Raw genomic sequence first — 72089 nt, 5'->3', positions numbered from 1 at the left:
TAAGCATTATGCTGTGCGCCTAAATAAATTTTTGCCCCACTGTGCTCCCTGCCCAAAAAGTGACCCTGACACTGTCAACCTTATGATACTTGGCCTCCACACTGTCCCCTATATATACTATAACCGCATTAACTATGTCCCCCATATATACATCCCTCCTGCATTAACTATGGCTTTCCATATGAACAACATCTGACAAACCATATCCCCTTAACAACTATGGCCTATACACTGTCCAAACTACACAATGTACCTGTATGAACTATGGCCTCCACACTGTCCACATCTTCAGTGCCCCTCCCCATGCTTCCCTCTATCCATACAGTGCCCCCTTTTCACACCATACAGCCTCCATAATGTGCCCTCATGCTGTCTCTCGTATACTGCTCCTCTCCATACTGTGTCCTTACTTTTGCATACTGCGTCCTATACTGTGCCCTTACTTTGTATACTGAGTGAACGCCCCTATTCCGCCTCTCACAGATCATAGTAAAAGTTTTTCACATCTTCAGTTCCACTATGGAGCACTTACCTTCTCCCTCGTCTTCACCTTCTTTGTGGTGCTCTATCACAAACAGCCTGCACCCCCCTCTATCTCACACCCCCCTTGCACTCCCTTATCTCACACCCACCTGCACCCCTCTATCTCACACCCCCTGCACCCCTCTATCTCACACCCCCTGCACCCCTCTATCTCACAACCCCTTATCTCACACCCCCTGCACACCTCTATCTCACACCCCCTTATCTCACATGCCCTGCACCCCTCTATCTTACACAACCTTATCTCACACCCCCAGCACAACCCTATCTCACACCCCCTTATCTCACACTCCCTGCACACCTCTATCTCACACCCCCCTGCACACCCCTATCTCACACCCCCTTATCTTCCACCCCTCTGCACTCCTCTCTCACACCCCTTGCACACCCTTATCTCACACTCCCTGCACCCCTCTACCTCACACCCCCTGCACCACCCTATCTCACACCCCCTTATCTCACACTCCCTGCATCCCTCTATCTCACACCCCCTTATCCCCACCCCCTGCACCCATATCTCTCACACCCCCTGTTCCCCTAAGCCTAACCCTTACACAACCCTAACCCTACTCCAACCCTAACCCTATCACAACCCTAACCCCAATCGTATCCCTAACACCAACCCTAACCCTAACACAGCGCTAACCCTAACACGACTCTAACACAACCCTATCACAACCCTAACACAACCCTAACCCTAACACAACCCTAACTCTAACACAACCCTAACACAATGCTAACCCTAACATAATCCTAAGCCTAACCCTAACACAAACCTAACCCCAACCCTAAGCCTAACCCTAACACAACCCTAACTGCAAAGAATGAAGCATTTTATTTTATTTTAGAATTTTTGTATGACTAACGCTATGACAAAGGTGGATTTGATTAACTAATTATTGGGCCGGAAGACGGAGGTACCAGTGGGGGGGGGGGGGGTGTCTCAGGGGGCATCCTTTCTCTCTCTTTTGACATGTACATCATGTCAGAAGAGAGAGAAATGATTGTAACAGTGGCACACTTTTTTTTTACTTGATCGCCATTATTCAATGAATAACGGCGATCATATGATTGGAGAACGGAAAAACCGGCTCCCGATCATGTTCTCCAGGGTCTCAGCTATTCCTCGGTAGTAGAGATGAGCGTTGTTCTACTCGAACTGTTCGCCAATCTCAAATTCGAGCTGTTTTGGGCGGTGTTCGAGCCGTTCGGCGAACACGAACAATTTGAGAAAAGTTCGAGGTTATGTTCGATAACTGTTCGTGCACCAAAATCATAACTGGATTTTTTCTCAGTAATGATGAAAATTAATGTTAATACGCAGTTTGAGTGTACAGCGGGGTGGGGGGAGGGGCAGGGGATGGATCTCTGCAGGAACAATGAAGATCTCCATTTTTTTTTCTCTTTCCCGCATTTACAGTGGGGAGGTGCAATCTGTCAGCCTATCAGCAGCGCACACACGGAGCGAAGTGCTTTTTTTCACACAAGCAAGGGCATGTGTCATTGGCAGTGTATGTCACATGTCCTTGCCCTATAAGACCAAGCCATTTTCCCCGTCGCCACCATTTTCTCACTGCTGCAGCTGCGTGTTAGACGGCACCGCTGTTGCTGTGTGCGCTATACCTTGTTAATTTCAAGCCAATTTTCGCACAAATATACAGATAGCTTGGGAGTAGGGAATAGTTGTGATTGCAGTCCTTTTAAGGACTAGGTTACAGCATTTCCTACGACTTTTATCAGGGAGGTCTGTGCTCTTAAATAGATCGGTTGTGGGAGTAAAGACTAATTGTAATTGCAGTCCTTTTCAGGACTAGGTTACATGAGTTCCTATCAGTTTTTGCCAGGCAGGTCTGTGCCAGTGCTGTGCAAGTTTTTTTCACAGCATTTGGCTGAATCTAGCAAAGCTAATCCTTTTTGGCCTATTGCAGAGTGTGTTAGTCAGTGGAGTAGCCTATCTGTGTTGCAAGATATACCACCTGTGTATAGAATACCAATTTTTTTACTGCACCTAGTGAAGTAAAATCTTTTGGGCATAGCATCATTCTATTAGTCCATCTATACTGACCTCCATCAGGTTGCAAATTAAAACTAATTTTTATCTGCATCTACAGTACCTCTGAAAAAATATTTGGGCTTGTAGGTTGCAAACTGAATATAATTTTTTTCTGCATCTAGCTCTGAAAAAATATTTGGCCTTCTAGTAGTGTGTCGGACTTTCTCTATTAGTCCATCTATACTGACCTCCATCAGGTTGCAAATTAAAACTAATTTTTATCTGCATCTACAGTACCTCTGAAAAAATATTTGGGCTTCTAGCAGTGTGTGGGACTTGTTCTATTAGTCCATCTATACTGACCTCCATCAGGTTGCAAACTGAATATAGTTTTTTCTGCATCTACCTCTGAAAAAATATTGGGCTTCTAGATGTGTGTGGGTCTTGTTCTATTAATCCATCTATACTGACCTCCATCAGGTTGCAAACTGAATATATTTTTTTCTGCATCTACCTCTGAAAAAATATTTGGCCTTCTAGTAGTGTGTCCGACTTTCTCTGTTAGTCCATCTATACTGACCTCCATCAGGTTGCAAACTGAATATAATTTTTTTCTGCATCTAGCTCTGAAAAAATATTTGGCCTTCTAGTAGTGTGTCGGACTTTCTCTATTAGTCCATCTATACTGACCTCCATCAGGTTGCAAATTAAAACTAATTTTTATCTGCATCTACAGTACCTCTGAAAAAATATTTGGGCTTCTAGCAGTGTGTGGGACTTGTTCTATTAGTCCATCTATACTGACCTCCATCAGGTTGCAAACTGAATATATTTTTTTCTGCATCTACCTCTGAAAAAATATTGGGCTTCTAGCTGTGTGTGGGTCTTGTTCTATTAATCCATCTATACTGACCTCCATCAGGTTGCAAATTCAAAATAATTTTTTTCTGCATCTAACCCAGCCAATAGTTTTGGCCTAATACCACAGTTTGGCCACTCAGCTCTGCTCGGTTACCATCCATTGTTTTTTTGTGCAAACAACTCCAGAGTTGTGAATTAGTTAACCACCAAAATGAGTGGAAAAAGGCCTGCTGCTGGTGGAAAGGGGAATAGGCGTGTTGGGAAGGGGAAAAAAGGTTGTGTCCGTGGGGTAGGTGTTAAAGCAACAGTAACATCTGCAGAAGAAAGACCATCTTCCAGCCAAACTAAAATGTCTACTTCTTTTAGCGGACAATGTGATAAGATCCCTTTCTTACGGCCACGCCAATCGCTACAAATTCCAGATGAGGCACAAAAACAGCAGGTGCTTCAACGGATATCAAGTGCTCCTTTAAGTGGGCTCTCCTCCACATCAACTTCAACATCACAAATACTCCAGTCCTCAAAGGTGTCACCCAAATCGCACTTGCTTCCTCACAGCTCCCAAATCTCCAGCTGCCCGTCTGAGTATGAGGTAGAACAGATGGTTGAGTCTGCAGAGCTGTTTACTCATACTATAGCCTGGGAATCAGAGGTCGACTCCAGCGCTTCTGTGAATCCAGACGAGGAAATGATCTGCACTGATGCCCAGAATCTTTATGAGTCGGATCCAGGACCAGACGCAGAAGGTTCTGACCATAATGTAGACCCTCATTCCCAAACTGTAACTCCTGTTGGTGGAGACAATGAGGAAGACGATGATAAGACTCAAATACCTGATTGGAGCGACAACTTTAGTTTTTTGTCAGGGCAGGAACAGGTTGGCTCTGAGGACGACGGGTGTGATAACGCACAGGGTGATGATGATGAGGTCGGAGATCCCACTTACTGTCAACCCACAGTCAGCCAAGAGATGAGGTCAGCAGAGGAGGTGGAGGAAGATGCTAGTGACGACGAGGTCAGGTTGCGCCTTCCTGGACAGAGACGTAGTACTGGAAGCACGTCAACAACTGCATCCTCAAACACAACTCTGCCTCTCACCACAAGTCGTGGTGGCTCTTCAGGTCGCATGGGTGCTAAGCCTTGCATAGCCTGGGCATTTTTTCAGATCGATAAAGATGACCCAACTCGTGTTATCTGTAACATTTGTCAGCAAAAGCTAAGTAGAGGCCAAAAAATACATAGTTTGAGTACTTCATGCATGAACCGGCACATGGACATGAAGCATAAGTTGCAGTGGGAAGCTCAGTGTGCTACAATGCGGCCTAGCCGGCCGGGCCAACCACCGTCTGCCATATCTTGTGCATCCGCGGCCTCTTCATCCTCTGTGACTGGGGGGACAGCAGTCACACCTGTTTTGGGGCGCAGACCTGCCACCTCTTTACCCGCAACAGCCAGCGTGATTGGCAGGTCATCATTTTCTTTGGAGGTGGTAACACCAGCTGGTGTTGAGCGCTGTCCGACATCGATAGCACCACCTTTGGATCAAGGCAACCTAACATGTCCGCCTGCATCTTCCTCACAGACCGGCAGTTTGCCGGGGACACCCTTATCAACCCCGTCTAAGCACAATAGCCAGCCCTCGGTCCCTCAGATGTGGACAAGTAAAAGACCATTTCCTCCTAGCCATGAGAAAGCTAAGAGGTTGAATTTCACCATCTGCAAGCTCTTGGCTACAGAAATGCTGCCTTTCCGCCTGGTGGACACAGAGGATTTTCGAGACCTTATGTCCGTCGCAGTGCCCCAGTACCAGATGCCCAGTCGGCACTACTTCTCAAAGAAAGGTGTGCCTGCGCTCCACCAGCATGTCGCACACAACATCACCGCTTCTTTGAGAAACTCTGTGTGTGACAGGGTGCATTTCACCACAGACACTTGGACGAGTAGGCATGGACAGGGGCGTTACATGTCGCTGACTGGGCACTGGGTAACTATGGTGACAGCAGGACAAGGGGCTGCTGTCCAAGTCTTGCCGTCCCCACGAGTTGTGCGTCAATCCTCTTTATGTCAAAGTTCCTCCACTGCTTCTGCCTCCTCAACCTCCTCTCGGTCTTCCACCTGCACCCAAAGCCTGTCTGGTCATGCCACAAGCTTTCTAACTGCGCAGAAGGGATCCTGCACACCTCCTTACTATGCTGGCAGTAGGGCTCAACGTCATCAGGCGGTTTTTACATTGAAATGTCTGGGAAATGTGAGTCACACAGCTGAGGAGTTGTGGTCAGCTCTGGAGAACCAATTTCATGAATGGTTGTCTCCACTGGACCTGAAACCAGGGAAGGCCGTGTGCGACAATGCTGCAAACCTGGGTGCGGCCCTTCGCCGGGGCAATGTCACACACGTGCCTTGTATGGCTCACGTGTTGAACCTGGTTGTCCAGCAATTTTTAGCCCACTATCCCAGACTAGATGGCCTTCTGCAGAGGGCACGGTCGCTGTGTGCTCACTTCCGCCGTTCGCATCCCGCAGCTCAGCGACTTACATCTCTACAGAAGTCGTTGGGCCTGCCACTTCACCGGCTAAAATGCGATGTGCCTACCCGGTGGAATTCAACTCTGCACATGTTGCAGCGACTGTGGCAGCACCGACAAGCCCTGGTGCAATACGTTCTGACGTATAGCCTGGGCCAACGAGATTCAGAGGTGGGGCAAATCACGCTGGAGGAGTGGTCTCAGATCAGGGACCTATGCACCCTTCTGCACAGTTTTGAAATGGCGACGAAGATGTTTAGTGCTGACGATGCCATTATCAGCATGACTATTCCGGTGATTTACATGCTGGAGCACATGTTAAACAGAATTCGGAGTCAGGTGGTGGCACAAGAGGAGGTGGAGGAAGTAGAGGAGGAGGAGTTGTATACGGAAGGGCTAACATCTGCAAGGTCCAGAAGGTCGGCAGCACCAAGGCGGCAGGCATGTGAGGGTGGGGGAGATGGTTTTACCAGGGCGCATGGTAGCAGCCAAACTAGTGAGGAAGGTGCAGGAGCCCAGGAAGAAGTGGAGGACGAACTGATGGAAGACTCATCAGATGAGGGAGACCTTGATCACATTTCTGTTGTGCGAGGTTGGGGGGAGAGGACAGAGGAAGGAAGCATGATTGTTACCTCGCCACCAACACAACAGGGACTTGGTGCTCCTGGATGCGCAACACACATGAGTGCCTTCTTGCTGCACTACCTGCAACATGACCCTCGAATTGTGAGAATTAGAAATAATCCTGACTACTGGGTTGCCACACTGTTAGATCCCCGGTACAAAAGTAAATTTGCAGAAATTATTCCTGCCATAGAAAGGGATGCACGCATGCAGGAGTATCAGCAGAGACTGTTGCAGAATCTTACATGTGCTTTTCCACAAAATACCAGTGGTGCACGTAGTGAATCTCACAGTTCCAACTTGCCAACCGTGGGACCGTCAAGTGTTCAGCACTCAAACCGTAACAGAACCACAGTATCTGCTGGTAACATCAATTTTGCGGAATCATTTCACCACTTTTTTAGCCCATCCTTTGCAAGGCCACAGGAGACAAGAAGTCTGACACATAGTCAACGCCTAGAGACGATGGTACAGGAGTATCTCCAAGTAAACATTGAAGCCACGACTGTGTCACTGGACCCTTGCTCTTTTTGGGCTTCCAATCTGGATAAATGGCCGGAGCTAGCCACTTACGCCTTGGAGATCTTGTCATGCCCCGCAGCCAGCGTTCTGTCTGAACGTGTGTTCAGCGCTGCTGGTGGTGTGCTGACAGATAAGCGCACGCGGCTCTCCACTGATAATGTAGACAGACTCACGTTCATAAAGATGAACAAATCATGGATCCGAAACGACTTTTCTACCCCTGTGTCATCCTGGGGAGAGTAAAAGCTTGATGATTGGTTAAAATCACCCTACCAAACGTTTTAAGCTTTCAAATTACTAATCATGTTTATCTGTATCTTGACTGGAAAATAATTTGGGCTTTGTAGCAGTGTGCAGCACTGATCCTATTAGGCCATCTATAATAAGCTCCACCAGATTTAAAATTAAAAATAATTTTTAGCTGCATCTAGCCCGGAAAATAATTTTGGGGCTCCGAGATGCGCAAGACGCATAAGTGCCTTCTTGCTGCACTACCTGCAGCATGACCCTCATATTGTCAGAATTCGAAGTAATCATGACTACTGGGTTGCCACACTCTTAGATCCCCCAAACTTTTCGATCAACCTTTTCATTTTAATAAAGACCAAAAAAATGGTCATTTTTGAAATTATAAGCATTAGCAGGTTGTTAGAAACTGAAATCAAACAGTTTTCAACTCAAAACTTTATTCTAGGTGATGTTACATTTTCACATAGGACCCCTTGTTCGAAAGGAGCTTCTGAACTCTCTCGTCCATTGAATTTGTCAGGTTTTGGATGGTTTCTGCTTCAATTGTTTTGCATGAGGACAGAATACCCTCCCAGAGCTGTTGCTTAGATGTGAACTGCCTCCCGCCATCATAGACACTCCTTTTAATGATGCTCCAAAGGTTCTGAATGGGGTAGAGGTCAGGGGAGCATGGGGGTCACACCATAAGTTTGTCCCCTTTTATGCCCATATCAGCCAGAGATGCAGATGTTTTATGTGCAGCATGAGATGGTGCATTATCATGCAGAAAAATGATCTTGCTGTGAAATATACGGTTCTTCTTCTTGAACCATGGCAGGAAGTGCTGTTTGAGAAAATCCACATACATTATGGAGTTCATCTTTAGCGCCTTCAGGGATCCTAAAGGGGCCGACAATCTCTCTCCCCATGATTCCAGCCCAAAACATTACTCCACCTCCTCCTTGTTGGCGCTGTAGCCGTGTTTGCGTGGGGTGTCCATCAACCAGCCACCCTCCACTCCATCCATCTGGACCATCGAGCGCTGCACGGCACTCATCCGTGAACAAAACAGTTTTGAAATCAGTCTTCATGTAATGTTTGGCCCACTGGAGCCGTTTCTGCTTGTGTGAAGTGGATAGAGGAGGTCGACAGGATGGCGTATGCACAGCTGCAAACCTCTGAAGGACCCTGCATCTTGTTGTTCGGGGGACGTTGGAGGCACAAGCAGCTTCAAAAACTTGTCTGCTGCTATGACAAGGCTTTTTTGCCGCTGCTCTTTCAACCTGACGTAATTGCCTGTAGGAAAGAGTCCTCAATTTGCCCTTATCAGCACGCACACGTGTGTACTGTGAATCAGCTACATACTTCTTGATTGCCAAGACACTTCATCCTGATCATCGCACAATGTTGATTGTAGTCATGCCTTGACCTAAACACTCCACAATTTGTTGCTTCTCAGCAGCCGACACATCCTTTTTCTTTCCCATTTTGGCAGAAAATGTAGGCTGCTTAATAATGTGAGAGAGCCTTCTTAAGTAGTCTTGCCTTTCATTGGACACACCTGCCAAACTAATTAGCACAGGTGTCTGCAATTGCTTACAGTGATATAAAGAGCCCTGACACACATCACCATCAATGAGTTTAACTGACAAACAAACAAATTCTTCCCTTATCACTCCTAAACACTTTTTGCATAATAATTTGGAACGCGGTGTACATGTGCTTTTCCACAAAACACCAGCGGTTCACGTAGTGAATCTTACAGTTCTAACTTGCCAACCGTGGTCTGTATGGAATTGTTCAATAAAGGGCCCAAAATTAAGATAACATAGATGGGAGAGGTCTCTATAAATAGGAATTCCTAAGTATTTGATACCCTGTGAGGGCCAGGCAAAGGGAAAGTTGGACTGGATGGAATCCTATATGGATTTGGGGAGGGAGACATCGAGGGCCTCAGACTTCGCTGCATTGATTTTAAAATTTTACCATGTAACAAAGTGATCTATTTCAGCCATAACAGAATGGATGGATATATGTGATTGAGTGATATATACTAGGACATCATCAGCAAATAGAGAGCACTTGTACTCGGTGCCTCCCACCTCAATCCACCTAATATTGGGGTTATGGCGAATTGATGAGAGCAGGTGCTCCGTCACTAGGATGTATAAGAGAGGGGACAGAGGACATCCCTGCCTTGTCCCATTCGTGATTGTGAAAGGTGATGAAAATGTTCTGACGCACCCCCTGGGCCTTGGGACACCCGGAGCCGGACCATTTTTGGTGGATGCTGGTGGTTGTAGTCTTCGTGGCGGCGACCCGGTTCCGTGGCTCAGGGCGGTCAAACCAGTGGCGGAACTATTTATGTGGTTTTGATGTTTAAATGTCCGACTACGCCACCCGTGGATTGCGGTCAGAGTGAACCGCCGCTACAGGGCAGACCGCTGAGGCTGGTGTTGTGGGTGCAGCAGAGCGTAGCATAACTCCCCACGGGAGGAGTATAGCCTCAGGGCAGTGTATGCGGAGGATGGGGGTGATGGTGCAGGGCAGCAGCAGTAACGACACGGAGTCAGTGATGCAGTCCAGGGCCTTTACTCACAGTTCTTATTATCCAGACCACGTCTGCAGGTAACGGCTGCCCACGTTGTACTGTGCTCACCAGGTGAGGGGCTCAGACAACTCCCAGATAACTTTGGAGCACTTCACAGGACCCCCTTTGTGTGTCCTTTGTCTGGCCTTTCTTACCAACACTTCTGTCCGGCTGCCTCGGGCCTCCTCTTGGTAAACTTGGCGCCAGTTTCCCTGACCCTATGTGGTGCCTTCCTAGCGGGTGTAGCGAGGGGCTGCGCCACATAAAATGTCAGAGCCTCCGGTTTCTAGCTGAGGGTCGTTTCCTGCCTCCACTAGTTCGGGGACCGGTCTCCCCCTTTGGCCTGACCCCTCCACGCAGGTGGATTCGGGCGTGCGGTGGCGACTCGCCCGTCCGCACCCCTGGGATCCCTTCATTCCTCGTTCCTGGAGCCTTCTCCGCTCCTCTTCCTTCCTTCTCCCTCTTCCAGGCCTGGGCCTCTGTTACTAGGCCCGCCTCCGGAGCAGAGCTCATGCAGAGCCCCTGCTCCCTGCCACTTCTGCTCAGACTTCTCTGCACTGAACTAAGATGGTGCCCACCTTTTATACTCCCTTCTCAATGCACCCAGGAACTGCTTCCTCCCTGCTCCTGCACTACAGGGTTCCTCTTCCTCAGTGTTCCCTCCCCCCACTCCAGCCAGGGACAGGGACTGTCGTGCCCATCTCAGGGGCATATTGGTCGCCCTGCCCCACGGCAATGTGGTGTAATGCATGCAGGTGTCGGGTCCTGATCCACACTCCATCCTTACCTGAGAGTGAGATATCACACCTCTGGGTGAGGTGCAATACATCTGTAGCAACCGAGCCCTCAGGGTGCTACAGTTCCATTTATCTTCAGCCTAGGTGACGTATTGCGATACAGGGCCGTGATTTTGGCTATAAAAGGGTCCCCTAGACCCCTACCCCAAGCTTTTTAAGAGAATCATATATGGCGTGCCAGGAGACTCTATGGAATGCTTTCTCAGCATCCAACGAGAGTATCTAATTACAAATTTTTAACTGCATCTAGCCCAGGAAATACTTTGTGCCTAGTAGCAGTGTCTGCTAGTCAGCGGATTATCCCGGCTGTTAAGCAAGCTACACCACCTGTAGTTTAGACACTTAATTTTTTCAAAGGAAATGCTTCGGGACCATGGGATACTCAGTGAAGAGCATCAGGAGGCACCCCAAGGCATAGGGGCTGGGACTGGCAGTAGGATGCCTTGCGGTGGACAGCCGAGCTCGATCCTTATAAAAGCTTTTTAACTGCAGCAGCTTTAGTGGACGCTACTGGAGCTGGAATTACGCGGCTGCTGGCATGAGACTTGCCCTCCAATAGATCCTTGTAAATGGATTTAAAGTGTATTCATTCAAATTAGAGAGACAATTTAAATTAAAAAGCTTAGAGCTGCCTCCACCACAGGGGGGCTCGCTCGACCCACCAGCGGACAGGCACCAGTATTGGGAGAGGGGGGCTGGCCATCAGGGTTCACCGCGGCTCTGGCACAAACCCGGCGACACGGAGGTGGCACGGGCAGGAGCGGACTGGCCGTGTCGGCTTCTCACTTTTTGGATTTTAGAAGGGCATGACATGCCTATATCTGTGTCTCCCCCTCCTTTTACTCCTCCACCTCTTTTATTTTCGCATGACTATATGTACTTGTCACTTTTCCATGTGTTAGTTGTGTCTTCTGAGCAGTTTGTCAGCTTTTGGACACCTTTGAAGGTGTTTTCTATGTGTTTCTATGTGTTTTTGTTTGCCTGCCATTGGTTTTAACGGTGTTCGAAGGTGTTCGACGAACAGTTCGAAGAACAGTTCGGCGAACACACGGGTGTTCGACGAACCGAACTCGAACACTACGGGGGTGGCTCAACACTACCCGGTAGTTCTCGATTTGGAGGACCATTTCATCGGACCCATCAGTAATCTATGGTCGTCGGTTGGGAGCCTTGTGAGCATCCCAGGCACCTCTTTTGATTAGCTGGCCTGAAACAATGCCATTGTTGCCATGTGACATCACTTCAGGTGGGCATTTCTATTATGTTAGATTTTACTTATTTAATATTTTGATGTATTATGTAACAATCACATATTTAATAAAAATACATGTATTTTATTTCCCAAGATTGAAGAAGGCTAGCAATAAATATATATAGATGCTTTACACTTCAAAATTAGGCTTTGAAGAATCTATGTGTTTCGCCTGAAGATTACATTTTAAATTCCAAATGTTGTTGCTATTTTATTCAGATAAAATATTTATACTGCATTTTGGATACCAGCATTTTGATATTGACTAATTTGCAACACTGGAGCATGATATGAAGAGCTGCATTCTGGAAAATATTATTATTATTTTTAAATCTTATCCGATGGGAGAACATTGTTATTCCATTTCTACATCTGAATATATCTATGTATAGAGAGAGATATATTTTTTACTTAGATCACAATAATAAACGTAAATTCTTTTCCAACAAATTGAAAATTGGAAATGTAACAAAACAAGACAATCACAAACTACCGTCATGTAAACCCTCTAACTTGTTAAATCTAACAAATATTTAACAAACGCACAGACTTTTAGAAAGCAGCTCATTAGATTTGTACTATGACAATGTTTGACACTGAGGATCTGTAGTTGTTTGTCATGACAGTGTTGGTTCATACATTTAGAAAAGCCCATCTCTTTAATTAAACAGATATGTGCAGAAGGGTAGACATGTACAAAACACTATGTGCAAGATAAAAAGAAGCTTCAATCTGTGCAGTCAAACATTTTCTAATAATTGACAAAGTTTTGTTACTCTATTTATTAAAAGTATCAAGACTTTATACTGAGAGCTTTAGGGTATGTGCTTACATAAAGTTTTTGCTGCAGACATTCCTGCACCAAAACCATGTCTCTTGGCAGGAAAAACGCAGTGTAAAATATTCATGTTTTTGCCGCGTTTTTTACTTGTGTTTTTGAGGCATTTTTACCATGCATTGGAATTGGTTAAAAACTCTGCAAAAATGCTGAAAGAATTGACATGCTGCAGATATGAAAATGCTACAAATCTTCAAGGACAAAATAAGCTACCTGTGCACGAGACTTCAGGGATCTCATTCGCTTTGTTGGTATTAGGAAATGCTTCAGATTTTGGGACAAAACCGTGCAGGAAAAAGCATGACAAAAACTAGAGTTGAGCGAATTTGTTCGGCATTTCAAATGATGACATCTGCGTGACAGCGTGGCAAATCAGGGATGTTCATGGGCGGAGCCGACTTTTTTGGCGCGAACAAGTCGGACCCCTGAACACAAACACAAATTTGAAATGCCGAACAAATTCGCTCAACACTAACAAAAACGCAGCAAAACTGATCATGTGCACATACCCTTTACTGTACTTCCTAAATAGAAAGGAAAAACTAGGAGTCTATTCCATGTATCTAAAACATTACTAGAATCCAAGTCAAACCATATCTTTTTAGAATGAAATTATGAAAAGCTTCTTTATGGTGCCTTTGTATTTTATGTATATATTTTTTGGACCAAAACTGGATTCAAAAGGAATCGAATTTATGAAGGAGGGACTTGAGGTATGTATTTTGGCTTAAAATAAAACAAGCAAGGGTTTGTCTCATATTCATGTATGGGTAAAAGTGCTTGTAATAATAAGTAATTTTTAATTTTTTTTTTTTTTTTAATTAGAAATCCTCTCCATTGTGAAGAATTAGTTTTATAGATTGCTACTCTTTGTCTACTTTACCTGCCACCTATACCATCAGAGGTAGCATCATCATTATCATAGGCAACACATTTTGTATAAACTACCAATTTTATTGTAATATATACGATTACTGGCCATAAATTAAGTGGCAGTCAACTTCCTGTATCGTTGATCACGACTCGTCCAGGCAGTTTATATCATATATATATTATTTTAGGGGAGTGTGTAGCATGTTCTGCCATGCAGTTTTCTGTGATGAAAGGTTTATCACTCAGCATGAGGGTAGGCAGTATTTAAAGCCCTAAAAAGGAAAGGGAAGGAACCATTGTGCTGGAGACACCAGAAGAATACCTGACCAAGAGAGGAAGGGATAGGAAGTATACTGTAGAAGATAGGTGTCTGTAGGATCCCTAGATGAGTATTCTGTGGTGAAATTGTAGAAGAGGAGCCATGTGAAACTTGGTCTGAGCACAGACCTCAATGCATTAATTTTACATAGGTCTTTCATCCCAAACTCGACAGCCTCATATATGCCTATGAGGCTGTCGAATTTGGTTTGGGAAATCCATGGGCAGTCCGTGTGTTGCAGTCTGTGCCTGAACCAAGTTTTACGGATGCCTGCATGAGCCTAAGTCATCATCAGGCAGATAAAAAGACACGTGATGTCATAAGTGAGTGCAAAAAATAAAAAAATAATTGCTTAACCTAATTATACAGCGCATCAGGGACTACAACATTACCACAGACTGTATAGGGTCTGATCATGGTTACATAGATGTTTTAAACATAAAACAATCTTTATTTTCTTTCCTTTTTTTATTTTACAATAAAAAGTCAAAACCTGTACTTTTGTCAGAGAGAGGTCTCAGCTATTGCCAACCTTTACCGAAAGTAGGTATGTCATGTTTATCATAAATATAGAAAGTCTTTCCATTTCTATATTGAAGGTGCAGGTTTTTCTAATGTGGCAGTGTTTTATGGTCAACTGTTTTCACATGTTTCAAATTACAAGCAGAAATAGGAAGCAGATCAGCTCATGACTAGTGTTGAGCGATACCTTCCGATATCGGGAAATATCGGATCGGATTGGATCGGACCGATACCGAAAAAGTATCGGATATCGCCGATTCCGATACCGGAAACCAATGCAAGTCAATGGGACAGAAATATCGGAATGAAAATAAACCCTTTCTTTCCTTGTAGGTTAATTCTACATGAAGGAAAACAACTAAGAATAATGTAGAATGTATTGGGGGAGGTGGGGGAGACAATAAAGGCATAGAGGTTTAGCCCAATCAAATGGAATAGCAGGAATTAATATTTTTTTTAAGACATTCTGAGTTACGGAAATATTGACTATGTTAAGTATTTTTATATTTTGTCAGATATTTATGTTTCACTACTTCCATGCTCTTCACCTTCTTTTTTACTTCTCTCACACTTTCTCCTTCATCATCCTCAGCATCTTTTTCATCCTCTTCTTCTTCACCTTCTTCATCTTCTTCTTCTTCACCTTCTTCGTATTATTCTTTTTTTTCACATTCTTCATATTCTACTTCTTCATCTTCTTCATATTCTTCTTCTTCATCATATTCTTATTTGTGACAGGCATTCCTGTAGTTGTTATCTATAAAAGGTTGGACATTACACCTTTCGTTCTGCCCGTCACAAAAGATTTACAACAGGATTTGTCCGCGTTCAGTTTGGCCTGCAGCAGCAGGTCTTTTCCAGGGGCACCACGAGGAGGAACGGACTCACCCCCATACACTGCTTAGTCATCTTCTGCTTATAATTTAGATATTATCTTTTGCTCTGATTTTTAGTCTTATGCTTAATGTTCTTCCGCTTTTTGTTCTGCAGCTTCTTGTATTTCTACTTCTTGGTTTTCTGTCTCTTGTTCTTCTGTATCTTGGTGCTTGTCTTCTCTTCTTTGTCCTCTTGGTCAACTTCTTCAGGGTCATCTTCTTGGTCTTCTTCGGGGTGGTCTTCAGGGTCGTCGTCTTCGGGGGTCCTCGTCTTCGGGGTCCTCGTCTTCTTCGGGTTGGTCTTCTGGGTCCTCGTCTTCGGGGTCCTCGTCTTCTTCGGGGTGGTCTTCAGGGTCCTCGTCTTCTTCGGGGTGGTCTTCAGGGTCCTTGTCTTCTTCGGGGTGGTCTTCAGGGTCCTCGTCTTCAGGGTCATTGTCTTCGGGGTCCTCGTCTTCTTAGGGTTGGTCTTCAGGGTCCTCGTCTTCAGGGTCCTCGTCAGGGAGATCCAGAGTGATTACCAAGAACCATTTCAAAAAGCTTGAACTTGGAAATGTAGCAGAAGGTACAAGAAAGCTGAGGAACTACCGAGAACCAGCTGACGGTACTGGAACCCGGATGGGTAGCAGAAGGTACAAGAGCCAATGGAACTGCCGAAGACCAGCTGACGGTACTGGAACTCGGTTACTAAGCAGGAGGTACCTGTGCCAGAAAGCACTACCAAGGACCAGCAGACGTTGGTGGAACTTGGATACCGAGAAGGAGGCACCTAATCCAAAGGCACTGCCGAGAACCAGCTGACGGTACTGGAACCCGGATGAGTAGCAGAAGGTACCCATGTAAAAAAAAGTTCAAGGCCGCGAGCCGGCCGCAGTTACCAAAACCCACAGTCCTACAGGGGGTGCTTGTCCTATTGGCACTATGGAACCAGCCTTCATTGCCAGATCCCTCAGCCCACATAGGAGTCACCTAAACTGCAGGCACCATAGAGTCGGCTAACCTGACCGCAACACGACAGGACAACGCATTGGAGGCAAAGTGATGTTGACACTACCCGGAAACAGCTGGCGTGCTGGAACCAGGCTGGGCAGGAGGGAGTACCCGTGCCAAAGTCACTGCCGAGAACCAGCTGACGGTGCTGGAACCCGGATGGGTAGTAGAAGGTACAAGAGCAAATTGAACTACCGAGGACCAGCTGACGGTACTGGAACCCGGATGGGTAGCAGAAGGTACAAGAGCCAATGGAACTGCCGAAGACCAGCTGACGGTACTGGAACTCGGTTACTAAGCAGGAGGTACCTGTGCCAGAAAGCACTACCAAGAACCAGCAGACGTTGGTGGAACTTGGATACCGAGAAGGAGGCACCTAATCCAAAGGCACTGCCGAGAACCAGCTGACGGTACTGGAACCCGGATGGGTAGTAGAAGGTACAAGAGCAAATGGAACTACCGAGGACCAGCTGACGGTACTGGAACCCGGATGGGTAGCAGAAGGTACAAGAGCCAATGGAACTGCCGAAGACCAGCTGACGGTACTGGAACTCGGTTACTAAGCAGGAGGTACCTGTGCCAGAAAGCACTACCAAGGACCAGCAGACGTTGGTGGAACTTGGATACCGAGAAGGAGGCACCTAATCCAAAGGCACTGCCGAGAACCAGCTGACGGTACTGGAACCCGGATGGGTAGCAGAAGGTACCCATGTAAAAAAAAGTTCAAGGCCGCGAGCCGGCCGCAGTTACCAAAACCAACAGTCCTACAGGGGGTGCTTGTCCTATTGGCACTATGGAACCAGCCTTCATTGCCAGATCCCGCAGCCCACATAGGAGTCACCTAAACTGCAGGCACCATAGAGTCGGCTAACCCGACCGCAACACGACAGGACAACGCATTGGAGGCAAAGTGACGTTGACACTACCCGGAAACAGCTGGCGTGCTGGAACCAGGCTGGGCAGGAGGGAGTACCCGTGCCAAAGTCACTGCCGAGAACCAGCTGACGGTACTGGAACCCGGATGGGTAGTAGAAGGTACAAGAGCAAATGGAACTACCGAGGACCAGCTGACGGTACTGGCACCCGGATGGGAAGCAGAAGCTACAAGAGCCAATGGAACTGCCGAAGACCAGCTGACGGTACTGGAACTCGGTTACTAAGCAGGAGGTACCTGTGCCAGAAAGCACTACCAAGGACCAGCAGACGTTGGTGGAACTTGGATACCGAGAAGGAGGCACCTAATCCAAAGGCACTGCCGAGAACCAGCTGACGGTACTGGAACCCGGATGGGTAGCAGAAGGTACCCATGTAAAAAAAAGTTCAAGGCCGCGAGCCGGCCGCAGTTACCAAAACCAACAGTCCTACAGGGGGTGCTTGTCCTATTGGCACTATGGAACCAGCCTTCATTGCCAGATCCCGCAGCCCACATAGGAGTCACCTAAACTGCAGGCACCATAGAGACGGCTAACCCGACCGCAACACGACCGGACAACGCATTGGAGGCAAAGTGACGTTGACACTACCCGGAAAAAGCTGGCGTGCTGGAACCAGGCTGGGCAGGAGGGAGTACCCGTGCCAAAGTCACTGCCGAGAACCAGCTGACGGTACTGGAACCCGGAATGACATGGCAGCAAGTGTTGACTGTGCAGACGGCACTTCCGAGCGCCAACTGGCGGTGTTGGAGCTCAGGGATAATACTGAAAACAGAGGAGCCAGAGGTGTAATTGGAGCAACTTTAAAATCTGTAGTAGTGAGAATGTGGACAGAGCAGGAGAAATTGCCGTCCGCACAGCCGGGGAACAGCTGACGTTACTGAACCCCAATGACACTGCAGCAAGTGTTGACTGTGCAGACGGCACTTCCGAGCGCCAACTGGCGGTGTTGGAGCTCAGGGATTACAGTTCAGGTGGTAGAAACATGAACAGAACAGGAGACCTGGATACTTTTGCCAACAATTATTTATTCTGGAAGAGGACTGGCAAATTCATGAGAGATCCAGGCCTTGTTCATTTTGAGAAAAGTAAGCCGGTCAACGTTATCAGAGGATAGTCGCATGCGACGGTCTGTTAGTACACCACCTGCGGCACTAAAGACGCGTTCCGATAATACACTAGCAGCAGGGCAAGCTAGCACCTCCAATGCATACTGACTTAGCTCTGGCCATGTATCTAGCTTACAGACCCAAAACTTGAAGGGAGAAGAGCCGTCTGGGAGTACACTAAGAGGGCAAGACATGTAGTCTGTCACCATCTGACGGAAACGTTGCCTCCTGCTGACTGGAGCCGTCTGTGATGGTGTAGACATTTGTGGCGGCGGGGACACAAAACTTTGCCACATTTCGGCCATACTGGTCTTGCCTTGTGCTGAGGCGCTGCTTCTGCTCCCTCTTTGTGCAGAGCTTCCTCCACTGCCTCAACGCACTGAGCTGCTTTGTAAAGCACTAGCAGCACTGCTCTCGGTTGGAATGGAGAACATGATGGAATGCACCAGTGCGTCTTGGTACTCCCGCATTTTACTCTCCCGGTTCAACGGTGTTATGAGGCTTTGTAAGTTGTCCCGGTAGCGAGGATCTAGGAGGGTGGACACCCAATAATCAGCCGTGTTGAGAATGTGGGCGATGCGGCGGCCGTTTCTCAGGCACTGCAGCATGAAATCAACCATGTGCTGCAGACTGCCAACTGTCCAAGAAACGCTGTCCCCTGCTTGAGGCGTGATCTCTGCCTGCTCTGCATCACCCCACCCTCGCTCTAGATACTGACTACTAGAGCATTGTGTACCTCCCTCCTCTGGACAGATGTCTTCCTCATCCATTGACTCCTCCTCATCCTCCTCACAAAGTGTCTCCTGCCTAGGCCTTTGTGAGGAACCACGTTGCGCAGACTGTAGAGAAGCAGATGGCATTTGTGACTCCTCATCCTCCACCTCTTCCAAAACCTTGTCCCTTAGTGTTTGCAGTGTTTTATCAAGCAGGCAGATAAGGGAGATAGTCATGCTGACTAGTGCATCATCTGCACTCGCCATCCGCGTGGAATAATCGAAGGCACGCAAAACGTGGCAAATGTCCTTCATAGAGGCCCACTCAGTGGTGGTGAAGTGTGAACGGCGCGCACTGCGACTTGTTTGCGCCTGCTGCAGCTGGTACTCCATTACTGCTGCCTGCGACTCACACAACCTCTCCAACATATGTAACATTGAATTCCACCTGGTGGGTAGGTCACATATGATGCGATGTTCCGGAAGACGTAATCGGCGCTGCAGAGCTGCAATGCGTGATCTTGCATTGCTGGAACGCCGCAAGTGAGCGCACTCTATGCGGACCTTGTGAAGCAGTGCATCAAGATCCGGATAGTCCCTCAAAAAACTCTGCACGACCAAGTTGAGCACATGTGCCAGACATGGGATGTGAGTGAGGTTGCCTAGGCCCAGAACTGCCACCAGATTTCGGCCATTGTCACACACTACCATGCCTGGCTGGAGATTCGCTGGCACAAACCACACGTCGCTCTGCTGCTTGATGGCATTCCAGAGCTCCTGCGCTGTGTGGCTTCGATTCCCCAAAGAAATTAATTTTAATACGGCCTGTTGACGTTTGGCCACGGCTGTGCTCATATTGGTCACCATAACAGGTAACCCGTTCACGGGTCGATGTGGAGGTAGACCGTGACGGCTCCTGCAGCGCTGATTCAGAGGAACTGGAGTATGAGGAGGAGTCAATGTGTACAGACTGGATTCCTGCAATCCTTGGAGCTGGCAGAACACGTACAGCGCCACTCTCAAGATCTGTACCCGGCTCCACAACATTTACCCAATGGGCAGTGAGGGAAAGGTATCGTCCCTGTCCATGCTTACTGGTCCACGCATCGGTGGTCAGGTGGACCTTGCTACTGACGGCGTTTTGTAGCGCATGTTTAATTTTTCCCTCCACATGATGTTGCAGGGCAGGGACGGCTTGCCTGCTGAAATAAAATCGGCTGGGCACGTTGTATTGTGGGACTGCCAATGCCATAAAGTTACGGAATGTGTCAGTCTCCACCAGCCTGAATGATAGCATTTCAAGGGCCAGTAGTTTAGCAATGCCAGCATTCAGAGCCTGTGCTCGGGGGTGGTTTGCCGAGTATGGGCGCCTTTTCTCCCATGCCTGTGCTAACGATGGCTGTAGACTGGCCTGGGAGTGTGAGGATGACTGGGAAAGTGGTGCTGTGGGTGGAATTACACTGTGTCTCTGTACAACAGTGCCAGAGATTCTTCCATGGCGATCCTGTGAGGAAGCCGAACCAGCTGTGTGTGAGCTGGAGGAAGAGGCTACAACACGAGCTGAAGAGGTGGTAGGTGGCGCTGTAGGTTGGCCTAGGTCTTCAGTGTGTTTTTGTAACTCCACCACGTGCTTGGTCCGCACATGTTTCCACATATTTGTGGTATTGAGGTTGCTGACACTTTTCACCTTCTGATTACACAGCTTGCATTTGACAAAGCAAATGTCATCTGCAACTGTGTCAAAAAAGGACCAGGTACTGCAAGTCTTGGGAGCGCCCGCTTTGGATTTTGGAAGAGCCATGCTCCTAATGGGTGCCGAAGTGGAGGCTACAGGCAACCAAGTCTGCCCCCTCCCTCTCCCTCCTTTTTGGGCTGTTCGGGGAATCTCTTCCTCAGAGCTGCTCCCACCACCTTCCTGTCCCTCACGCCATGATGGGTCAAGGACCTCATCATCTACACCACCCTCTTCAAACAACTGCTTCTCCTGGGTAGTCTCGACAGCACAGTACGCACCAGAAAGTGGCACCTGAGTCTCATCATCAGATGCGTACTGAGGTGTGCTGCTGACCATAGGCACTGGCCCACCCGCCTCTTCAGATTCAGAGAGACAAAACGGTTGCGCATCACTGCATACTACCTCTTCTTCAAATTCTCGAATTCTGCTTGGCTGGCCCCCTCTTTCCAAGCCAAGAGATTCAGAGAACAGAAGTAGAGATGGCTCCTGTCCAGGGCTCTCTGACTGCCTGGGCAATTTGGCAGGTGGTGAAGAGACAGATGGGTGCTCTTCAGTGCTCAGGACCTGAGAGGATCTGGAACTAATTGAAGTCGATGCGTTAGCTGCCATCCATCCGACAACGGCTTCAATTTGGTCCTCCCGCAGCAGTGGGGTACGGCTAGCTCCTACAAAGCTGCGCATAAAGGACTGTTCCCTGGTAAAACTGGGGGATGCTGAGTCACTGGTGCCCGCAGCAGGCACAGAATCCCCACGTCCTCTCCCTGCAGGCACAGAATCCTCACGTCCTCTCCCTGCAGAAACTCCACGCCCACGCCCACGACCACATGCCTTACTCCCTGCCTTCTTCATCTTGGTAGACTGATAAAGATAGGCAGAAAAGTACTAAGGGCTTAGTGTGCTTATTCCTGAACAGCTGCTAACAGGTATAAGAAACACTAATTTTATAAAGTGTGGACTAGACTTTAATATGAGCTAATGTGGCCTACACAACTGTAAAGTGGAGTGTTTGGTGAACTTTATTTAGGTTTTTTTTGTCACAAAAAGACACTGGATGTGCCTAAAGATGTAATAACGATAGTATCACAAACTTTTTGTAGCTATTACAATGTAGGAAGGTAACCTACAATGCAATAGATGAGGCTGCAAAAAATAGGCTAATACTAATCTGGCTGGGGCTGCAGGGCCCAATGCTGCAGAAAGGCTCCTCTAACTACTCCTATATAGTGTGTTTGGAACCAATTTAGCTGAATACGGATGGAACCACCACACTAATAGGAGAAATCAGGAAAAATTATGAATTGGCAAAAAAGGACAATGTATGAGGCAGTGACACACACTGAGTGCACTACAACCAGACGTGGTTGAAGCACACACTACAGGGTGAGCTGCACTCACACACCAGACCTTGCAGACAGCGGTGAACAGTACAGATGCAGAGCACTGTGCACTAGCGCTGCAAGACCAAAAAAATTTCTCTATCTACTCCTATATAGTGTGTTTGGAACCAATTTAGCTGAATACGGATGGAACCACCACACTAATAGGAGATATCAGGAAAAATTATGAATTGGCAAAAAAGGACAATGTATGAGGCAGTGACACACAGTGAGTGCACTACAACCAGACGTGGTTGAAGCACACACTACAGGGTGAGCTGCACTCACACACACAGACCTTGCAGAAAGCGGTGAACAGCACAGAGAACTGTGCACTAGCACTGCAAGCACAGCGATTTATAAAGTAGCTTGGGTAAAGCAGAATAGACCAAATAGGTAGCTAAAACTGTCCCTCAGAACAACAGCATCCTATCCCTAACTGAATTCACAGCAGAGTGAGCTCAAAATGGCGGCGGCGGCTTTTATAGTGCATCATGACATCATTTCAGCAGCCAATCACAGCCATGCCATTAGTTAAGATGCCTACATGCCTAACAGGATGTGCCCACACTTCTTAGGATCCTCATTGGCTGAATAAAATGAAAATGGCTCATTACATTATGGGAACTTCCGATTCCGGTATACGATATTGCAAAAGTATCGGAATTAAGTATCGGAATTCCGATACCGCGAATATCGGCCGATACCCGATATTTCAGTATCGGAATGCTCAACACTACTCATGACCCAGTTAATGATGCACAGTATTATGTTATGGTATGCCGTAATCAGCACTATGTCGTGTTTCATAAAATGAAGTCATGTTGAAGGGGTAAATCCACGTTTAAGATTTTTTACTCCACATGCTAGTCGTGTGTAAAAATTACAAAATCAGCCTTACTTAGTCCTGCCACTCTAGTGCGGCATCTGCTGCAACCCCAAGTGTTTGCTAACATGACTGCACAAGTGATGTCATGATTACAGCATGTCAACGCTGCTGCTAATCCAAGGGCTCAGTGGTTTCATGCCGTTGACATAAAAATTTGGACTAAATACAAATACGTTTATTTTTTTAATTAGAGAATGGGATAAATATGTATTAGTCCCTTTAGGGCAGGGGTGAGGATTCGAATCCACCTCCAGAGCTTATATCAAATAAAAAGAGGAGTTACCAGTGTGATGTGTAATGGCCGCTCTCTGCTCCCCTGATCTCACTGCAGAGCTGTGTGTGATTATACCTGACACATCTGTAGGTTCAGCTTCAGCTTCCATCCCTCAAAAGCAGACAGGGTCGCAATACAGCAATACAGCAGAGCTGTGAGTGCTGCAGCTGCTAACGTGTTTGTTATGAGACAAAATTCAGTTTTTCTGATCTCTGTTAGTTACATGTCTTATACTGATAATGCCCCCTTTAATGTAAATTAAGCTCTAGAAGCAGATTTTAAGACAGATCTGTGACTGGCCCATAGCCTGGACCAGCTCATTTACATGTAAGTACAATGTGGATTTCCCTGGCATAAGACATCGGATCGCAGATAGCAAGGTATCATTTTATTCAGCTTTCTAAGACATGCATGTTCAAATAGACGGTTTAGGAGGGTTGATCCTACTGACAGATTCCCTTTAAGGCCATCATGAACAAAGTGAGTGATAGTGAGTGACCAGCCATGTCATGTTTACTCTCTATGGAAAGATAAAATCACGCTAAAAAATATGGCAGCAATCTCGAACCTCTGCGATCAGCTGGAGTGAAGATATTGTTAATGTTGAGAATTTCATAAAATCCTGAAGGGCTGAGAACATCCCACAACCCGGCCTATGTGAGGTCATCAAGGGGGGGGGGTGTGGGTGTAACTCAAGGTCAAGGCGAATTATGATCTGTGTTCAATGCTAAGGAAGATACATATCAGTGTAGGCTTGATTGCGTTAACCAGACGTTTTCAATCGGATTGCTTACATCTGTACGCTGAGCCATCTCTGTGACCAGCGTACTATGTTTCTCTGTTAATCCCTTTTATTTTATATAACTTTCAATTCTGTATTGTTTTGTCCCCTTTGTAAAATCTTTTGTACATTTTTTATAAACACTACATATCATTCTGGATTAAATATAAAATTTAATGGTTCTGTTTCTTCTGTTCTGTAAACTGCACCCCACAGCCATACGCTACCTGAAAAGGCGTACAATCGACCGGAAAACGATTGGTGGAGGCAGCTAATAATCTTTCTTGGGTTATCATGGAGTTAGCAGTGACCGGTCCGGGGGTATATACACATATTCCATGCGTTGGAATCGGAGGTGTAAAGTATATACCATACGCTCACTGTTGGTTTCCCAGTAACCAGTTTATTACTGGAAACAGCCTGCGGCCTCCTCCATTAATCATCTGTCAATCGCGTAATAGCCCAGATGATAGGGAACAGCAGAGAGCTGTTTGTGACAAAAAGATAAAAGCGGGTGGATCTGCGTGACCTTCCAGGATGTGATTACTTGCTAGTCGGACATACCATAGGTGCAACCGTTCTGCCGCATAGCATGTGTCACAAACAAATTATTAGATTGCAATATTGCACTTCGATGCAGTCTATGTCCACCGCTGAATTATAGGTGTAGCTGGCTAGAAAAAAACAAAAAAAGTAGTGACACATGTGAAGTGACCGCGGGCAAGGCCGCGCATTGGTATCTATGATCTGGCCCAGCAAGATCCCCACACACAGACTCTATCTTGATAACCGTATCTTTACTCGTATACATTTTTAACACAGCAAAGAAAAACAATAAATGACAACAGTAAATATGCACAGTAATAACGTGTACTGATAAGCTGACCCTCACTGTCCCTACTCACACGTTACCAGTCCTTTACTCCAGAAGGATGTGTCCCCCGTCGCAGGCCTGTCTGTCTTTGCAGGAGGGCGTCCCAGCCGAAGAAAAAAAAACAGGAACAGCAGAATTTGCGGAAAGAAAGGAAGGGATACTTCGGCCTCTCGCCAGAGGTCCCGCTTACAGTCTCTCTGATCCGGATAGAAGCTCTGGTGTGTCCCCTTATGTAGTCCACACTCCAGTAGCAGGGAGTGTAACAGCTGAATCCTTCAGCAGTGCAGAAGCTGGGGAAGGCTCCGAGGATATGGTGTCAGATAGAAGAAATCACGTTGAGAGTCTCTCCTGCGCCACACACGAGGGCCTGCACACCGTCCTGGCTCTTTTTACAGACCACAGCAGACTCTTCGCGCGCTTTTTCCTGCTTCCCACTTTGGTCACGTGACTCTCTAGGGCGGGACACAGGAGGCTCAGTCTTTTTCTCTGTCATCACACCCTGCGCAGGTGCAACCTCTGGCAACATCATCCTGTGTAATCACTTCTGTAACAGGCTCTATATCAATTATCACAGAACAGCCAGAGCCGGCTAGCTCACTACACGCCCCCCCACTCAAAGGTTGGCAGTCCCTGCCAACGACCGGCTCCAGGGCGGCGATGGCTGTGGATGTGACAGGGAGCGGCTGGGAAGAGGGCCACACATATTGGTCTCTGTAGGACTGTCCTGGAGGTACCCCTGCAGGGGTCCTCGTTGTCCACCTAACGGGTTGGATCCCCTCTCTCCTATCAGTCACCCCACTCTCTTTCCCAGTCGACATGTCAGTAGAGGAGGTAATGGGTTCAAGTGCGTCAGTCGGACGGACAGGGGTAGGCATGCATTCAGTCTCTACATCCCCGGAGTCAGTGTCTCCGACAGTATTAGTGATATCCATCTCTCTAGGTATCACAGTAGGGGAGTCAGGCTGGGAACGGCAGGGGCGCAACATATTACGGTGGAAAGTTCGGATGCTGCCGCTGTCTTCGCCCTGCACTCGATAGACGGGGCCGCCGGGGTACAGCTGTCCAATTACTCGATAGACTTCGGTCTCCCACTTGGGCCGGAGTTTCCCTTGCGGCTTCTTTATTCGGACTAGGACCAGTTGACCTACATTCAGTGGGTCTTCTTGTACCAGAAGTGGGTCAGTGTGCACTTGATCCTGAATTTGTCGGCCTACTAGCCGGTAGACAGTCTCCATTCTCTGGCGGTGTGTTTGTAGCCAGGAAGGATAGGTACCACAGGTATCTTCTTCGGAGCTAGACAGTTGCAACTCATGGATGTCTTTACCAGGACGGCCAAAGAGAAGGGTGTATGGGGTGTATCCGGTGACAAAATGGACCTGATTATTATAGGCCCACAGCAGTTCCGGGAGGAATCGAGGCCAGTCGGGCTTTTTGTCTTCAGCCAAAGTCCGGATCAGTTGTAAGAGGGTCCGGTTAAAGCGTTCACATGCGCCATTCCCTTGTGGATGGTAAGGGGTGGTCCTGGACTTCTTGATTCCATACATCCGTTGGAGTTCTTCAATGACTCGCCCTTCGAAACAAGCCCCCTGATCAGAGTGTAGCCGCTCCTGACACCCGTAGACCCGAACGAATTGCTGACAGATAGCCTGTGCAGCTGATTCAGCAGTCTGATCCTTGGTAGCAACAGCGACAGCGAATTTCGTGAAGTGGTCCACCATCACCAGACAGTACTGGTAGCCACTATTCACCGTTCAGATCAACAGATAGTCCACCATCAACAGCTCGAGGGGCCTCGACGTCTTAATAGTCTGGACGGGGGCACGCTGCTCTGCGGACTTGTGGAATTCACAGGTACGGCATGCTTGACAGACGTTTTCAACCAACTTACGGAGCCCCGGACAAAAAATGAACTGCTGGGTCCACCGGAGGGTCTTGTCTATGCCGAAGTGGCCGTTCCTCCTGTGAGCTTCGCCCACCATCTCATGGGCCAACTGCACCGGGACGACAATCTGCAAACACTCCTCCAGCATATGGGATAAAAGGGCCCTGCGACACAGGACTCCATCTTTCACGATCAGCCGATCCCACTGGGCAAGCAGAGCCAAGGCTCCGGTCGATAGTCGGGCTCTCACTTCGGAGGGCGGTTTCTCTTGTTTATTCACATACTGTTTCAGTAAGACGTGCTCGGGATCTCGATCTTGAAGCTTGGCCCATTCTTGCTGGGACAGGGGAGATCCCACTACGGCTTCAATCCCTCCTACCACATACTGGCGGCTATCTTCTATTTGCTTTGCGAGCCGGGCAAAGTCAGGCATCTCATCTTCCTCCAACTCTTCATCCCGGTCCCCCACTGGCGGGGATGATGTCACTCTAGACAGGCTGTCAGCATTCTGATTCTCGTTCCCCGCTCTGTATTTAATTTTGTACTGGAATCTAGAGAGCCTGGCCATCCAGCGCTGTTCCATTGCCCCTAGTTTGGCATTCTCTAGGTGGGCAAGAGGATTGTTGTCCGTCATGACCAGCACCTCTGCTCCTGTCAGATAGCCGGCAAATTTCTCCGTCATAGCCCAAGTCAGAGCCAAGAGTTCCAAGCGGAAGGAGCTGTAGTTGACGGGATTCTTTTCGGTGTCACGGAGAGACCTACTGGCATAGGCTATCACGCGTTCTTTATTATCTTGAACTTGAGAGAGGACCGCCCCTAGACCTTGAAGGCTGGCGTCAGTGTGCAACTGAAACGGTAATGTGTAGTCTGCATATGCCAGAACAGGGGGTGATGTTAGAGCAGCCTTAAGTGCCTGAAAGGATTTTTCTCGGTCAGGCCCCCAACTGATGCGTCGTCCTCTGGGGCTGTTCGCGGTCCCTCGGAGAACCTCATGCAGTGGTTCAGCAAGCCGAGCAAAGTCCTTGACAAACCGACGGTAGTAGCCTGCCAGCCCCAGAAAAGCCCGGACTTCTTTGACGGTAGTTGGCTGCGGACACTCTTGAACGGCTTTTATCTTCTCCGGAGAGGGCTGGACACCTTCGGCCGAGATCCGGTGGCCCAAGTAGTCGATTTCCTGCTGGAACAGACGGCACTTGCTGGGCTTCAACTTCAAGCCGTGTCTCCTCAAGCGCTGGAACACTTGGCCAAGCTTATGAAGATGATCCTCAAAGGTGGCAGAATATACCACGATGTCGTCAAGGTATATCAGCGTAAACTCAAAGTTGAAGTCTCCCAGACAGTGTTCCATTAGTCTCTGAAAGGTCCCCGGTGCGTTATTCAAGCCGAACGGCATCCGGTCGAACTCATACAGGCCCATGGGAAGGATGAAGGCGGTCTTTTCCCTGTCCTTCTCACTCATTGGAACCTGCCAATATCCACTGGCCAGGTCTAGGGACGAAAAATATTTGGCCTTCTTCAGGGCAGTCAGTGACTCTTCGATCCGAGGAAGTGGATATGAGTCCCGGATAGTGCAAGCGTTCAGCCTACGGTAGTCCACGCAAAACCTTAGGGAACCATCTTTCTTTTTGACTATCACCGCGGGTGCAGCCCACGGGCTCTGGCTTTCACGTACCACTCCGGCGTGTAGCATAGATTCTAACAGGCTTTTCACCTCCTGGTATTGCTGAGCTGGTATCTGCCGGTACCTCTCGCGGATAGGGGGGGTATTGCCCGTGGGTATCTCGTGCTGGATACTGGTGGTACACCCAAAGTCTGTGTCATGCTTTGCAAAGGAGTCTTGGTGTTCCCGGAGGAGTTCCTCCACTTGAGACACTTCTTGTTTGGTGTACTGAGACGTGTCTAGCTGCACTTTTTCCCGTAGTTTTCGCCCAATGTCTTCATCGTCTACTTGAGCGTTTATGGCTGAGACGGTTACCGTCCAGTCGCCTTCTGTAGACGGGGTGAATTCTAGGGGCCCAATGGGATTCACTTCCGTGGGTAGAGCATATACCCGGGCAAGTTGAGTGCCGGCTTCAAGGGCTAGGCCTACGTCTGCGGTGTTGTTTAGCCTGACAGGGACTCTCCCGTTCCTCACGACGGCTAGAGTGCGAGCAACTAGTGGGTTTAGCTTACCCCCACTTGGGGTCCTCGGCTCGATCAACACTTCAACCCCCTCAAGTTGTCGGTGGGTGTTAAGGGGTAAGGAAATGACTGTCTCTTTTTCAGCGGGCAATGTAATCCGGGTACGGCGTGGCACCGTAATGGCGGCTAGGGGTAGTTGTTCCTCTGCCATCTGTTGAAGTCCAACGGTCCGGATTACGTGCTGGAACGCCAGACGAGTCGGCTTATGTTTGGTGACTTTCTGCCAGTATTTGGGTCCTTTTCTTGTCAACAGCATAAGATCTAGGTCTTTCAAGATGTTCATTCCAACTATCACTGGGGTTTCGGAGCCGAAACCTTCCTTGACGATGACGATCCCTTGTTTCCCTAAGTCCTGTCTGCAGGCCTTTGTGTCCATCCAAGCAACTCCGGTCACTGGAATGTGTAGATTATTAGCCGCAATAATCTTAATGGCGGTGTCTGGGTCACGAGCAGTTCTTGGTTTGAGGTAATTTTCGTAAAACTGTTCAGAGATCGTGGTCACTTGACCCGGTGTCCATCAGTCCCTGCACGGCAATTCCTTCCAGGACAACTTCAAGTGTCGGGCTATTCGTGGCAAGAGCACTCCGCCATCGGCTCTGTTTTTCCACACCCCTCTCCTTGGCCTCCCCTGCTGCGCGAGCCTCAGCTGCAGGGGTGTCTAGTTTAACGGCGGCCATTGTGGTGAGGCCCGGCGTGGTAGCTCTGCTTGTGGATATGGCTGGGGTTCCATTCGCTGGTCTGATCGAAATTCCCTTCGCTGGGGTGACTGAGGGTTTGGTCGTTGGTGCGACGGAGGTTGTTGCGGAGGGAAGTGTTGAGGACAACGATTTGCCCTATGGCGAGGATCACCGCATGACCAACACTGTCCCACGGGACGACTAGGCTGTCTTCGCTGGTCTCCCTGTCGGTCTAATGTTAACTGTAATATCTGTCTCTGTAAGTCTGCTACCATCTGTTTCAGGTCTTCCGTGTCACTGTTCGGATTTTTAATATCAGATATGGATCTGCACGCAGCACCTTGAATACCCACATCCATGACGGGTCCCCTTGAACGTTCTATGGCTTCCTGTTTGACTTCAGCAAAAGTAAGAGCCGGCATCATCCGGATCAAGTCCTGTAACGTGCGGTTAATATACTGGTCTCTCAGTCCTATTACAAATTGGTTTCTCAGTACCAGGTCACGAGGAGCCATACCAGCTAGTTGCTCCCCTTTTCCACAGGTTTGTTCAAGGAGTACCTGAAGGGCGTTCGCATATTGGGGAATATCCTCCCATTCAAGCTGCGTCCGTCTAAAGAACATGTGTCGCAGTGTTCCCTGGTATGTGGTCGGCCCATAGGTGTTCTCCAGCACCCGCACCAAATCATCTACTGTACGCTGGCCCCTGACCGTCTCCAGTCTGACTGTCGTCCATGCCTCCCCCTCTAGCGTCAGTACCGCCATTTCTGCCAAGGTCTTAGGGTCAATATTATACATTTCCCCCAGTATCCGGACTTGTTCCGCCCACTCTGGTACAGGGTAGTTTCGTCCGCCAAATTTCCTGACCTGATTCACAATAGACACCGGCGGGGCTTTCTGACTGTACACATGGCCTGGGTGGGAATCCTGTTGGTCACAGATCCTGCCGACTACGCCAGATGAAGTGACCGCGGGCAAGGCCGCGCATTGGTATCTATGATCTGGCCCAGCAAGATCCCCACACACAGACTCTATCTTGATAACCGTATCTTTACTCGTATACATTTTTAACACAGCAAAGAAAAACAATAAATGACAACAGTAAATATGCACAGTAATAACGTGTACTGATAAGCTGACCCTCACTGTCCCTACTCACACATTACCAGTCCTTTACTCCAGAAGGATGTGTTCCCCGTCGCAGGCCTGTCTGTCTTTGCAGGAGGGCGTCCCAGCCGAAGAAAAAAAAACAGGAACAGCAGAATTTGCGGAAAGAAAGGAAGGGATACTTCGGCCTCTCGCCAGAGGTCCCGCTTACAGTCTCTCTGATCCGGATAGAAGCTCTGGTGTGTCCCTTTATGTAGTCCACACTCCAGTAGCAGGGAGTGTAACAGCTGAATCCTTCAGCAGTGCAGAAGCTGGGGAAGGCTCCGAGGATATGGTGTCAGATAGAAGAAATCACGTTGAGAGTCTCTCCTGCGCCACACACGAGGGCCTGCACACCGTCCTGGCTCTTTTTACAGACCACAGCAGACTCTTCGCGCGCTTTTTCCTGCTTCCCACTTTGGTCACGTGACTCTCTAGGGCGGGACACAGGAGGCTCAGTCTTTTTCTCTGCCATCACACCCTGCGCAGGTGCAACCTCTGGCCACAAGGTGGCAACATCATCCTGTGTAATCACTTCTGTAACAGGCTCTATATCAATTATCACAGAACAGTCAGAGCCGGCTAGCTCACTACACATGTTCAGAACAATTACAGTACCACAAATTACCTTTCCATGGATGCAGGAAGTGGTTAAGTACATTTGTATAACTGATTGAAGCAAGAGCTAAAAATAAAGAGGCAATGTGTTTATAGCTATCTCCTGAGGATGCATACTTTGAGCTTCAAGCATATCATTAACAGATATTCTTGCATTAATCAGACATAATCCTTAGTGCCAGTCCAGGAAAAGTTTTTTTCATACTTAAAGGGGTTTTCCACAACAATAATATTAATGACATTCTTAAAGAGAACTTATCAGCTGATTCCCAAACATGGGGCAGCATGAATCAGAGCCTGGCTGCACAATTACAGCCAGGTATATTCTTCTCTGAAACCCTATGGCTATGTGCCCACGATGCAGAAATGCTCAGGATTTTTTCATGAGCGTTTCTGCATGTCCCTGGCAGAAAAAAACGCATGCGGATTGTACATGCGTTTTCCTGCCAGGGACATGCGGAAATGGAGCGGTTACCCACTGACATTTCCGCATGCGGATTGACAAGCGCTTTCCAAGCGATTAGCATCACTTGGAAAGTGCTTGTGACAACTAGGTCACACTATATAAATCCATGCAAACAGCATGGATTTATATAGTGTGACCCGAGAGAGTAGTAAAAATAAAAAAATAAATGTATACTTACCCTCCGATGGCCCCCGGTGTCCCGCTCACTCCGTTCTCCCTTGCCGGCAACAGTGAATTGAAAGACCTGCCGACGTCAGCGTCACGTGACCCGTCACATGACTCTGACCTCAGCGCAGGTCCTTCAACTCACTGCAAAGTGCCGGGAACCAAGCAGGAGCGGTGCACGGGCCGACAGAAGGTAAGTATACAGTGCCTACAAGTAGTATTCAACCCCCTGCAGATTTAGCTGGTTTGATAAGATGCAAATAAGTTAGAGCCTTCAAACTGCAAACGAGAGTAGGTTTTATGAACAGAAGCATAAATCTTACAAACCAAAAAGTTATGTTGCTCAGTTGAATTTTATTAAATTTTAAACATAAAAGTGTGGGTCAATTATTATTCAACCCCTATGTTTAATATTTTGTGGAATAACCCTTGTTTGCAATTACAGCTAATAATCGTCTTTTATAAGACCTGATCAGGCCGGCACAGGTCTGTGGAGTTATCTTGGCCCACTCCTCCATGCAGATCTTCTCCAAGTTATCTAGGTTCTTTGGGTGTCTCATGTGGACTTTATTCTTGAGCTCCTTCCACAAGTTTTCAATTGGGTTAAGGTCAGGAGACTGACTAGGCCACTCCAACACCTTGACTTTTTCCCTCTTGAACCAGGCCTTGGTTTTCTTGGCTGTGTGCTTTGGGTCGTTGTCTTGTTGGAAGATGAAATTACGACCCATCTTAAGATCCTTGATGGAGGAGCGGAGGTTCTTGGCCAAAATCTTCAGGTAGGCCGTGCTATCCATCTTCCCATGGATGCGGACCAGATGGCCAGGCCCCTTGGCAGAGAAACAGCACCACAGCATGATGCTGCCACCACCATGCTTGACTGTAGGGATGGTATTCTTGGGGTCGTATGCAGTGCCATCCAGTCTCCAAACGTCACGTGTGTGGTTGGCACCAAAGATCTCGATCTTGGTCTCATCAGACCATAGAACCTTGAACCAGTCTGTCTCAGAGTCCTCCAAGTGATCATGAGCAAACTGTAGACGAGCCTTGACATGACGCTTTGAAAGTAAAGGTACCTTACGGGTTCGTCTGGAACGGAGACCATTGCGGTGGAGTACGTTACTTATGGTATTGACTGAAACCAATGTCCCCACTGCCATGAGATCTTCCCGGAGCTCCTTCCTTGTTGTCCTTGGGTTAGCCTTGACTCTTCGGACAAGCCTGGCCTCGGCACGGGAGGACACTTTCAAAGGCTGTCCTGGCCGTGGAAGGCTAACAGTAGTTCCATAAGCCTTCCACTTACGGATGATGCTCCCAACAGTGGAGACAGGTAGGCCCAACTCCTTGGAAAGGGTTTTGTACCCCTTGCCAGCCTTGTGACCCTCCACGATCTTGTCTCTGATGGCCTTGGAATGCTCCTTTGTCTTTCCCATGTTGACCATGTCTGAGTGCTGTTCACAAGTTTGGGGAGGGTCTTAAATAGTCAGAAAAGGCTGGCAAAAGAGATCTTTAATCCACACATGTGAAGCTCATTATTCTTGGTGCCTGAACTACTTCTTAATACTTTAGGGGGACCAAACAGAATTCTTGTGGTTTGAGGGGTTGAATAATAAATGACACTCTGAATTAACTTTTAACGTTTTAAAAAAAAAAAAAAAAAAAAAATTTGCTGCAGTGCATTTCCCACTTCCAGGCTGATCTACAGTACAAATGTCACAATGCCAAGTTAATTCCGCATGTGTCAACCAGCTAAATCTGCAGGGGGTTGAATACTACTTGTAGGCACTGTACATTTATTTTTTATTTTATTCTTTTTTTAGAGATTTTTTAATGGTACCTGGGTGTAGAGGAGAGTCTCCTCTCATCTAGACCCGGGTACCATCCGCACATTAGAACGCTTGGATTACGCATCTACATATACAGTGATGAGTAATCCATGCGGTCTAATGCAAGTCAATGGCGGCGAAGACGCAGCACTTCTGCAAAATAATTGGTAGTGCTACGTTTTTTTCCGCAATGATAATCCGCAGCGGAAATTTCCGCAGCATGTGCACAGCACATGCGGATTATCATTGGGGAACATTGCTGCCCTTCTACCATGCGTTTTTAATGCGTTTCCACAGCTGCAAAAACGCTGCGGAAAGGCATTAAAAACGCATCGTGTTCACATAGCCTATGGCATTTCAGAGAAAGTATAGTTTGAAGATCCAGCCGTGGACCACAGGGAGAGACGGGACTAGACCTGCGCCGCCCACCGCTGGCTTCTCCCCACAATGTCCTAGGGGATTCACAGGTATTTCCCTATGTATACATGAGACAGACCTGTCAATCACCTGGAGCGGTACTGGGAATATTTCAGAGAAAAATATACCTAGCTGCGATCAAGTAGCCAGGCTCTGATTAAAGCTTCCCATGGTTGGGCAGTATGAATCAGCTGACATGTTCCCTTTAAGATTGGGTCCTCTCTCTTCCCTATAGAGCACACGTGTCAAACTCTGGCCCTTGGGCCAAATCAGGCCTGCTGGGTGGTTATTTTTGGCCCGCGACACCAGAACCACCACCCCTACATAGGGCCATTATTCTGTATGGAGGAATATGTGAGGCCAATTATTCTGTATGGAGGATTATGTGAGGCCCATCATTCTGTATGTAGGACTAAGGGGGGCCCATTATTTTGTATGGAGGACTATGGGGAGCTCATTATTCTTTATGGAGGACTATGTGGGGCCATTATACTTTATACTGGTTGGCGCAGCAACTTTGTCCAAGTTTTTAATTTTAGCCCTCTGTGTGTTTAAGTTTGACATCCCTGCTCTTGAGTATAAGCTCTTATGGTCAGTAGGGTTCTCCCTCTCTCTCTCCTGTAGAGTGTAAGCTCTTATGGTCAGTGAGGTCCTCTCTATCTCTCCTCCTGTAGAATGTAATGTTTTATGATCAGCGGGATCCTCTCTATCCTGTAGACTGTAAGCTCCTATGGTCAGCGAGGTTCTCTGTCTCTCCTGTAAAGTGTAAGCTCTTATGGTCAGTAGGGTTCTTTCTCTTTCTCACTCTCCTGTAGAGTGTAAGCTCTTATGGTCAGCAGGGTCCTCCCTCTCTCTCCTGTAGAGTGTAAGCTCTTATGGTCAGCGAGGTTTTCTCTCTCTCCTGTAGAGTGTAAATTCTTATGGTCAGTGGGACACTCTCTCCTGTAGAGTATAAACTCTTATGGTCAGCAGGGTTCTCTCTCTTTCTCACTCTCCTGTAGAGTGTAAGCTCTTATGGTCAGCAGGGTCCTCCCTCTCTCTCCTGTAGAGTGTAAGCTCTTATGGTCAGCGAGGTTTTCTCTCTCTCCTGTAGAGTGTAAATTCTTATGGTCAGTGGGACACTCTCTCTCCTGTAGAGTATAAACTCTTATGGTCAGCAGGTTTTTTTCTCTTTCCTGTAGAATGTAAGCTTTTATCGTCAGTGGGGTTTTCTCTCTCTCCTGTCAAGCGTAAGCCGTTATGGTCAGCGGAGTTCTCTCTCTTTCTCTCTCTTCTGTAGAGTGTACGCTCTTATGGTCAGCAGAGCCTTCTCTTCTCTCCCTCACATGTATTTTCGAAGCTATTACAAGTTTTCCACTATTGAGATTCGCACACATTTATTTGCTGCAAATTAAATTTCTGAGGAGAATTCTGCAAAGCCAGCAAATTTGAATTTCAGAAGATCTGCTCAGCTCTAAGGCTAAGTGCCCACGATGCAGAAATGCTGCATATTTTTTCCGCATCTCCCTGGCAGGAAAAATGCATGCGGATTTTAAGGCTGTGTGCCCACGTAGCATTTTTCAAGCGTATATGCTGCGGAATTTCCGCAGCATAAACGCTTGAAAAACGCATGTATATCCGCACCCCATGTTCCCCAATGGGATTCCGCAAGTTCTATGCACATGCTGCGGATTTTTCCGCAGCGTTTATGCCGCGTTCAAAAATCCGCAGCATGTCATTTAATTTTGCGTTTCCGCAAGCGGAATTGCCTTTGCCCAATGCATAAAAAACGCAAGGCAATTCCGCATGTGGAAAACGCGTGATAAACGCGCGAAAAATGCGCGATAAACGCGTGCGGAATTCCGCATGCGTTTTTCCGGGAGAGGACTTGCATTTATGCAGCAGAAATTTTCTGCTTCATAAATGCAACGTGGGCACATAGCCTAAATGCGTTTTTCCCGCCAGGTAGAAGCATTTGTCAAGCGTTTTTGCATGCATTTCTGCATGTGGGTTGACAAGCGCTTTCCAAGCGATTTTAGCATCACTCAGAAAAGTGCAGCCGGCATGGATTTATATAGTTTGACCAAGTTAATAGTTAAAAAAAAGAATAAGAATGGTAAAAAATAAAAAATAAAGATTATACTTACCTTCTGATGTCCCCCGGTCTTTTCTCCGTTCCGTCCGGTCTCTTGCAGCGGTCGCGTGACCTGTCACATGACTGAATGATGTCATGGAAGGTCCTTTTAGACCATCGTGAGCCGTACAAGAGACCGAACACATCGCTGAGGAGACCGGGGCGATCGGAAGGTAAGTATTTTTTATTTTAAATTCTTTTTTTAACAGGTACCATGGTACCCAGGTCTGGAGGACAGTCTCCTCTTCTCCAGACCCGAGTACCATCCACACATTGAATCGCTTAATGTCCTCATGTGCACATGTAGTCATGCGGATATTTAGCGATTCAATGCAAGTCAATGGCGGCAATTACGCTGCGTGTCCGCAAAATTAATGGACATGCTTATTTTTCCGCAATGATAATTCGCAGTGGAAATTTCTGCAGCATGTGCACAGCACATGCGGATTATCATTGGGGACCATGGGGCACGTATTACCAAGCGTTTTTTAAGCGTTTTCGCTGCGGAAATTCCACGGCCTAAGTATAAGGCTATGTGCCCACGATGCAGAAATGAAGCAGAAATTTTCCTGAGCATTTCTGCATCTCCCTTGCCAGAAAAACGCATACGTTTTTTAGGTGCGTTTTTGACGCGCTTTTGCATGCGGATTTTACATGCATTTTTGTAAGCATATTTCAAGCGTTTTTGAACACACATAAAGTTAGTGAAAAAGTAAAAAAAGTGAAACTGCTGATGTCATTTCCTAGTTCAACCCCTCTTCACCATTTTGTTTTTTTTTGCAATAGACAGGATGCCACAGGCCCCTGCGTCTCAGCAGACCATGCATGCACCTTTTGCTGCTGGCTGCCATAAATCTCCTGCACTACTACAGTAAGCAGGTAATAAATTTAAAGTAGATGTTTTTTTGGGTTACATTATTTTTATGCAGTGTACTTACCTATCATTGTTCCAGGAGCGGTTAAGGAGGAGAAGAAGAGCGGGCGGACAAGGGCCACTTCAATGTTCTTTACCAGGATTTAAGGAGGTAAGATATATGGGAAAAAAAGGATATTGTCAGCCATGTGTACCATTTTTTTTTTTAGTTTTTGTTGGTATGGTATGTTACAAAATTTTATTTTAATCCGTGTGTATATTTATTTTTTTTGTTTCTGTTTAATAATGTTTTCCAGAAAAATTTCAGCAGTTTTGCCATTTGACCATTGCTGCGTTTAATCGGCTGCTAAGCCTTATTTCTCCTGACCTGGACTACAGTGACAACATATTGCGAAGGGCCATCTCTGCTGAGGAAAGGCTGCTCATCTCCTTGCGGTAAGTTGAATGTTTCCGTATATATATGTGACACCCCAGGGGTCTGGTTGCCACAGTGATAGAGATATTACGTCTGAGAGCAGGTGGGAGGTCTCTTGGTCAGGAATCCTATGCATGCCACACCTCCTGCACAGTCCTGGGAGGGGAAGAACTTCCCCTATATAAAACTGGGGCTGAGGCAGGGTTAGTGAGTAGAGAAGAAGTAGAGACAGAGAAAAGAAGCAAATATAGGAACAGAACATCAGGAGCTCTGTGGGAGCAGTGTTACAAGGAGTCAGGGGCTGGCAGCTGCAGAGCTCGCCCTGACTGAGAAGATTTCTTACCGGACCCGGAGTCCGAGGCTGTGGGGACTAACTCCTACCCAGCAGCAGAATCCGTCAGGTAGGGGATTCCAGGTCCTCTGGCCAAAAAACCCGAAGGCCCCGAGTCACCGGCCATACGGGTGAGCACCACACGGTACACTGAGGGACGTGGGCTACTTATACCCGCCTCTAGCAAGGTAGCCAGAAGAGTACAGTTAGTTTGGGAGGCCGACAACTCCGCCTGGCCAGGGGAGATCCCATCTGCTCAAGGACTGACCAGGCCCCAATCGCTAGCCAGTACTCCGGGAGGGTCTATCTTTGTCACCAGTAAAGACCCTGAACTACACCGTACCGTCTCCGAGTGGTTCCTGCTACCCCCATCATCCACGTCGGCTGCCCTGAGGCCATACCCCTCCCGTTGGGGGTTATACTATCACGCTGCACAATCCTACCACCGGCCTCAGCAGTCTACCCTGCAGCAGCAGCTCCTTAGCTGTACTCAACGGGTGGCGTAGTCGTCCAACATCTACCGCTGATACATCGCCGCTCAGTTTGACTCCCTGGGCACGGACCGGGTCACCGCCACGAGACTACAACCCTCAACAGATCCGGCTCCGGGTAAGCTCCCGCGTGCGCAACGCAGCGCGACACAGGCCCAGGGGCGCGTCAACTTTTGGCGTAGTCGGCAGGATTTCGTGCCCGCAACCACCGGGTACTGCGTGCCTGAAAAAGACTGTTCAAACTTACCTGTGGTGAAGATTCCCGCCATCCGGCGCCATCTTCAGCCTTCTTCCCGCCATCGGTGAAGATTCCCGTCATCCGGCGCCATTTTCAGCCTTGTTCCCGCCTTCCGTGGAGTTTTCCCGCCGTTGGACGCCATCTTGAAGACGTCGCGCGGGAAGAAGAGGGGCGTGGACTCCGAAAGCGCGCGAGAACTGAAGCCCCGCCTCACGTCCGGACGTCGCGTAAGGTCCTGGAAGGAGCCCAGCAGACGCCGACGTCACAGGAGCGCGACGGAAGGTCCTCAACCCTGACGATCTACTGCGGAGCCGCGGCCTACGGAAGAGGATCATCGCAAGGTAGGCCACGGTCCACTAGGGGGGAGGAGGATGTCGGATACGGAGGAGAGCTTCACTGCCTCAACCCCCGCCAGCGCCACCGCTGCTGCAGTCATGCCTTTCACCATGCCCTATATCCCGGGAGCGGCCTGGCTACCCCAGTACTCAGGGGAGTCACATACCCTGCATGACTTTAGAGAAAAGCTGGATAGCCTCTTCCAGGTGTACCCCCTCACAGAAGAGCAAAAAGTGAGCATCCTGGTGGCCCAATTAACTGGGGCAGCCCGAAGGGAGGTAAAGTCCTGGCCACCTGGGGGGAGGACTGTCGCAGGGATACTAACCAGGCTGAGGGACACCTTTGATACCCGCACCTCAGCCGAGATCAAGCTTAGATTCTACGGGTGCAAGCAGCGAGCACACGAGAGTATAAGGGACTATGCTCTGAACCTACAAGAGGCCCTGAGAGCCATTAAGCAGACCGACCCTGACGGCGTGGGAGACGAGGACAGGCTGTTGACTGAACAATTTATAGAGGGTTTATATTGCAATGCCCACCGAACCCAGTTGCGGGCAATGGCCTTACAGGACCCTCATCTGGGATTTGCACAGTTCAAGGACAGAGCCATCCGGGTGCTTCGAGAACCGGCACCAAGTGGCGTTGTGACCCCCAGACGCCCCACTACCACTTACCACCAGGAGGCGGCGCCCTTGTCGGCAGGGCCTGTGGGAGCTGATGCGCAGGCTTTGAACAATGACCCGGCTCCAGACCTGCACCATCAGGTCCAAGAGCTAGCTAAAAGCGTTGCTGCGCTAACCCGAACTGTGCAGTCTTTACAGGTTTCCACTCCAGGGAAGATCCAGCTGGCATCCGGACCGGAGGACATCCCGTGGCGTCGACCAAGGAGGACCCCACCGGCCAGAGGGAGACCCAGCGACCGATACAACGAGGACGGACGACCCATCTGCCGCCGCTGCAATCAACCCGGACATATGGCAAGGTACTGTCCTTTAAACTGGCACAACCTGGGGTAGAGGGCCAACCCCCAGGAAAAAGATCACCAGGCCCATCGAACTGGCGCGACAAATATGTGGGAGGACGTCCAGTCTTACCCGTGGTACTGGATGGCATTCCTATGAGTGCCCTACTGGACACCGGGTCACAGGTCACCACCATCCCGTACGTGCTCTTCAAGCAGTACTGGAATGACTCGGATATTACCCGCTACCCTGACGACGACTTGAGTATCATCGCCAGCAATGGTCAGCCCGTGCCACAGATTGGATTTAAAGAGGTGACCATTAAAATCGGTAGAGTCGAACTGGCAGCACAGGGACTGATCATTGTAGACATTGACAAACACGAGAGTCACCCAAAGATAACTCTAGGAACTAATGTAATTGAAAATTGTCTTGCAGAGGTGATTTTCCTTTCACAGCAGGTTGCCAAGAACGCCAGCTCCGGCGAGCAGCGAGTGCTCCAAAAAGAGATCCGGGCACTGATGCGACGGCAACAGGTGGAACTCTCCGGCGGTGAGATTGGTAGCGTGAGAATGTGTGACCCTTTCCCTATTGCCATGCCCCCAAAAAGTGAAATGATGATTTGGTGCCGGGCAGCTATTGGTCTGAGAGGTAGAGATTACCAGGCAATGGTAGAACCAGTTTACTCAGACAGTAGGCCCACCATCTTGACAGCACGGGGGGTGGTTAATGTACGCCATGGGAGGGTGCCCGTTCGCATAATCAATATCGGGAAGAGGGAAGTGTACCTGCCCCGGTATGCCACGCTAGCCAAATTATATACCATTAACCAAAATGCTATGCAATCTGTGGAACCCTTGCCTCCATCTCACCCGGAGGAAGGTAACGGCTCTAAGAAAACAATGGAGGACTGGTGTCAGCAACTACATTTGGGTACTGACTCCACTCCCTCACACCAGAAACAGGGAGTCTATCGGGTGGTTCAAGAGTACGAGAGAGTGTTTAGTAAACACCCGTTAGACTTCGGGCGAGTCAAGGGGGTAGAACACCACATCCCCACGGGAGACCATCCTCCCATAAAAGAGAGGTATCGACCTGTACCCCCTGCACACTACCAACACGCCAAGGGGATGCTTAGAGACATGAAGGAGGCTGGGGTGATCAGGGATAACTGTAGCCCCTGGGCAGCTCCACTAGTCTTAGTCAAAAAGAAAGACAACACCATGAGGATGTGTGTAGATTACCGGAAAATCAACCGTATCACACACAAGGATGCGTACCCCTTACCAAGGATAGAGGAGTCTTTGGCTGCTTTAAGATCTGCTAACTTCTTCTCTACCTTGGATCTCACTAGTGGGTACTGGCAGGTTCCTGTAGCAGAGGCGGACCGGGAGAAGACCGCATTCACCACCCCGATGGGACTTAGCGAGTTTACCTGTATGCCGTTCGGACTCTGCAACGCACCAGGAACCTTCCAACGATTAATGGAGTGCTGTCTGGGCCACAGAAACTTCGAGACGGTCCTGTTGTACCTGGACGATGTCATCGTATATTCTAAGACTTATGAGGACCACCTGAAACACCTGGCGGAAGTGTTCGAAGCTCTGGCAAGCTACGGCCTAAAGGTGAAACCCTCCAAGTGTCACCTCCTGAAACCAAAGGTGCAGTACCTGGGACACGTGGTGAGCGCTGACGGAGTGGCTCCCGACCCTGATAAGATCACCGCAATTAAGGAATGGCCAAGTCCCTCCAGTGTAAAGGAAGTGCGGCAGTTCCTCGGGTTGGTAGGCTACTACCGCAGGTTCATCCCCGGTTTCACCAAAAAGGCAGCTCCTATGCAGGACCTCCTGATAGGCCAGTCCCGGAAGGCCAAGAACCAGAAGCCGCCCTTCAGATGGGAGAAGTTGGAAGAAGAGTCCTTCCGCCAGCTGAAGATGGCCCTCACGGGGGATGAAATCCTGGCGTACCCGGATTACAGCCAGCCCTTTATCCTCTACACCGACGCAAGTAACATCGGGCTAGGAGCCGTGCTGTCCCAGATCCAGCAGGGGAAAGAGCGAGTAATCGCTTACGCCAGCCGAAAACTGCGACCCACCGAAAGAAACCCTGAGAATTACAGCTCATTTAAGCTAGAGTTCCTGGCAGTGGTGTGGGCAGTCACCGAACGCTTTAAGCACTACCTCGCTTCTTCCCGGTTCGTCGTGTACACGGATAACAACCCGTTGACACACCTGGACACGGCAAGACTCGGTGCCCTAGAGCAGAGATGGATGGCCCGCCTGTCCAACTACGAGTTCACCATCAAATACCGGGCAGGACGCTCCAATACCAACGCGGACGCCCTGTCCAGGATGCCAAACCTACCGGACGTAGGAGAAGATCCAGAGGGACTGGAAGAAGTCGAACTCCCCGCGTTTCACCATCATGGGACTATCCAGTATTCCCATCGGGTAAGGAGTAAGCAAGGCGCTACGCTTAACCCCTTACCTCACTACAACTGGGCGGAAACGCAAGACAGTGACCCTGCCATCCGGCTGGTGAAGGAGATGCTGACTCGGCCAGAAGCTCGCCTTGACCCAGACGCTCCGGAGGAAGCCAAGCAACTGTGGGCAGAAAAGAGTAGACTGTTCCTTTACAAGGGGAAGTTGTGCCGCAGGATGGTTAACTCCCGGACGCATGAACTAATCTGGCAAGTAGTGGTGCCACGACGAGACGCAGCCATGGTGATGGAGGCATACCACGATGGAGCTGGGCATTTCGGATGGAAGAAGCTGGAGTTCCTGCTGCGCGGGCGGTTCCATTGGGTAGGCATGAGGGGAACCATCGAGAGGTGGTGCAAAGACTGTGGCCCGTGCAACCTGAGGAGGAAGGACCGTGCCAGCCAGAAGACTCCCCTGCAGTCCATCGTCACCCGGCAGCCGTTGGAACTGGTAGCCTTGGATCATGTAAAACTGACCCCAAGCAGAAGTGGCTACGTCTACGCGTTAACCATCGTGGATCATTACTCCCGGTTCTTGGTTGTCGTCCCCGTAAAGGACTTAACGGCTCAAACAGCAGCTAGAGCCTTCCAGCAGCACTTCTGCCGTCCACACGGGTACCCGGACCAAGTGCTGACGGACCAGGGACCTGCCTTTGAAGCGGAGGTCTTCCAGGAATTCTGCAATCTGTATGGCTGCCGGAAGATAAGGACGACACCCTATCATCCGCAAACTAATGGACTTTGTGAGAAAATGAACCAGGTGGTAATGGATCTTCTGAAAACGTTGCCCCTGGAAGAACGCAGTCTGTGGCCTGAGAAGCTGCCCGATCTGGTGGACCTATACAACCACATCCCGGTAGGTTCCACCAACTGTACCCCGGCTTACCTAATGAGGGCGAGACCTGGTAAGTTACCTGTTGACCTGGAAATGGGAGTCCTGACACCCGAGGACACTTCACCAGAAGCAGACTGGGACACAGAGAGGCAGCAGCAGTACCAGAAAGTACAGGAGAGCGTGGAGCGAAGTCTCTGTCAGGCTAGGGAGAGACAAGAGAAAACTTACAACCAGTATGCTCCCGCTGTTCCCCTGGTGCCCGGAGAGCAGGTCTTGAAGAGGAAAAGACGGCTCCACAAGTTGGACGACCAGTGGGAGAAGGACCCGTACACCGTACTGCCCTCAAGCCACGAGAACCCGAAGGTCTGTACCATCAGTAAAGACGGAGGGGAGACCACAGCCATTGTATCCCGGGATCACCTGAAGAAGTGTCCTGAACAGCTACGGAACCCTGAAGAGGAACAAGAAGACCATCGACCCGTAGAGGAAAGGGAAGATATGGTTAGTACTGTGCTCGGAGACTTCCCTCGGTCTTGGACTCAAGTCAATGGTGCAGTTGTGGTACCCGTACTCACCTTCCTCCAACCAGCATCCCAAGCACCTACGGTGCAACAGGTAGTGCTGGAAGAACAGCCGGTCCAGGAGGCAGAAGACCCCACACCAGCAGATCAGGAGGATCAACCCTCTGCTTGCAGTGAGCCTGCCATATCCCTAGTGAGCCAAAGGGCCCGTAGACAGCTGCCCAATTTACCCTTGACAGCTCCTACACCCTGTAGTTCAGGGCCAGACTTTCAGCTCCGTAGGTCCACTAGGGCCACTAGAGGCCAGTTACCCGCACGTTGGAGGATTTGAAGTGTATAAATTGTTTTATTTATGGTTACCTGTTTTTCTTGTTGCTTGTGTATAATTATGTGTTTCTAGTTGTTTATAGGAGTCTTTGGTGGATTTACCGGGAATCCTGTGTACATAGTTGGAGCGTAACCCAGGACGGACTAAAGACTGTTAAGGACTCGGGGCAGGACAGACCCCTACCTGGTTACGTCTCCCTGTTTTGGTGAAATGGACACCTTGCTTTCTTCAAAGACTGCACCCGGTTACGGACATGCCGTGACCACCTTTATGTGTTTCTTTATTGTATTGTTATTGTTATATCTTGTTATGTTTTTCTAAAATATGTTTAGTCCCGGAGTACTAAATTTCACTAGGGGGGAATGTGACACCCCAGGGGTCTGGTTGCCACAGTGATAGAGATATTACGTCTGAGAGCAGGTGGGAGGTCTCTTGGTCAGGAATCCTATGCATGCCACACCTCCTGCACAGTCCTGGGAGGGGAAGAACTTCCCCTATATAAAACTGGGGCTGAGGCAGGGTTAGTGAGTAGAGAAGAAGTAGAGACAGAGAAAAGAAGCAAATATAGGAACAGAACATCAGGAGCTCTGTGGGAGCAGTGTTACAAGGAGTCAGGGGCTGGCAGCTGCAGAGCTCGCCCTGACTGAGAAGATTTCTTACCGGACCCGGAGTCCGAGGCTGTGGGGACTAACTCCTACCCAGCAGCAGAATCCGTCAGGCAGGGGATTCCAGGTCCTCTGGCCAAGAAATCCGAAGGCCCCGAGTCACCGGCCATACGGGTGAGCACCACACGGTACACTGAGGGACGTGGGCTACTTATACCCGCCTCTAGCAAGGTAGCCAGAAGAGTACAGTTAGTTTGGGAGGCCTACAACTCCGCCTGGCCAGGGGAGATCCCATCTGCTCAAGGACTGACCAGGCCCCAATCGCTAGCCAGTACTCCGGGAGGGTCTATCTTTGTCACCAGTAAAGACCCTGAACTACACCGTACCGTCTCCGAGTGGTTCCTGCTACCCCCATCATCCACGTCGGCTGCCCTGAGGCCATACCCCTCCCGTTGGGGGTTATACTATCACGCTGCACAATCCTACCACCGGCCTCAGCGGTCTGCCCTGCAGCAGCAGCTCCTTAGCTGTACTCAACGGGTGGCGTAGTCGTCCAACATCTACCGCTGATACATCGCCGCTCAGTTTGACTCCCTGGGCACGGACCGGGTCACCACCACGAGACTACAACCCTCAACAGATCCGGCTCCGGGTAAGCTCCCGCGTGCGCAACGCAGCGCGACACAGGCCCAGGGGCGCGTCATATATATGTGTTGTTTTTTATTTTTAGATATAAACAACATATGCTGCCATGGCCAGAATAATTATTGTGTCAGTATTTGCACATTATTATTGTCTTAAATTGGAGAAAAAAACACGTGCTGAACAAGATAAAATTTTAAAATAGAAACACCTCACCAATTCTGCATTTATCATCCATGGCCGGTTTCACATGTACACCTATCTCCAGCACCTTACCAAAAAATGTTCCAGAGATATCCGTTCCCCGTGTGTTGCAGTTGTGTGCGTTACGTGTGCTGCACCTGGATCACATGGACGGACTTCTGGGAGACAGCACTACAATCGCTAATCCCAGGAGTCGATGCTGAACGCTGCCCTCATCATGGTTCTCTGCCAGCGCTGTGCTGAGCACCAGCAGGGACCATTATGAGGGGGTTAGTAGTGTGTCCCCACCTGTAAAAATTAAGAATAAAGTAATAACAATCATTATGTCTCTTGTCTCCAGTACGTCTGGAAACTGTCACCACTCATACTGGAGAAACTGACGTGTGAAAGAGCCTTTCTGTGGTTTTGTATTTTAATAATCACATAGGAACAATGACAGTAGTTCCACCACCCATGAATGGGCACAGCAGCTCATCCCTCCCATCAGTTGTACCTGGTTTTGTTAGTCACCCCGTGGTGAAGGCTCCTCTGCGTCTACTGTTTTTGTGTACCCATTTTTTGCTTGGCCTAGATATAACAATGCACCAAGATCACACTGAAAAGGTCACTGATGTGTGAACTCTAGAGCAAACATTGTAGGCAAACACAGCCACAAAGTGAAAACACAATAGAATTGATATGTGTGAACTCAAGAGCAAACAAAAGATGAAAAAAACAACTACAAAATGTATAACCAAACCCCCCCCCCAAAAAAATGGATCTCATTGCCGGAATAGTATTTTGTAATAAAGTCCGTCATTTTTTCCATTGTAATCAATAATGGAGAATTATAGTGATGGCTTGTATTTCTTTTCTTTTTCTGGCTTTTCTAATTTTATATTTTTCCTTTTCAGGTTTTTGGCCACAGGAGAGAGCGATACATCACTGCACCTCCCATTTAGGGTTGGTAAATCCACCATTTCCAGAATTGTGAGGTGCACATGTAGCGTCATCTGGCAGAAGTTGCAGCCCATGATGATGCCTTCCCCAACCGAGGAGACTTGGCTGCTGGTTGCAGCAGGCTTTCAAACTGTGGGCAATTTCCCCAACTGCATAGGTGCTGTTGATGGCAAACATGTGAGAGTTCAGCAGCCACCACGATCAGGATCACGCTTCTTTAATTATAAGAAATATTTTTCTGTGGTCCTGATGGCGGTGGCTGATGCACATTTCAAATTTGTTGCCATTGACATTGGTGCTTATGGCAGTACTGGGGACTCTCGGGTGTTTCGATCATCACAGATTGGGCTGCAAATTCTTCAAGATGGCGGAACGCTCCCAGCCCAAAGACCTTTGCCGGGTTCCACACATCCAGTTTCCTTTGTGATGGTATCGGTTGAGGCATTTCCCTTAAACACCAACCTGCTGCGCCCATACCCACGAAGGGCACTGAATGCCCGGCGGAGGACTTTTAATTATCGGCTGAGTCGTGCACGCAGATATGTGGAATGCACCTTCGGAATCATGTGTAGTCAGTGGAGGATCTTTCACACTGCCATCCAGTTGGATCTGGATACCGTTGACAATGTAATTAAGGCATGCTGTGTACTCCACAACTATGCTCGTGAATACAGCACAGAGCTAGATGAGGAGTCACAGCTGTCTGAATTAATTCCAGTTGTCAACTCGGGTCAGGGAAGGCCATCCAACTCTGGTGCCAGGGTGCGAGAAGCCTTCGCTGACTACTTCATGAGTCCTGAAGGTGATGTGCAATGGCACCTGTGCTGGTGTTGAGCAGCCTGACCAGCAGAGAAGATCTGATGACAAATAAAAGAAGAACTTCCAGACGATTATTTTTTTTCCAAAAATGCCCAAAAAATGTTTTGGAAAAAAAAAAAAATTAGGTTTCATTTTTAATCTTGTCTCCAATATTTCTTTCATTTTCACCTTCTACGTATTGTTTTAGGACCATACGTCAACGCAAAAGTGTATGTAAGTGTATGACAGGCCCAACAAGGCTAGAACTTGGCAATCATACACTTACATTGGGACCCCTACCTCTGATTATTCTGTGGTCACAAGATGGCTTAACAGTGCATCACACATCAAGATATTTCATGTACTTGTCCCAAAAATGTAAAAAACACATGAGATATCCATGTCCGTGTTTATAGTTTTCAAATACGTGTCTGTGAACATCCCACACGTATCAGTGCCTGGGAATTGGCGTTACTACTAGAGCGCTGTTCCCAAGTACTGTCTGCTAAAGTCATCACTCACCATTGTCATTTGCTTGCGCTAAGAGCAGAACTAGCAAAGAACAATGTTGAGAGTAGTATCCATCCAAAACTTTGTAGTCGAAAAAAATATCCAAGTATAGTCATAATTTTAGTAGCTGAATAACTTTCAAAATTTAGCGTTCCCCTGTTCTGCGCTATGGTCAGCGCAGATCAGGGGACCACTTTTTCAGTTAAAACCCAGTCCAATCACATATACTCTAAGCATACACTTGAAAAGTAAAATGAACACAAATAGTTTAAATAATATATATTTTTTATACATAATATAGATCAACTGTTTCAATTTTTTTAACCAAAAAAACAACAAACTTTTAAAGAAATTTTTGGGAGAAACATTGCCCATAACTTTTGAATATATGACACATTGTGTACGGCAGACCTGTCATCAGTTTAGGGCCATAAAATACAGGCAGCACCTGTAGGTTATTTCATTATATAAAACTAAACATCTTTTCTTACAGTCCCCTATGCCTGAAGCCTGGTATAGGTGACCATAAGAAAAGGTGTTTGTTAGCGCATTGTCTCATTCTCTAAAAAATTGTGTATCTAACGACCTACAGGTGCTGTCTGTATTTGCTATGGTCCAAAAATGATGACAGGGGGTAAATACTAAAAATTAAGATATTCTGGGTCATAGCCGTACCCAGGAAACATTTCCAGAGAAAAGCCACTGTTTGGAGATGGTCCTTGACGAAGCACTGATGCTCCAGGGGCTGGTTGGCGACCATAAGTGGCTTGCATCTCTTCAGGCCGGTATGCTGCAACCTGCCCAAAATGCTGGGTTGCAGCTGCTGGTGGTGGTGGAGGCCCACTGGGATTGAAAAGATTAAATATCCCAGTAAGTAGGGCTGGGGGCGAGGCCATAACTGATGTCCCATCAATTGCCATGACCAGAGCGTTGGCTGCAGTCATGTACAGGTTCTGCTTGTCCCGTGGATCTTAGGCGGCTATGGACAAGGCAAATTTATCCAGGTCATCTTCTTGTGTTGTCCTGTCCACAAGACTGAGGGTGCGATTAGTGAGGGCTTCAAGCACACTAGTCACACCTTCGTGACTTTTGGTCTTTTTTGGTGCCGCCCTTCTCGATGCCATGGGACGAGCAGAACCAGCCCCCCTCCCAGTGGGCCTCAAGGCATCACCAGTAGAGCTACCAGCAGTGCCTGTAGCAGGAGCAGCAGTACCAGAAACCGACACGATGTCAGCAGGACTTGAACAAGCGGCGGGACAACTGTCAGCGTCCAAACCTGCGGTAGAAGTGGACGGACAACCATATTGATCCGGCGAGGAAACTATAAAGAAGTCCTCTGATTCCTCTGGTCCATGGTCCGCGCTTTTGTCCTCGTGTCGACCTGGTGTTGGGGCCCTAATATTGCCTTCAGTTCTGTATAAAATAAAAGGTAAAAAAGAAGGCATGTTAATACAACATTTTTGTAAAAATTTCAATTAATAATACTTATTGGGAAATTACCTCTGCAAACTCCTGCTGCTTAACCTGAAGGCCAGCTTGTCTGCAAAAGGCACCTTTCTTTTCCGTGGCGATGAGCCACTTTTCACCGCCTGGCATAGGCGGATTATGATGAGGGCAATCTGGGCTACCGCTCGGGGCCCTGAGGCTCCGGGGGGCCCGGGGCTCCATGGCCAAATTGCCCTCATTATAATATGTGCGGCGCCGCGGCACATACCGGCAGTCAGAGGCGGGGGGCCTCCGAACCGCTCCCCCAGCAGCAGCGCACTGCCGCTGCTTCTTCTTTGGCCGGGCCAGCACTGCACCTGTTAACTTCCCTGTGTGCTGGCCTGGCAGCATCACAGAGACACGGCCCTGTGCGCGGCCTTGTCTGCTAGTGTGACGTCATGCAGTGCACGCCCTGCACTGCTACTTACCACCGGAGAGGAGCTGAACGATGGGAGTCGGGGGATGGTGAGTGAGTGAGTGTGTGTGTGTGCGTGCGGCCTCCCGCTGTGTATAGATGGCTACGTGCAGCCTCCCGCTGTGTATAGATGGCTATGTGCGGCCTCCCGCTGTGTATAGATGGCTACGTGCGGCCTCCCGCTGAGTATAGATGGCTACGTGCGGCCTCCCGCTGTGTATAGATGGCTACGTGCACCCTCCCGCTATGCATAGATAGCTACGTGCGGCCCCCCGCTGTGTATAGATGGCTACATGTGGCCCACTGCTGTGCATAGATGGCACTGTGCGGCCCCCTGCTGTGTATAGATGGCTATGTGCGGCCTCCTGCTGTGTATAGATGGCGCCATGCAGCCCCCTGCTGTGTATAGATGGCTACGTGCGGCCTCCCGCTGTGTATAGATGGCACCGTTTGGCCTCCTGCTGTGTATAGATGGCGCCATGCGACCCCCTGCTGTGTATAGATGGCGCCGTACGGCCTCCTGCTGTGTATAGATGGCTACATGTGGCCTCCTGCTGTGTATAGATGGCACAGTGTGGCCTCCTGTTGTGTATAGATGGCTACGTGCGGCCTCCCGCTGTGTATAGATGGCTCCGTGCGGCCTCCCGCTGTGTATAGATGACTATGTGCGGCCTCCCGCTGTGTATAGATGGCTACGCGCAGCCTCCCGCTGTGTATAGATGCCTACATGTGGCCTCCCGCTGTGTATAGATGGCTACGTGCTGCCTCCCGCTGTGTATAGATGGCTACGTGTGACCTCCCGATGTGTATAGATAGCTACGTGCGGCCTCCCGCTGTGTATAGATGGCTAAGTGTGGCCTCCCGCTGTGTATAGATGGCTACGTGCGGCCTCCCGCTGTGTATAGATGGCTACGTGCGGCCTTCCGCTGTGTATGGATGGCACCGTGCGGCCTCCCGCTGTGTATAGATGGCACCGTGCGGCCTTCCGCTGTGTATAGATGGCTACGTGCGGCCTCCCGCTGTGTATAGATGGCTACGTGCGGCCTCCCGCTGTGTATAGATGGCTACGTGCACCCTCCCGCTATGCATAGATAGCTACGTGCGGCCTCCCGCTGTGTATAGATGGCTACATGTGGCCCACTGCTGTGCATAGATGGCACTGTGCGGCCCCCTGCTGTGTATAGATGGCTATGTGCGGCCTCCTGCTGTGTATAGATGGCGCCATGCAGCCCCCTGCTGGGTATAGATGGCTACGTGCGGCCTCCCGCTGTGTATAGATGGCACCGTTTGGCCTCCTGCTGTGTATAGATGGCGCCGTGCGACCCCCTGCTGTGTATAGATGGCGCCGTACGGCCTCCTGCTGTGTATAGATGGCACAGTGTGGCCTCCTGCTGTGTATAGATGGCTACGTGCGGCCTCCTGCTGTGTATAGATGGCTCCGTGCGGCCTCCTGCTGTGTATAGATGACTATGTGCGGCCTCCCGCTGTGTATAGATGGCGCCATGCAGCCCCCTGCTGGGTATAGATGGCTACGTGCGGCCTCCCGCTGTGTATAGATGGCACCGTTTGGCCTCCTGCTGTGTATAGATGGCGCCGTGCGACCCCCTGCTGTGTATAGATGGCGCCGTACGGCCTCCTGCTGTGTATAGATGGCACAGTGTGGCCTCCTGCTGTGTATAGATGGCTACGTGCGGCCTCCTGCTGTGTATAGATGGCTCCGTGCGGCCTCCTGCTGTGTATAGATGACTATGTGCGGCCTCCCGCTGTGTATAGATGGCTACGCGCAGCCTCCCGCTGTGTATAGATGCCTACATGCGGCCTCCCGCTGTGTATAGATGGCTACGTGCGGCCTCCCGCTGTGTATAGATGGCTACGTGCGACCTCCCGATGTGTATAGATGGCTACGTGTGGCCTCCCGCTGTGTATAGATGGCTACATGTGGCCTCCCGCTGTGTATAGATGGCTACGTGCGGCCTCCCGCTGTGTATAGATGGCTACGTGCGGCCTTCCGCTGTGTATGGATGGCACCGTGCGGCCTCCCGCTGTGTATAGATGGCACCGTGTGGCCTCCTGCTGTGTATAGATGGCACCGTGCGGCCTTCCGCTGTGTATAGATGGCTATGTGCGGCCTTCCGCTGTGTATAGATGGCTATGTGCGGCCTCCTGCTGTGTATAGATGGCTACGTATGGCCTCCCGCTGTGTATAGATGGCTATGTGCGGCCTCCTGCTGTGTATGGGAGGATTGTGGCAGCTCATATTGTGTGTAGGGTCTCATACTGTATATAGGGGATGTCAGCATACTTAATTGTGCTAAATATTAAGTCATGCAATTAATGTAAAAAAAAATCTTATAATTAATATATTAATATTGTACCAAATTAATTTCACGTGAACTATCACATGATCTATCACAGGGGATCATGTGACATGTCACGTGATACATCAGGTGTGTGTGTGTGTGTGTGTGTGTGTGGGGGGGGCCCGCGCCTTCTAAACTGTCCGGGGCCCTTGCTACTCTTAATCCACCCCTGACCGATCGCCACCTACTTTTGATATCAGCCACTGCAATAACAAAACATAAAACAATTTATGTACTGCTTTAACAACAAAAATGAAATTTCAAATATATATATATAAATATTATACAAATAAATGCAAAAATCAAAATTTACTAATTTCCTCTTGGGCATCTGGTTCCACGTGCACCCACTGGGAATAGATTTCCCTCAAAACAGCGGCTCAAGCGTCCTTTTTTTTTCTGTTTGCCGTTGTAGACATCACTGGCCCTGTCCCAGATTTCCGGATATTTTTCAATCTAGAGTGTATAACATCTGTGGACGTCGTGCCCTCATACCACCCTCATGGAGTCGGTTTCTAACCGTTTGTGCAGAAAAATGCACATTTGTGGCCTGCTGGAGGTCATTTTGCAAGGCTCTGGCAGTGCTCCTCCTGTTCCTCCTTGCACAAAGGCGGAGGTAGTGGTCCTGCTGCTGGGTTGTTGCCCTCCTATGGCCCCCTCCACATCTCCTGGTGTACTGGCCTATCTCCTGGTAGCGCCTCCAGCCTCTGGACACTACACTGACAGACACAGCAAACCTTCTTGCCACAGCTTGCATTGATGTGCCATCCTGGATGAGCTGCACTACCTGAGCAACTTCTGTGGGTTGTAGAGTCCGTCTCATGCTACCACGAGTGTGAAAGCACAACCAACATTCAAAAGTGACCAAAACATCAGCCAGAAAGCATTGGTACTGAGATGTGGTCTGTGGTTACCCCCTGCAGAACCACTCCTATATTGAGTGTGTCTTGATAATTGGCAATAATTTCCATCTATTGTCTATTTCATTTGCACAACAGCATGTGAAATTGATTGTCAATCAGTGTTGCTTCCTAAGTGGACAGTTTGATTTTGTAGAAGTTTAATTACTTGGAGTTATATTCTGTTGTTTAAGTGTTCCCGAGCAGTGTATATATATATATATATATATATATATATATACACACACACGTAAAACATATGGTGATATGTACGCATGTGTGTATACATGCGCTCACACACACACACACAACTCCCCCCCTATATTCTACGGCTCTTTCACACATCTGAATCTCCGGGACGAGTGTTGATGACATTTTCCGCGCATACCGGAGACCCACACACAGACCCATTCCGAAGCATGCTCAGTCACGCATATCTGCAGTGACTTGGATATGTGAACGTGAGAAATTGGCCTTACCGCGTATGCAGGAGCTTTCAGTGAATGAACCCACATATGCTGTCCAATAATCTTTCATTTCAATAAATAATTAAAAAAAAAACAATGTGGGCTCCCACATAATTTTAATAACTAGCAGAGGGAAAGCAGACGGTTGAGGGCTGATGTTAATAGTCTGGGAAGTAGCCAATAACCATGGCCCCTTCCCTTGCTATTAATATCAGGCCACAGCAGTTAGTTTAGCCTTTACTGGCCATTGTACAGGGGGACCACCCAAAAAAAAAAAAAAACGTGGGGTCCCCCTTTAAATTGAAGCCAGCAAAGGCTAGCTGCTTTGCCTTTTCTGGCTACTATACAGGGAGACACCCCCCCCAAAAAAATACATGGGGTCCCCCTATAAATTGTAGCCAGCAAAGGCTAGGCGGACAGCTGCGACCTGATATTTATAGCCTAAAAAGGGGCCATGGTTATAGGTCCCCTCCCAGGCTATAATATCAGCCCTCAGCTGTCCCGGATTTGGCGCATCATATTTGTGCTCCAAATCTGGCGCTTAGCCTCGCTCTTCCACGCTGCCCTGGTGCGGTGGCAGGGGGTAATAGTGGTGGGGTTCATGTCAGCGCTAGCTGCCATGAAGCCCAGGTTAGTACTGAAGGGCGTCTAGAAGACACCCCCATTACTAACCTACAAAGAGTTAAAAAACAAAACAGATTAACAACCCCCAAAAATTATTTAATAGAAATAAAACAGACCATTTTAATAAATTCTTAATTTACTGAAAAAAATAATTACCTGTCCACGTTCCTACGCTGATCTCCCATGCACAGCTGTCACATCTGGAGATGTATATTGCAAGAACCCGGCACTCAAGGTAAAGTTTCAAAAGAGTTAATAAGCCAGCAAACAGAGAGTGTTATACAGCAGACGTTTCGGTTAAAAAACCTTCATCAGTACACTCTGCAAGGCTACAGTGCTGGCCAAAAGTATTGGCACCCCTGCAATTCTGTCAGATAATACTCAGTTTCTTCCTGAAAATGATTGCAATCACAAATTCTTTGGTATTATTATCTTCATTTAATTTGTCTTCAATGAAAAAAACACAAAAGAATTGTCCTAAAGCCAAATTGGATATAATTCCACACCAAACCTAAAAAAGGGGGTGGACAAAAGTATTGGCACCCTTTGAAAAATCATGTGATGCTTCTCTAATTCGTGTAATTAGCAGCACCTGTAACTTACCTGTGGCACATAACAGGTGTTGGCAATAACTAAATCACACTTGCAGCCAGTTAACATGGATTAAAGTTGACTCAACCTCTGTCCTGTGTCCTTGTGTGTACCACATTGAGCATGGAGAAAAGAAAGAAGACCAAAGAACTGTCTGAGGACTTGAGAAACCAAATTGTGAGGAAGCATGAGCAATCTCAAGGCTGCAAGTCCATCTCCAAAGACCTGAATGTTCCTGTGTCTTCCGTGCGCAGTGTCATCAAGAAGTTTAAAGCCCATGGCACTGTGGCTAACCTCCCTAGATGTGGACGGAAAAGAAAAATTGACGAGAGATTTCAACGCAAGATTGTGCGGATGGTGGATAAAGACCCTCGACTAACATCCAAACAAGTTCAAGCTGCCCTGCAGTCTGAGGGTACAACAGTGTCAACCCATACTATCCGTCGGCGTCTGAATGAAAAGGGACTGTATGGTAGGATACCCAGGAAGACCCCACTTCTTACCCTGAGACATAAAAAAGCCAGGCTGGAGTTTGCCAAAATTTACCTGAGAAAGCCTAAAACGTTTTGGAAGAATGTTCTCTGGTCAGATGAGACAAAAGTAGAGCTTTTTGGCAAAAAGCATCAACATAGAGTGTACAGGAAAAAAAAGAGGCATTCAAAGAAAAGAACACGGTCCCTACAGTCAAACATGGCGGAGGTTCCCTGATGTTTTGGGGTTGCTTTGCTGCCTCTGGCACTGGACTGCTTGACCGTGTGCATGGCAGTCCAACAAATTTTGCTGCATAATGTAGGGCCCAGTGTGAGAAAGCTGGGTCTCCCTCAGAGGTCATGGGTCTTCCAGCAGGACAATGACCCAAAACACACTTCCAAAAGCACTATAAAATGGTTTTAGAGAAAGCACTGGAGACTTCTAAGGTGGCCAGTAATGAGTCCAGACCTGAATCCCATAGAACACCTGTGAAGAGATCTCAAAATGGCAGTTTGGAGAAGGCTCCCTTCAAATATCAGGGACCTGGAGCAGTTTGCCAAAGAAGAATGGTCTACAATTCCAGCAGAGCATTGTAAGAAACTCATTGATGGTTACCGGAAGTGGTTGTTCGCAGTTATTTTGGCTAAAGGTTGTGCAATCAAGTATTAGGCTGAGGGTGCCAATACTTTTGTCCGGCCCTTTTTTGGAGTTTTGTGTGAAATGATCAATAATTTTATTTTTGCTTCATTCTCTTTTGTGGTTTTTCCTTGCAAGCAAATTAAATGAAGAGAATAATACTAAAGAATTTGTGATTGCAATCATTTTCAGGAAGAAACTGAGTATTATCTGACAGAATTGCAGGGGTGCCAATACTTTTGGCCAGCACTGTATGTAGTAGAAATAATAGATGTATAGCGGTATCTCACCAGAGATGTCAAGCATGTTACATGTAACAGGCTTCCTGTATTGTGGCGTACGGACGCGGTTTCCACCGCTTGTCAGTGAGCTGCGGTGGATACCGCGTCAGTACGCCACAATACAGGAAGCCTGTTACATGTCACATGCCTGACTTCTCTCTGGTGAGATACCACTATACATCTATTATTTCTATTACATAGACTTGCAGAGTGTACTGATGTCTCCAGGCTCTGTCACGTCTGTCACATGTGCTCAGTGTGAACCTGCTTTCATCTGTGAAGCGCACAGGGCGCCAGTGGCGACTTTGCCAATTTGTTCTGTGGCAAATGCCAAGCGTCCTGCACGGTGTTGGGCTGTTAGCACAACCCCCATCTGTGGATGTCGGGCCCTCATACCACCCTCATGGAGTCGGTTTGTAACTGTTTGTGCAGACACATGCACATTTGTGGCCTGCTGGAGGTCATTTTGCAGGGCTCTGGCAGTGCTCCTCCTGTTCCTCCTTGCACAAAGGAGGAGGTAGCGGTCCTGCTTCTGGGTTGTTTCCCTCCTATGGCTCCCTCCACATCTCCTGGTATCTGCTCCATGCTCTGGACACTGTGCTGACAGACACAGCTACCCTTCTTGCCACAGCTCGCACTGATGTGCCATCCTGGATGAACTGCACTACCTGAGCAACTTCTGTGGGTTGTACTGTAGACACCGTCTCATGCTACTGAACCTCTAGGGGTGAGAGCAAAGGCAAAATTAAAAAGTGACCAAAACAACAGCCAAAAAGGATGAGAACAGAAAAATGGTCTGTGGTCACCACCTGCAGAACCACTCCTTTATAGGGGGTATCTTGCTAATTGCCTATCATTTCTACCAGTTGTCTGTTCCATTTGCACAACAGCAGGAGAAATTGATTCACAATCAGTGTTGCTTCATAACAGGACAGGTAGATTTCACAGAAGTGTTATTGACTTGGAGTTACATTGTGTTGTTTAAGTGTTCCCTTTATTTTTTTGAGCAGTGTATAATACTGGCGTTGGACCCTGCCTGAGCACCATATATAGGTAGTGCAGTGATTTACTATTTATTATTATTATACATCTGGAGATGTGACAGCTGTGCATGGCTGCTCCCGGCAGTGTGAGCTGCAGAATGAGGTCACTGGAGTGCATTAGCGCAGCTTCGGTGGCCTTCTTTACGGCCCTCCTGTACCGTGGGAATTTCTCATGGTCAGCGGGGCCAAAAAGGAGCTCACCGGAGCTGTGATAGCTGAACTCTGGTGAACTCGCTGATGCAATGACGGGGCCACTTTACGGTCCCGTCATTGTAGCGGCGGCGGTTTAGAGGGGTCACATTTTATGTGGCTGCTCTAAGCTGGAGATCTTCGTGGGACACTCGTGGACTATTACGGAGGGGTAAGGATAAGGTTGTGGTTTTTTATTTTATTTTTTATTACAGGAGATCGATGACTTCGGGGAATTAGGAGTCTAGGTGAGTATAGGTGGATTTTCTTATTTTTTATTTTATTTTAGGTGGCGATCGGTAGGGACAGGTAATGTATTAACTATGTAATTAATTTACTTTTTTCTAGGTAACCACTGTCCACCAATGACTAAAAACTAAAAAAGGGACAGTAGATTAAATAAATAATCTTGGGGGCAATAAAATAAAAAAATATATATATATATATACAAAAAAAGGAAATCTGATGGAAACCCCCCCAAAAAAGGGGAAAAAATAAAAATAAGTTAGGGGGGCAAAATAAAAAATAAATTGAGGCAATAATATATGGGGGCAATAAATAAAAAATATATATGATATGGGGGCAATGATGGGAACTACTGCTCCCATCGAGCTGCTCCTACTGGCACTAGTTTACTGGGGACAGACATAGGCCGATGGGAGTAGTAGTCTCACATCAGCCTATGTCTGTCTGCTGACACCCGCACACACAGTCCCCACATACACCCCACACAGACCCCACATACACCCCACACAGACACATACAGACACACAGACACTACTTACCACACTTTTCATGAATCCCACGTTGAGGTAGTAAGCTCCTTACCTTCCCCTAGCGCTTGACCTTTTACCGCTTTGTCTATGTAGGTAAAAACTGGAGCTCCAACCCTGCATATAGATATATATATTCTAGCGGTGTCGGCACTCGTGTTACTGTGGCTCTTGTGCGGTTGTTATGACATGTGGGCCCTGCGCCCAATCAGCGCTGGAGTCTCTGTCCCCAACTTTGGACGTATCAAACATCATCAGGAAGTCAGAGCTGCGGCTGCTTTTTGACTTTCTCTTGATGTTCGATTTGTCTGAAGACGGGGACAGTGAAACCGGCACTGATTAGGTGCAGGGCTCACGTGATGTAACAACCTCACGTGAGCACCGGAAGAATGAGTGCTGACACCGCCGGAACGGCGCCGGTACCGAAGCAGAGTATAGGTGATTTTATTTTAATTGGGGCAAACATTCAGATTCAGAAGGGGTTGTCCTAGTAGTGGACAACCCCGTTAAGTTAAAAAAAAGTATCAAAGCTGTGTTTACTCATATGCATGCATTTTATAAAGGATCTGTAATTAGGTGAAAAGAGAATAATTTTTGGTCATATTTTTAAAATAGCCATTTCTCTCCAGAGATTTGCACCTTTGCATTTATTGCAAATTGTTATGGTCTTTGCAAAAGGGGCATGGCCCACAGATGCTCTGGGGGCATGTCTCTAGTGTGATCTGCATAATCACCCTGAGAGCCACGCCCCCCTTGATAAAGACCATAAAAAAGTAGCACTAAATAAAAAGTCCTATATCTCTGGAACTGTATAGCGGATTGAAAAAAAAACTGGATAATCAGGGGAGCAGTGGGAATCAAGGCCAGGACAAGGTATTTTGGTGCCCTAATGAACCCCATGGAGCCCACCCCACCGATGAACCCTCCACCCCATAGCAAAGTAATGGGTCAGAAACTAAGGAAACAGGTCCCCTAACCTACCCCCACATCCCTCCAATGGGTCAGGTAACAAGCTGATGACCACTTCCAGTAGAATCATTACCCTTTTCACCAAAAAATACCAGCAAAAGTGAAAAGGTGGTGTACTTTAGGGGTGAGGCTCAAAAAGGAGTGCAATTTTAAAGTTAGATACATTCATTGTTTGTGGACCATTTATACAACACAAGGGCCAAATAGCGATATTCATCCCCGACGTCCCATATTTTAAATGTCAAACACAAGGACGGTTATGGAAACTAATATAGTTCTACTGCAATGGGGGCCGTTTAGTTTCAATTAAGCTGCCCAACATTTGTTTTTGCATCTGTCATGCGAAAATACAGTTTGCAACAAAACTGATTGTAGTTCTGGTGCCATATTCTTGTATGGATAGTAGTTCTGGTGTTGTATTCCTGTACTGATGGTGGTTCTGGTGCTGTATTCATGTGTAAGGTGCCCCAGCGAGGTAGTCGTGGGCGAGCTGTAGCCCCCTCTCGCTCTTGCACCCTACAGACAATTCGTGTCCTCCCTCTGATGTGTGGCTGTGTATGTGGGGCTCTCCACTTACTTCAAACCATCCGATCGCGGCTGTCTCCAGGCATTTCTCTTCTGGGACCATGGCAGCAATAAATTCATAGGACACGAGGTTCTTAACCAGAACTTGTGCTTTACTTGGGGAAGAGGAATATGTACAATATTTACAGGCAGATATAATGGATAAGGCCCGACAGGTTATCATCTCGCTCACAGGCACTGGCAACTCCTTCAGCCCTGGTTTCCTCTTTAAGTGAAGCATCTCTGTGACTCTAATCTCTGGCCCAAGAGACTCTTCTGAAATACCAACAGTGATCTGGATCCGATATATCTCCCCCACATCTTAGCCTGGAGTCCTATTTATCTTCCTCTGCTTCCTGCAGACTAGAAGTGCCCCGGGTCCTCACTACCTTTGATGAGTTTCTCCGGCCGGCTAACAGGACTCTTGCTCTTGCGTAGGGAGACTTTCACACTGGTGATCCCACTGTCTGAGGGTATGGAGCTCCCGTCTACCCTAGCAGCCACCATATAGTCAGGCTGCCCGTACAGTTCACTGTCCTATCTCTTACTGATCATCACTTCCTGCTTCTGGAAACTAAGCAGGGATTTTCCTAAAGTGCCCACCCTCTGTGGACTGTCATAACTCAGCATTAACCCCATCACTGTCTGTAACACTGCTAGCAGACTCAACCTAACATCTGCACCCAGGACAGTGTCATCTTGTGGCTGATTACAGGTACTGCAGCCCACAAGGCATTATGCCAGGACCAAGCTCTATAACACTCAAGGCTTGGTAGGGCACTAAGTTCCCCCTCTACTCTACTGACTGGACCACTGATGCTAACCTCTTAGCTTGGCCTACCAACAGTCCTGAAGGGTTTAACTGCGGGAACACTTCCTTTAACTACTTCAGCGCCAAGGGAAGGCTACGCCCTTCCCCACTATTACATTCCCCCACACTTTAATGTTGGTCGTCCCCGACCACACTAAACAATCAATACATATCAGCAGCTATGGCATCAGATCACACTACTACATTTTCTAAAACATTTTAGTACATGACTGGTCCTGAAGTCTTCTTCTTGAGTAGGAGACCGGCCCTTCTCGGTTAAGGGCCCCGGAACTGCAATTCAGGACAGTCCATTATCAACTTTCAAACTTCTCAAAGGTACCGGTCCTTCTTGGTAAGGACCCTGGAAACACAATGCCCATGTCCATATCTTTTTAAGACAGGTCACACACCAATAGCCCTCAATCTCCTTTGAAGGCTGCATTCTGAGGCACACGTTCACAGGGAACACCCCGTGAGTCACTTTCTTCTTGGCCCTAGCGGGGGTTACCGGTTCTTCCCGCTAGTCTCTAAGATTTACAGGACAGTCATCCTCACAGTGTGCCTCAGTAATTCGAATTCCAGCAGGAAAAGGTGCAACAAGTGCAACAAAAATAAAAATAGAAGTAAAAACAAAAAGAGCAGCTCTCTTGGGCACACAACTTTAGTGCTGCTTAAGGCCTTCCTGGCCTGGGAGGTAGGGGAACAGTCCTCCAATTTTTCATTTTCTTTAACTTAATTCAACATGGGGCACTCCGCCCCCATTGGGAAACAGTCCCAGAAACAGGGCCACCACTGGTGGGTCCTGATAAAGGAAGAGGTGAAAGGTCAACGGACCTTTTAGCCAGCTAGCTCACTTCTTCCGGGCCTCTCCCCGTTCCTTCATGAAGACGGCCCATGCAGCAGAAGAAGGTGGCTTCTTCCACTTCCAAGGCTGATCAGGGTATCTGCTAGGCCCGGGGTCCTCGTCCGAGGCTGTAGCACTGCCACAGCCGAACTGGGTAGGGCCGTAGCTGGTCACGGTAAAGGTGACGAATACCTCATGTCCGGTCCACTCTTCCTCTAAGAACCCATACCCCTCACGGATATGGAACTCGAGGACTCGCCCCCGAGTCTGGGACTCCTCCACCGACTCCCTCCGCACCGCGTTGGACCCCTCCAGCCAGCCTCTTAGGAAAGTATCAGTCCATCAGCGCTGTTCTCGTGGCGTCATCGGGGGTTTGCGGGTAGTCCACTTCAGACTACCGAGCTCGGCGTAACGCTTTACCGAGATGGCGTTTATGGCCTCCAATGCCAGCTGCCAAAAATTCTCCCGTGTGGCCTTCCTTCTAGGGGGCCTCGCCTCCGCACCACCCCCTTCAGGCTTAGGGGCCCCTGTCGCCGCGGAAGCTATCGCGGCAGGCGCCACAGGCGAAAACGGCCGCTGGGGTATAGACCGCTCACCTCCATCAAGCCCCGCTGCAGTTATTGCTCCGGCCCTACCGGGATGTTCTCCACCCTCCGCCGAGGGGGACGTGTCTTCCGGCATCCGGCTCCAGCACCACATGCGAAACTCGCGGGAGAGCAGGCCCAACTCCGGATCGGGCCTAGTGGACCACTGGACAGCCACTGGGGGCAAAGACTCACGGCCAGCGTCCGCGGGTGAGCGACTTCCGATTTCGGCCCCTGGGGTAATCAGCTCTAGGATTTCCTCCTCGCCGCTCATCTCGGACAGATTATCCGATCCTCCGGCTGCCATCTTCTTGGAGCGTCCACTACAGCACCTCCTTCCTCTCACACGCTGAGCAGAAAATGGCGCTGGTCGTTTAGCGGTGATGCGCGTCCTGCGCGTCCAACTCCTCCTCTTCCTGGGCTGGCCTTCTGACGCGACTGCCGTGTCACACGTCGCTCTCGACAGCCCCGCCTTCAGCTGCGCCCCTTCTCTGTGCGCGCTGATACTCATGGGGCCGGACTTCACCTTGCGCCTTGCCCTCTTCCTCACTGGACGTCCCATCCTGGGACGCATCTTCACTGCTGGGCCCATCCTCCTTTGGGCCGGAACTCGTAGGGGCTGGACATCTTTTCGCCCCTACGAGTTGTCACCATCTTGGAATCCATGCTTCGGGCCGCCATCTTGGGCCGCATGCCTTCCAACACGTTCTCTTCAGTGTTCTGCGTCGGCTCTTCCCCGCTTTCTTCATGCGAGGAGCTAGCATCCTGCTGACTACGCCAAATGTAAGGTGCCCCAGCGAGGTAGTCGTGGGCGAGCTGTAGCCCGCTCTCGCTCTGGCACACTACAGATAATTCATGTCCTCCCTCTGATGTGTGGCTGTGTATGTGGGGCTCTCCACTTACTTCAAACCATCCGATCGCGGCTGTCTCCAGGCATTTCTCTTCTGCGACCAGGGCAGCAATAAATTCAGAGGACACGAGGTTCTTAACCATAACTTGGACTTTACTTGGGGAAGAGGAATATGTACAGTATTTACAGGCAGATATAATGGATAAGGCCTGACAGGTTATTATCTCCCTCACCGGCGCTGACAACATCTTCAGCCTTGGTTCCCTTTTTCTGTGAAGCATCTCTGTGACTCTAATCTCTAGCCCAAGAGACTCTTCTGCAATACCAGCAGTGTTCTGGATCCGATATCTCCCCCACGTCTTAGCCTGGAGTCCTATTTATCTTCCTCTGCTTCCTGCAGACTAGAAGTGCCCCGGATCCTCACTACCTCTGTTGAGTTTCTCTGGCCGGCTAACAGGACTCTTGCGCAGGGAGACCTTTGCACTGATGATCCCACTGTCTGAGGGTATGGAGCTCCCGTCTACCCTAGCAGCCACCATATAGTCAGGCTGCCCGTACAGTTCACTGTCCTATCTCTTACTGATCATCACTTCCTGCTTCTGGAAACTAAGCAGGGATTTTCCTAAAGTGCCCATCAAGAGAATGCCAAGAGTGGGCAAAGCAGTCATCAAAGCAAAAGGTAGCTACTTTGAAGAACCTAGAATATAAGACATATTTTCAGTTGTTTCACGCTTTTTTGTTAAGTATATAATTCCACATGTGTTAATTCATAGTTTTGATGCCTTCAGTGTGAATGTACAATTTTCATAGTCATGAAAATACAGAAAAATCTTTAAATGAGAAGGTGTGTCCAAACTTTTGGTCTGTACTGTACATCACACGGTGCTTGCATGAACGTCTGTGATTTCACTATTACGAAGCATACGAGTCACTTCCACTGCTGTGTTTGTCGCACCAGAACTGATAGACCTTCTGATGAACCGACTTGTTGACTCCGATAGTTTGCAGAAGCTGGACATTTTTGTCCTGATAAAAGATCCTCTTTAACTAGCACCTCTCAAGCTCGTTCATTGTGAAACAAAATGTCTAAGGTTATGGTGTGAGATTTATATATGGATCCCACCCAAAGTCAGTAATTGATACGACATGATATTTGTGTATGTAATAATTTTCAGCTTGCCCCATTTTTTACTTTTTACACAGCATATATAAAAGATTATAATGATACCAGTATTGTGGCATCTTCAATGCAAATTGTCCTGTGAATCTGAGCTCAGAATTTCCAACATACTCTTACCACAAGTTTATAATACTAGCAGAATGCTTCACTGCTGCTCTGAATAATTTAGTAAGTCTATCTCTGCCACAAAGGTTATAGCCAAGGTCATTGGGATTCGAGGAACGTAAGAAAAGAAACACAAGTATTGCTGATGGGGAAGATCAGTGCCGATCGTGCTGCAGGTGACATTGTCATACAAATGTAGTTATGAGGAAGAGATTCAGCTTGTCTTCTGCTATTCATGACAATTATTTATTTTGGGATGATTGGTATGACAGGCGGCTGCACACTGAATTAGATGAAGAATATGCTTGGTAATTATGTCTATTATGCTTCACTGTCTATCAGCTGTCAGCTCAAACCACATTTTCAATTGAAAATTTAACCAATTAATAAACTTAATGGATTTCTACACAATGTATAGTTTCATGAAATAATTCTCTTATCAAACTGGGACATGATGCACAACAAAAGACAATTTATTATATTGACTTTGGGGGAAATTTACTAAAACTGTCTAATTTTTAGACTTTATGAGCTCATATTAACCAGATGAAGACACATTTTCATCAGTTTCTGAAAATACAGTCTTAATAGCTGTAAAAAAAAAATATATTGTTTGGATGTTTTAATAGTTTTTCCATCTTTTTGAAGTTACCAGCATCTGGTGGCAAACTGCAACAATCTGTGATCAATGATGGTAAGGTAGCTGTAAATGTAAAAATTAGGTAATGCAAGAAAACACCAAACTATCTGATTTTTTTTAGCCAAAACAAAAATGGTGAATTGAGTTGAGGTTAATAATTTTTTTTAATTTAGAGAGTACTGGCTATAATGGGAAGCAAAGGTGCAGAAAGCAGGTTGGCAGGGGGGAGGCGGCTGCACAGGTGGAGTGGTCCATTAGCAAATCCATGAGCTGATGAATCTTCTGAGTTCTTCTTCCTTGAGGAGCAGTGCACTCTATGCTTTCCCGTTCTTTATACTCACTGCTATCTCTAACGCTGCATTATTATGCATACAGGGCAACAAAGATAAAAAAAAACAGTAGAAAGAAGTGTCAAAGAGGGTATCCAGGCTTGGTGTACAAGTCTGCAGTCACTCTATATGACTGCAGACTTGTGAATCCTCACAGCGCGCAGCGTGTACTCTCAGGATTCTCCAATTACAGAAGCAAGCAGGTGCGTGACTGCAAGTATGTGATTTGCATGCATAAGGTCAATGCCGACTAGAGTTGTGCAGCCTCGCTCAATACAAGTTGTAACATCCCTGGCGGCGTGCTGGCATGGCTTACCATCTCCCACCATGCAAGACCGCCAACTTATCTATCAGTCCAGGCTGCACACTATGCTCCATTACTTGCTGTGTGCATGTCTCTTGTCTGATTGCTTAGGGTGGCAGTGCTGTTACTTCCTGATTCTTAAAGTTACAGTGTGCACAGTCCTAATGCGTCCCCAGCCTATTGCTGTGAGTCACTGGATACTTAAACCCCCTCCACCCAGTAGGAGGTGCCTGAGCAACACTTTCTTTCAGTGTGTTCCTTGCAACTGAGTTGCCAGGTCCTGTACTGTTTCTTGTCTGTTTCCGCCACCCTGGGGGTTGAGTACCCAGGCCCGTTACCTGTATCTGTAACTTCTAGTCTATTCCTGCCACCCTGGGGGCTGAGTACCCAGGCTCGTGCCAGTATCTCGTTCCAGTGTCAGTTCGTGTCTGAACTGTGTCCTAGCCCGTTACCTGTTTCTCTCTATGTCCAATCCTTCCCTTTTCCTGCAGTGTCTGAACCAGCACCTAACTCCTACTCGTTGTCTCTGTACTTCTGTTTGTGAGTTTTGTGTCCACTCCCTACTTCATAGCAAGTACCTTGTGTGTATCTGGTTCTGCTTGTCCCGTTTCCCTGCCTCTGTATCTACCTCCTGTGTTCTAGCTATCTTCCTGTGTTTCCCAGTCTGTTCCATGTGAACAGAGCCCTGTCCTGTCTGCCCCGCTCTGCTCCGCTTGTCCTCCACACCTGCGGCTCTGCTCCGCTCTGCTCTGCTTGTCCTCAGCACCTGCGGCTCGGCTCCGCTCTGCTCTGCTCCGCTTGTCCTCCGCACCTGCGGCTCTGCTCCGCTTTGCTCTGTTCCGTTTGTCCTCTGCACCTGCGGCTCTGCTCCGCTCTGCTCTGCTCCGCTTGTCCTCCGCATTAGCGGCTCTGCTCCGCTTGTCCTCTGCACCTGCGGCTCTGCTCCGCTTGTCCTCCGCACCTGCGGCTCTGCTCCGCCTGTCCTCCGCACCTGCGGCTCTGCTCTGCTCCGCTTGTCCTCCGCACCTGTGGCTCTGTTCCTTTATCCCAGTCTGTACTGGTCCCTATCCAGCCTATTTTCCTACCTGCCAGTACCGGCCTGTCAGTTTACCAGCCGTGCCTGCCAGTACCCACCTGTCTTCATACCAGCCGTGCCTGCCAGTACCCGCCTGTCTGCATACCAGCCGTGCCTGCCAGTACCCGCCTGTCTGCATGCCAGCCGTGCCTGCCAGTACCCGCCTGTCTGCATACCAGCCATGCCTACCAGTACCCACCTGTCTGCATACCAGCCGTGCCTGCCAGTACCCACCTGTCTGCTTACCAGCCAAACTTGCCCGTTCATGCATTCCCAGGTGTGGGTCAACAGCTGTGACCGAAGTCTGACCTGGAGAAGCACCTGGGCCACCTCTCACGTCCCTCCTCGGACCACGAAGTCGATTAAGCTGCCGTGTGTTCGTGGTCGGCTCTGCTCCGCCTGTCCTCCGCACCTGCGGCTCTGCTACGCTCTGCTCCGCCTGTCATCCGCACCTGCGGCTCTGCTCCACTCTGCTCTGCTTCGCTTGTCCTCTGCACCTGTGGCTCTGCTCCGCTTGTCCTCCTCACCTGTGGCTCTGCTCCGCTCTGCTCTGCTTGTCCTCCGCACCTGTGGCTCTGCTCTGCTCCGCTTGTCCTGCGCACCTGCGGCTCTGCTCCGCCTGAACTCCGCACCTGCGGCTCTGCTCTGCTCTTCTCCGCTTGTCCTCCGCACCTGCGGCTCTGTTTCTTTATCCCAGTCTGTACTGGTCCCTATCAAGCCTGTTTTCCTACCTGCCAGTACCGGCCTGTCTGTATACCAGCCGTGCCTGCCAGTATCCGCCTGTCTGCATACCAGCCGTGCTTGCCATTACCCGCCTGTCTGCATACCAGCCATGCCGGCCAGTACCCACCTGTCTGCATACCAGCCAAACTTGCCCGTTCCTGCATTCCCAGGTGTGGGTCAAAACCTGTGACCGGGGTCTGACCTAGAGTAGCACCTGGGCCACCTCCCACGTCCCTCTTCGGACCACGGAGTCGATTAAGCCGCCGTGTGTACGTGGTCGGATCTGGCGAGGCCCCTAGTCACGCCCCTCCAGGCACTCCTCGGTTCGTGGCCCAGTGGGACCACTAACCACGCTCACGCCAGTCAGTCCGGGCGTGAGCGTAACACAAGTGAACTGAGCGAGCGCAGACAAGTCTGGTCGGAATGTGGCCAGAAGTTTGCAAATCTCATAGTTGCAGTTACTGCCACTGTGAGAATTCACAAGTCTACATTAGACCATTAGACCATCATTTTCCCAGTCAAAGATCTCAGTATGGTGATGTTCCATCATATCATTCAGTAATGAATGTGTATGTGGACCTGTTGCAATGCTCATGTTTCTGAGACCATAATACACAAGTGGTCAGAAGTCTAGCAGGCTTGGGCTCTTGTGATTTAAGTGTTACAGCTACCAATTTGTGGGTCACAGTGCATGACACCATACACTTTTGCCTTTTCATTTATAAAAAAACACGATTTTTCATCTGTATTGCTGTCCATCTGCAACCTGCATGGTATACATTATTTATCAACAGTTATTAAAATGTACAAGAACAGATACGGTTTAATATGTTAAGATTTTCAATATGAGGCCACGTTCACACGTTCAGTATTTGGTCAGTATTTTACATCAGTATTTGTAAGCCAAAACCAGGAGTGGGTGAAGAATGCAGAATGGGTGCATATGTTTCTATTATACTTTTCCTCTGATTTTTCAATCCTGATTTTGGCTTACAAATACTGAGGCAAAATACTGACCAAATACTGTACGTGTGAACGAGGCCTATCCGTAAAAATCGGATTCTATACTTTTGATCTGTGTGGGATCAGATTTTTTTCTGCATGCATAGACATGAATGAAGGAGTCTCATCTGAAATATGGAAGATTATTGGCATGCTGCAATTTTTTTACGTGGACATTTGAACCACATAAAAAACAGTCATCTAAACATCCATATTGAATTACATTGGTCCGAGGGCTGTCCGTTGGACTGAAAATATGGTCTTTTGAGCTTAGCCTAAGGGCAGGTGCAGACGAGTGTATTTTTGACCAATTGCGACTGAATGCAAGTTATTGAGTGCATGGAAACCATCGAATTGTACTCGGATGACATATGAGGGCAGTCCGATTTCCATGAACTGACAGAATGGAAAAGATGGAGGAATATTTTTTTTCCATCTTCTCCTCATCCGAGAGAATTGGATCACACTGTAGTCAAACTCTGATCAGAGTTTGAACAGAATTTGATTTGCATAATTGACTTGATACTCTGGAATGAGAGAATTTACGGCCATCTGTACCTGCCCTAACTAGAAGTTGTACACATTTCCTGGGTTAGGAGCCCACTTAGATATTTTTTGCCCCTCTAAGTCTTGAACCTCAGCTAACCCTCTGATTGTAAGGTTCCTCTATCTTTTGCATAGTCTGTGAATGTTCATTTGTCTTTTTCTTTTGAAATGTTCTTGCTTTACGATATCATAAGATTGTAAAGCGTGTGGATCTGTTATTGCTAAATAACTAAAGACTACTTTAATGATAAATTCCTCTTCAGAACTTCATCGTAATAAATACTGGAGAATGCCCCCTGCTGGAAGAACTTTTACCAACAATGTACAAGTAGAGTGAATAATCCTAGCTATTTCTGTACAATCCAGGATGTATTTTACGAGGAGATAATCTTACTGTGCAGTTTCCTTATTCTCTAGGCCATATGCACTATATATTTCAAGATCTTGTCCCAACACAAATATTACTGAATTAAGGTACGGTATATCCTAGTTATTTGATCTCTGATATAAACCAGTGGGTGCCAGAATCTAGGACACTGCAAATGTGCAAATTAAATTAGATACATTGAATTTCTGGGAGAAGATGCTACAATGACCCTTTTCTATATAAAAGTCAATTAAACAAATTAATTCCTTATTTATAAAAACAGAAATTACATTTGCAATGTACATAATTTAAATAATCGAAATTCTGTGTTGAATAACACATATGATTATCAGTATGCGTTCAGCTTAAAAGCTATATATCCTGAGAGACATAGTGTTGGGGTCCCCTCCTCTCCGCAATATATGATGTACACTTCTTCTATGTTACTATGTTCTGTATAAATACTGGCTGTACTCTAGATTACAATTGCAAGCTAGGAAAGTAAATTAAAGTTTAGATGAGTTAGCCTAAAATGTATAATGTACTTGTCAAAGAAAATAATATAAAACGTACTGAGCCCCCTGACATTGTGCCTTTTTATGGAATGAAAACTCACATGAGAGGGAACCTGCCAGTGCCATCAACACTTCATCTTACTACGTGAGAATGAATATTGGTTTCCTACTGTTCTATATAAACGTGTGGCGCAATATGGAGCATCTGTGGTTATAGCAAGTCCTAACATGACAGTAGTGCAATACCTGTAGGTGTCACCTTGGTGATAATCAGTTACATTGGAGCATTGAAAGGGATTGCATTGATTTTCCCAAATGAATGTCATTTCTTGTGTAGTTCTTTATACCATGTAGTACAGCTACAATGTTAAAATGCTAATTATATATTTCACTAAATGGAAACACATTTTTATACAGGTATATATGAATTGAGTTATACAAGATTAGTCCTTATGAAATAGGTAGGGTGCTCTATATCACCGAACCAGTGACTTTAATTAAATAAATGATGAAAGGAGGGAGGAAGAATGCAGCACGTCCATCCGGTAAGTTTAAAAAAACTGTTTATTTAAATCCATTAAAACAAACAATGTCCAGGAAAAACATTAAAGCTGATGTGTTTCTGGCAAAAAACACCCTTAACCCTTTTACCAACTTGGGTTTTCCGTTTTTGTGTTTTTGTTTTTTGCTCTCCTTCTTCCCAGAGTCATAACTTTTTTATTTTTCCATCAATATGGCCATGTGAGGACTTGTTTTTTGCGGGACGAGTTGTACTTTTGAACTACGTCATTGGTTTTACCATATCATGTACTGGAAAATGGGAAAAAAAAATAAAAGTGGGGTGAAATTGCAAAAAAAGTGTAATTCACAATTGTTTTTTTTTTTTACCATGTTCACTAAATGCTAAAACTGACCTGCCAATATGATTCTCCAGGTCATTACGAGTTCATAGATACCAAACATGTATAGGGTATTTTTTATTTAAGTGGTAAAAACAAAATACAAAGTTTGCAAAAAAAAAGTCGCCATTTTCCAATACCCATAGCGTCTCTATTTTTGGTGATATAGGTCTGGGTGATGGCTTTTTTTTGCGCAACGAGCTGATGTTTTTATTGATACCATTTTGGGGTAGGTAGAATCTTTTGATTGCCTGTTATTACATTTTATTTCAATGTTGTGGTGACCAAAAAAACTTAATTCTGGCATTTTGATATTTTTTCTCGTTACGCTGTTTACCGATTGGATTAATTATTTTTACATATTGATAGATCGGGCGATTCTGAACTTGGCGATAAAAAATATGTGTATATTTGCTTTTTTTTTACGGTTTTATTTTGAATGGGGTGACAGGGGGGTGATTTGAACTTTTATATTTTTACATTTCTTTTAATAGCATTTTTTTTTTACTTTTCACTAGCTTCAATAGTCTCCATGGGAGACTAGACGCTGCGATCAACTGATCGCCTGTGCTGCACACAGCAGGGCTTCAACCCTGCTATGTGTAGCAAAAATGTTCATCTGCTATGAGCGCCGACCGCATCCCGGCAATGACAACCATAGGGGTCTTCTGCAGACCCCGGGTATTCATACCAACCCATCAGTGGCCCGTGGTCATGTGACACAGGCGCCGATGGGCGTTATTAGTGACGTGCATCCAGTAAGCGTGAGTTAAATGCCACTGTCAGAGTTAGCGACTGTTAGGGGCACATGTCAGCTGTACAGATCAGCTATCATGTGCCAGAAAACATGCAGACTCAGCGCTGGAGCCTGCATGGAGTGCAGGGATATGACCTTGGACGTACTCATACCTCCAAGGTTGTAAAGGGGTTAATCATTGTATACAACATTACCAGGTTCTCGGCGATCTGCAAGATCAGCAAGCGTGGTAAGCTCCTTTTTTGTCTTCATAAAAAAATGATGGGTTTGTTTCTGGTAAAAAAAAAGCTGTTAAATTTGTATGAAGGATCAGACATGTGACAAATGTACTATTAAAGGGAACCTGTGTCAACTCAAGCTGTCCGTGTCTGATTCCTCTCCTATATGGCTTGATTGATGTCCATGATGATAGGATTTGTGATGATGTTCTCTAACCTCAGGGACGTCAATTAAGCCATGTACGATAGAAATAATTCTGGGCGGTTTGATCATTCTCTGCAATGTTTTCATTCCATTGACTGTGTGTACCTGCATTTGGTGGAAGTGAACATATAAACTAAAATTGTTAAAGTGTTATTTCCAATAGTAGAAAGGGATATATGGATAAATCTGCTGCGCTGCTGGTGAAGAAGATATCCAGTGGCGATGATGATGTTGAACAAAGAGCAGTTGTATTAATTTACGCATTTCAGAATTGAACAAACTCCTTAATCAGGAAAAAACACCCGATAAATGAGTTTTGTAGTGATGGACGAACCTGAACAG

The sequence above is a fragment of the Phyllobates terribilis genome, unplaced genomic scaffold, assembly GCF_046119375.1.
Source record: "Phyllobates terribilis strain yellow unplaced genomic scaffold, ASM4611937v1 Scaffold_1__5_contigs__length_1240528914, whole genome shotgun sequence".
NCBI classification, from domain to species: Eukaryota; Metazoa; Chordata; class Amphibia; order Anura; family Dendrobatidae; genus Phyllobates; species Phyllobates terribilis.
The sequence above is the reverse complement of the archived record's forward strand: the minus strand, read 5'-3'. Positions refer to the sequence as shown.